Consider the following 72,089-nt stretch of genomic DNA (forward strand, 5'->3'; position numbering starts at 1 on the left):
TAATTTGCTCAGTTTCTTCAACGCAACAAATAGTGCAGTTTCTGTRTCTTATTTGGCTAATGGGTTTGAGTGGGAGAGAGTGAAGGCTGTAGTACAGACAGTAATAAAATGTTGTATGCTTTTAAAGAGGAAAACTATTCTAAACGTTGTTCTAGATTATCTTGATGCTTGAAAATCAAAGGTAGATGAAAATAGAATAATGTAATCTCTAGTTTTGTAGTTCRTAGTATCGAGTATGTTTCATGTCACTCTGGTCATAGTATCTGACAGCCTTCTTCCACAGTGCATATGTTCACAAAAGAAATAATTCAGCTGCTTCTCCAATTTTGTCATATGTTCTTGTTTTGCCATGTGCTTGGATCATCAATTCTCAGGATGGGTAGTTTATAAAGATAAAAATGTTGTGAATCTCTGTTTTGCTCCATGAAGACAGACTCTTGCTTAAATTGCAGGAAATTTAATTCTTTCACATGGGACTTGTTACAGTATTTTTAGTATGAGCAAGCTCGATAATGTCACTRACTTTATGTAGAAGTTTTCTTTAATCTGTCTTGGAACAGCTCTATAAATGAGATGTTTTGCAAATGCAGAACACATAGATGTTTTCCATTTTATGAGCATTTGCCAAGAAGTTACCAGCCAATGTCTGTCAGGGGAGAGACTTCCTCCCACTTGCCTCTCTGTCATCAAGCYGGGGATGGAAAACATGCACCTCTGTTCCTGCCTTCCCAAACCCAGCGTGGTGACCTGCCCCCAGAAGAAGCTGCTGCAATTGGATTCAGCAGCCCTCTTAGTACTGAGCCATTGGGACATGCCAAATCACCCTGGTGCCACCACTGTTGCTGGAATAAACTTAAGAGTGGTTGGTGTAGGAAAAGGTAGGATTGCTTCTCTGGTAAAATACTGGGGGATGTATTTCTGTTAAAAAGTTCAGTGTCTAGGACTGCCTAGTTCTGACAGCTGTACAGAATTCAGTCTTAGGTGTCTCCTCAACTTCATAGAATAGTTTGGGTTAGAAAGGGACCTTTAAGATCACCCAGTTCCAASTCCCTGCCATGGGCAAGGACACTTTCTACTAGACCAGGTTGTTCAGAAATCCATCCACCCTGGCCTTGAACAGCTTCTCTGGCAAGCTGTTCAGTGCCTCACTACCTCACAGTAAAGAATCTTTTTCTAATACCTAATCTAAAGCTACRCTCTTTCTGTTTGAAGACGTTCTCCCTTGTCCTGTCACTACCAGTTTCTGTCTGGAAGGCTGGACTACTTATTCTGGTCAGTCTTCCTCAAAGTATTTTCTCTGTTGTTGGCTGGCTCAGAGAAGTAAATGCATTTACCTGGACCCTCAATTAAATCYTTCCATGCTATTCAGTGATATCATTGTGGAGATTCTCATAAAAATGTGAATTTACTGTTGATAGCTCTGACATTAGAGAGGAGCTCCTTTAAATTCTGCTTTGCTGCCTGAAGCCACTTCTCCTGCTTTGTTCATGTATTTTGCACTCATAATGGTGTAATGACCTTGCATAGCAAATTAAATGAGTATTTGTTCTCTAACTTAAAATTCCACCATGTCCTTTACCTTGGCTCTTAATTCTAACCTAAATGATCTATTCTGGTGTGTGTTGTCCTTCATCAGCTTCCTCAAGAAACAGCCATTATACAAACTTCCCATTTCTGTCTTGGTTTTCTCTCAGAAGCTAAATGTGACATGCATGTGTAACTGGAAGCGGATTTAGGAATGGAAATGTTTCGACCATGCCATTTCTTTTCACGCCTGTCTTCCTCCACACCCTCAAGCACATAGATTTACTTGTCAAGGTACCCCACTACACGATAGTACCATTTATTTTTGTAAGATGACTGAGAAAGCTCGGTTGGGAGAGATCTGATGGCAGCCAATTTTGTTAGACCAAACAATGTACAGAGGGAAGATTTTCCAACATCTGGCAGAAATGTCTGAGGCTGATCTTCATTTACAGCAGGAATAGATTTGGAATAATAAGTTGAAGTCCATTCAGTTCCAGAAAAGGTTGCCTGAGCCAATGTTTTATAAGTCACCTTCTGTCATGTTGCATGCCTTTGGGTTGAGTATCTTGACAGAAAGTCTATATTTTGGTGTAGTTTAAGTAGTGCAGTCCATTTATTTCACAATGTGTGGGGAGCTGGGAATGCTGGTGATTACTGAAAGTAAAGTATGGTGAAGTATTGATGTGAGATTCCAAAATGAAGCATTGAGGAGGGATGCAAATCAGGGTTTCAGCCAGCCAGCCACGGTTTCATTGTCATTTTAACACAAGATGCTCTTTTGCCACTCTGTCCTCAGTCTGTGTTTCCAACAAGGAAGAGCAGAGAGAAAGATGCAGGAGTAAAATGCAGAGAAACACCACAAATCCATAGCAGTTTCTTATATTGCTGTAATGGAGCATATTGTCAAAAGTGTTARTTGGCATAAAGAAGATTGGTGGGTGTGGAGGGTTTTTTAAATTTTGCTTTGATGTAAACAACTTGCTCTACATTCACAAACTCTACAAGCTTGTAGATGTTTAAATAAAAAATGTTATGGATTATCTAGACCAGCCTAATCCTTTTTTCATTGCTAAAGAAAGCTTAACACAGTGTGTTAATTTGAGCTCAATACCTGCTCATGTACTTTCAGAGTTACCTTTTTTGAGTTGGCTTGAGATGTTTAAAGAAAGTTTCCTTTTTTACTTTCATGGCAGCTGAGCAAAAGCTGCATTGACATCAAAGACTGTCAGGAAAATGTGTACTGCTTTTTGGATCAATGCCTAGCAAAGTTAATGGAAATTAGTTACAGCAAAACCCAGTGAAGATTCAGTGATTGTCTAAACTGTGTCTGTCATAAACTGCTCCTTTTTACTTTATAAACGGCTGAAGGCTTTTATGGTCTATACTACATTTAACTTRCCTTGTTTAATGTGCAGCACTTTTGTAGGTGATGTACTACATATGACAGTTTACCTAATTTTTTTTACTAACTGTATTCACTAAAAAAAAGGTAGCAGAGCTTTTTTAGCTATCTGTGTTGGTTTAGTTGTGCTGCTTTGGGTTGTAAAATAGGCAAACTTTAGAAACTTACGGAGTCTGATAAGTACCTTGATGGAAAATGGCATTTAACACCAGCTGTCTGATGGGTTGTCTGTCTCCAAATCTTTCTACAGCTTTAGCACAAGATTTTTTTTCCTTTTCTTAATTAAATCATTTTTTCGTTAGAGCTGACAAATGAGTTTGATAGACAAAGGGAGAGTGAAAGATGATAGACAAGGCCCTATTTGAGCTGCAGGTTAATCAGAACTAATTAGCATGATGTAARAAGAGGGTAAGTCTGGTGACTCAACAAAGAAATTCAAGCCAGCATGATCATAACTTCTCCTTATTTAAATTTTGCTGTTAACATGGATTTTGTAGCAAGATTTCAAATGTTTTCTCTGTGTGCATACACTTAGACATTCTGAAAAGGCATACATTTGTCATGTGTGGGACCATACATTGAAACTATGCTTTTCAGGAAGGCACAAACTTGTGCTGTCCACTACGTGTGTGTGAACAGAAGGAGAATGTATTGGAACCCCATGGATAACTTTGGAGATGCGAATGACTAGAAAGGGAAAAAGCTCTTTCACTCATGGAACTCTGTGAATTTTTATATAATGGTTGTATTCTCTACATTTCTCCATCATGCCCTAGTTTCCATCCAAAATTTTCAGAGGAAAATCTCATTCTCTGGTTTCATATGTGAGTATTTTTCATAACGTTGTGTGGAAGATTGGCTGTTGCTCTATTGTGCCAACAGCCTGATACAGAGCACTTTTCCTTAAACCTTATCTGTCCTCATTTTTGTGCTGACTCAGACTGACTCATATACTAGATATAGTTCTGACCAGGGCTAATGTTCAATTTCCCAGAGATTTGCTTTGCAGTAATATGTTGAAATTGTATTTCTATGCCTGTAACTGTGATTTATTTGAAGATTTGTCACTTTATAATCCAGCAGTTGAAACATTTGTTTTGATGCTTACAGAACAAGCAATTTAATTGCTTAGAAATGTATTTCTAGGTCTGTTTTGAGCCTGTGTTTATGTTGTTTCAGGTATCTAAGCGTGAATTCTGGTCTTTTTGTAGCTATTGAAGATTAATTTTTTTTTTTGATACTGCAGTCACAAGCCTGTTTTYTGCAATGTCACCATTTATGACGTGAAGGCTGAGCAACCYCTGATACTTTCCTTAGTTTCCATGCCCTAGAAAATGCTCATCACTTCACATGAAGCATTCAGTCTTTTGTAAATTTAAGCATTATATACAGAGGCTTTCAGCCTTAGGCCATGATGTACAAGATATTTTTCCTTGTGCTGTAATGAGACAATATTTCTTGGTGAAGTGCTGTAATGTTCTTTAGAATTTCTTCTAGCAACTGAAAAATGGAGGAAGTTAAAACTTCCTCRTCCTTCTTTTACCATCTTCTTGCAGTATCCATGCTGCACTCACACCTCAGGTGATAATGCAAAATACAGATTCAGAAAAATGTAAACTACTATGAAGTGGAGACAGACCTACTTTAYTTTTATCATTAGGGCAACAATACCAAAAGCTGGATAATTACCCTTATTGAGCATGACCAGTAACACTTGCACTGAAAAAAAATTGGGATTGCATGTGTATGTGAGTCTTTTTTTAGAGGTGTCTATTTGTTAAGAGTCATTGCTTAACCATTTCTGGTCTGATTCTAGAATATTTCCGTGATGTCTTATTAATTAGTCAGAGGATTCATGACTTCTGAAGGTGTTTGGTGTCCTTTGCTGTRTGCTGAAGTGCTTTGCTCTGTATCAGAAACTGTTGGAAGTATTACCCACCCTAGAAGCATGTTGATACTCTTTACATCCACTGGCAAAAATTAATCAAGGAGGACATTTTGTAAAATAAGAATGAATCTGCTGAATGTATAGAACTCTGTCCAGTTCTGGGCTTCCCACAAAAGGGASATGGACCTGCTGGAGTGAGTCCAGCCAAGGGACTGATGGAGAAGGGGCTGAAGCCTCTCCTGTAAGAGGAGAAGCTGAGAGAGCTGGGACTGTTCAGCTGGAGGAGAGAAGGCTCGGGGGAATCTTATCTGTGTGTGCAAATACCCAGCCACAGAGGGGAAGAAATCAAAGGCAGGCTTTCCTCAGTGGTATTCAGTGACAGGRCAAAAGGCAGCRGGCRCGGACTGAAATCCAARTTAAACATTAAAAATACATTTAAACATTAAAAAATCTCTTTCATTGTGAGGGGTTGCCAAGTGAGGTTGGGCAGTCTTCATCATTGGAGATACGCAAAACCCAAACAGATACAGTCCTGGGCAGCCTTCTCTAGCTGACCCTGCTTTGATCTTTCTAAGTAACCTCCAGAAGTCCCTTCCAGCCATAATTAAGACTGCAGGAGGTCTTACTCAAACTCAAATGACATTGGTGAGGGGTTCTGTTAGATATTTTAAAGTCTTTGGGATTTGTTCCGTGAGGATTTGAACTTCTGCATGAAAGTTGTTTGTTGTAATGGCAAWGTCTTTTTGTAATGCTGATTGGAGATTTGCAGGGCTGGTTCACTTCATCTGCACCTTTTGTTTTGCCCCTCAGGAGCGTTTCTTCTCGCCAAGATTTCGTCGCCGGCTTCATGCTGTCCTAGCATCTGTTAGCACTTCAATGCTGATTTTATCAAATCTAATATTTCTTGGAGGAAATCAAGTTGGAAAAATCTACTGGAACAGAATCTTTATGGAAGGCAAGTTTATTTTTATGTGCTTTCTAGATAACAGAACTTTCCAAATGTTACCCAAGGGCTGAGCCAGGTTCTTCTCTCAGTGCACTAACTGGGAGTAAATTTTTTTCTGGGCAAAACTATCAAAAAGCTGACAAAATCTAAGTAACTGCACAAGGCTGTGTGACTACAAAGAAACATTGCCTTTCTCCTATCCGAGTCTAGAAGGAGAGCTGTTAGGCTTCCCTGACAAGTGAAAACACCAAAGATCAAGTAATAAATATGTGATGAGTTACCAGGCTGATTTTTTTCCCCACTCCGCATTTCACACACTTCAGTAAGAACAGGCCTACTAAAGCCAACCCCATAGATTCTGTGGCAGGTTGGTGGRTGAGATCTGCATAATACAGGATAATTGAGCAACTAATGGCTTTTTTTTTTTTTTAGTGAATGTGATTTTGGGCTGGGGACCTGCTGACTGTTGAGGACAAGTGTGGGGACAGGGGAACTTGGGTGACAGTATCAGCCTGTGGTGCTGCTGAACAAGCACAATGGGATGTTGTGCTCTGAGCTGACTCAAGAGACAAATCAAGCTTTAAATTTTTTTGCCAGAGGTCAGTGCAAGTAGGACCAGTTTTCTTTTTAGGTTCTTATGGCTGCCAGTCAAATAAAGRTCTTGTAGAGGAATATTTCTTCCTCATGAGGGAAGCACTAATAGGCTTCTGTGCCTGGAAGCGCTCTCCTGCAAAGACCGCCGCTGTCTATTGCAGTGTTTTCTCCTGTTGCTCCTTTCAATGGAAGGAGCTTAGAAGTCAGCTTTGGAGTTCCAAGGTCCTACTTGAGCACCCCAGAATAGTGAAACCCTTAAATTAAGAGTAAGTTATGTACATGAGTGGAACCATTTGTCTTCTGAACTAAAGTTAAAAACCATTCAAACAGCTTGAAGAAAGGAACATTTTTAGCATAAAATGCACTGAAGCTATTTTAATAGTGGGCAGGAAAGAGGGAGTACTAGTCTTTGCTCTGTCAGCATCAAAATACTTGTTTTTTTTGTTTTATTAAAAGGTTTTGTTTTCTCTTAAATTGCTTCCTTCCAGTTAGTTGGCTAATAGAAAATCAGCTGAGAGAAAAAGTTTGAAAGTAGATTTAGACATCTCTTACCTATCAAAAAAAAAAAGACAAGTGAAATTATCTGTTTCAGGCTTATAGCTCCATGCAAATTATTTTTGTRATACGATTTGTATATTATAAATGGAGAAACTATGCCTTCCTAGTTGGAAGGATTAGCAGTTCACAGAATGCTGGGCTTTGTAATTGATGAAGGACAATGTTTTATCAAATATAACAATATTTAATTAAAGCAGATCAATTATTGATTGTTTTTCTAGGTTTGGTTGGGGGTGGGTGTGTTTATTAGTTCCTTGATGTATTCCTTCTGCACTTTAATCCATAGAGTTACTTAAGGATTAGGTACCAGTCATCTAAGACGGGAATAGGAAATTAGTTTAGTCATTTGCATCTTTGTTTCCATGTTGTGTTAATCAAATTAACTTTATTTTTAGAACGTGAAAGCTTTTGCTTAGTTCAGCTCACACTCTGCTAGTAGAAATCTGAGTATTTGGCTTTCAGCTTTGTGTGCCTGTATTATTGGATCCCTCAGATGACTCCTAGCGTATCCTTTAATGGTGTCGTTGTTCTGACAACTCACACGTACAAACTGAGACATCCACTAAAATTTWATTGTGTCTACACACCTGATCCATTGTGGTGCAAATGAGGTGAACTCTGGTATCAATCCAGGCTGGTGGATGAAGAGACAGAGAACAGCTCCGCAGAGAAGGACTTGGAGGTGCTGGTGGATGAAAAGCTGGACACAACCCAGCAATGTGCACTGGCAGCCCAGAAAGCCAATATCCTGGGCTACATCAAAAGCAGTGTGGGCAGTAGGCCAAGGAAGGGGATTCTGCCCTCCTCTCCCCTCTGGTGAGACCCCTCCTGCAGTGCTGTGTCCAGCTCTGGGGTATCCAGCACAGGAAGGACATGGAYCTGTTGGAGGGAGTCCAGAGGAGGCTACAAAGATGGCACGAGGGATGGAGCACCYTTCCTACAAGGGAAGGCTGAGAGAATTGGGATTGTTCAGCCTGGRGAAGAGAAGGATTCAGGGTGACCTCATTGTGGCCTTCCCTTCCTTGAAGGGAGCCTACAAGAACAATGGAGAGGGACTTTTTTCAAGAGCATGTAGTGACACGACAAAGTGGAATGGTTTCAAGCTGAAAGAAAGTAGGTTTAGATTAGATGCTAGGAAGAAATTCTTCCCTGTAAGGTGGGGGAGGCACTGTTACAGGTTGTCCAGAGAAGCTGTGGATGCCCYATCCCTGGAAGTGTCCAAGGCCAGGCTGGATGGATCTCTCTTTGTTGGAAGGTGTCCCTGGCCATGGCAGGGGGTTGGAATGAGATGATCTTTAAGGKCCCTTCTGACTTAAGGCATTCTATGGTTCTATGATTGGAGGCCAGTCAAATCCAGGACTATTCAAAATTTAGTCTTCAGTTTTAACTAAATTTAAGTGCTGGTCTGTAGGAGAACAAAAATCTACATTTGGAGTGTGCAATGCTAAAGTTAAAGTTAAATGCATTTGTTTGTAGTCTGAACTGTTCTGGTGAATCCAATTCATCAATATTTACAGACCAAACTAAACACTACAAATTCAYACTCTTTGATCATTCTTTTGTCAGCCCAAGAACAGATGAGATGATCTAGCTACTTGGCTTGAACTCAAGCTTTTGTYTTCACCTTTATAAAAAATTCAATGGGGATATGCTTGACTTGTTTGAAGAATTAAAGGTGGTAGTAGTGGGTGAAAGTTCTGTGAGGCAGGAGGGCGTTTGTTTGGGTTTTTATTTTTGTACTTTCTGGTGTGATGCAAACAGTGTAAAATTCCCAAGAATTAAGATTTTTCTCCTGTGCATTATAATTCTGAAGAGTTTTAATTAGGACATATGTTGACATTCTGTCACTGTTTTTTGGAGAATAGTCTAGAAATCTGGCAAGGGAACCCCAGACCTCTTCTGTACATAATATCCAAATCTGTGTCCTTGCACTTGGACATTGTAACATTGTTTTGTCTACCAGTACAGTCGTGAGATCTTCTAGATATATGTCTAGATGTTTTGAGTCAATAATTGTTAGCTTTGGTCAAGAAGAAAGAAGATACTATATGAATTTCAGGTTAAAATATTAAAAAAAAATTCTCCTCTCTTTAAAAGCTTTTTGATCTCTTTGAAATTCCTATTAGTTTTGGAAACCTAAGCAGGGTTTTGCACCACTCTAAAACCAGAGAGTAGACATTTGCATTGAGAGGGCATCTCCACATTTTCAGGATCCCAGCCAGCAGGATTTGAGATTGGTTGACTGAGGTTGCAGAAGGCTCTGCAGCAGCAGTGTGACATAAAATCCTGCTGAGGTTAGGAATTGAGAGATGTGGAAACAAAGCTGACCAGTTGCACATCAGCTGCAAGGAATAGTCAGTTCCTTTCCTTTGTTTAAATGCCACACAATTATGTCTACAAAGATTTGTATATGCACGAGTAGGAAAAAAAATTAGGAGAATTGATGTTTCACAGTTTGTAAATGTGATTGGTATTTGCAGCTCACTAACAAAATTAGCCAGTAATATATATGCTAAACTCCAGCAATAAAATGCATCTCAGAGCAGAAATCAGATCTGCAGGTTTAGGTGCAGTATTAGGTGTTGTGTGTGGCATTTTCAGGTCTGACAAGTAAATGAACCTAAGAATATCAGTATTTTAAGGGCCTTAATGCCCAGTCTGCAGCACTTTGTACTCAGAAATTAGAAGTTCCATTGTATAATACCGAAAATCAGTGTTTGAAGAGCAGCTCCCCTGTAGCATGTGTGTGATAGTGATGCAAATTTAAACCAACAAGCTCTTAAATGGWAGTTTTACTGAAGCTTAAGATGTATGAAATGCACTTCTAGTTTTGCTCTTTGGTTACTGAAGAGGATCTACCCTATTCTTTTACAAAGACCCAGTATTGTCAAAAATCTCTACAATTATTTGAGAGGGGAGAGGAAAAGATATGAAAGGATATGAAAGGACTTAAGCCCCAGGGCCAGCACAGTCAGTTCAAGCAGAGCCATACTAGTGGGATACTTTTGTTTTTAAAACTTTGTCAATTGCATTCTAGGAATAGGATTTAGATGAAGTTTCCTGGGACTCTTTCTTGATACTTGAACTGTTTGGCAGTGCTTTCTACAGTTCCCATATCACAAACAAGGGGAGTTGATATCTGAGCATGTAATTTTTAGTATTTATTTGCTTATCTCTTCTGAAAAATGTATTACATTTATCTGGCTTTAAAATTAATTTTGTGCATCATTAAAATCACTGTTGTCAAAATTATGAGTGCAGAGGTCTGTGTGTCTTGTGTGCATGAGTATTTTTCTTAATTTTGTTCTCAAAATTCTCTGTTCTCTCTGTCAGACCAGCCTTAGTGCTTGCTTCTAAAACTTAATTTGGGCTTGTTRTTTGCAAAGAAAAAAGTTCTTACAGCCAGCATTTACTTTGACCTTTCTTTAGAGAGGCTTTTCTCATGACAGTGTCAAAAATGTCTAATAAGAAAATAGGAGAAATATCTTCTATGTTACAAACTGGCTTTAATCCTGTATTCTGCTTCATTAATTCATACTTCACTTCAAAATGAGACCCTCCAAAAAGAGGGATTCTCTTTGGAAGGGCTCACTCCTGCAGCCACCACTGTGCAGTGCTTTTGTTGACACTGAAATATTTTATCCAGCATGGACAAAGACATTAAGCTGGGAGGGGATACAAGCGTATTGTGTGATAAAAGTCTAAAATTCTTCCTGACTTTCTCTGGTTTACCAGGAACAGAGCCCAGATCAATGAGGAAAGCACACCAAGCATGTCAGGTGTATTTTAGTTTGAACAGCTGTCTGAAAATTAGACAGCCATCRTTTAGCTCAGCTGTAAGCCAGTTCTTAAACTATCCAATTTACCTTGCCAAATTGTGAGGAGTGCCTCTCTTGAGGACMATTCAGCCCACATACATCTGTCGTAGCATGGGATGAGATGCACTGTCACTCTTCAATGTGTTCAGAGGCTTTTTGCACAGCCTCGTTTAGATCAGAATGGACACCCAACCTTTGAGAAGGTGTCCTTCAGTAGACAWCCAGCAAAAGGGAATTTCACCCTCAGTTAGGAATGATTTACTGCAGGGGTTCAAAAGCGGGGCTGGGCARTAATCCTGCAATGAAGGATATCTGACTGCTCTAGCAGATTGTGAACTTTGTGCATCAACAGCATCCTACCACCTACAGCAAAAATAGACCTTGTGCCAAGATGCACTGACAGCAGTGCAAAATGCATAAATTAACCTCTTCTCCTGCGTCATGTTCTGAAGGTTAAAGTATGTCCACTTGGGGTTACTGCAGTTAAAAAAAAAACCAAAAAACAAAACAATAAGCTGACAATTAGGGAGGAGGAAATACAATGTAATTCGAAGTCAAGAGCCAGGATCCTAAATAAATGGCATTGTTCTGTTTTGAGAGGAAAGTATTGAGGGGAGAAATAGATACAGAAAAGCTTCTGCAAATAAAATTTTGCCAAGATATTCTGATCATAGTGAGGTCAGGAGAAGGGAAAAAGCTCTGTAAAATGTAGCAAGGAGTTGCACTCCAGTGATCCTTGTGGGTCCTTTCCAGCTCTGGGTATATCCGTGGATATTCCATGATTCTATGATATTACCTAGGTAAACTGCTGGATTGCCAACTTTAGAGGACAGTCTCCAGGTAGACAAAAAACTGTCAAGCAATGTAGAAAATACTAAAATATTGACTTCATCATGATGTAGGAGGAATATCTAAATGGCCTCCAGTCCCATTCCAAACCCTGTTTTCTCTAGGCACTTGATCAGTAATTAGAGATGTTTAAAGCAGAACTAAAATTTGTTTCTCAATGTCTGTTCATTAACTGGAGATGTTGAAGCCTTTATTTTGCCTCCGGTTTTCCCTTCTGGCTTGCTTTGATGCAAAACCAGGTTTGGTGCCKATCMGAATTCAGTTAACTGGYTAATTTATAGGGAAAGAAAATATAYTCGCATCACCACTAGGTGATTGCCTTATCTACTTTATAGAGGCAGAAAGCCTTTGGACTTCTCCCCAGCTGTGCAGCACAGCAGTCTCAGACTGTTTCACTGGGCATTTTAGGTGCTGATTTGTGAATGGGAATTCCCATGATTGTGACATACAAGATTCAGAGGCATAAGTGAACCAAAGAGTTCGGTGTAACACATTKGATGTAATGTGCCTAAATGTGAATTTCTTGGCTTGACGTGGGAGAAACAGTAGACCATTACCTTATGATAATAAATTAAGATTATGCTGACTGGTAATTACTCAGGATTGTAGGTTATTCTAACAATCTATATTTGTTTCATATTATGTAAATAATTTCGTGCATGAATAGAGAATTGCAATGGTATGAGCATATTTCAAGGCATTGTCCTCAACTGCTGTTGCCTTTAGAAGGTTTGCCCTTGGTTTTGAAGACAGCAAAATTAGATTGTTGCGCTATAAAAAAACATTTGTATATTAGTGGCTGAGATGCTTTTCTGTGTTCAGCAACTAAGTCACTTAAGAACTACGAGTTACTTATTGTGCAGCTCCACCGCTGTGTGAGATGTCAATAACACAAAAAGATGAGAGATTCCTGGATTGGTTGTTGTAGGTTCCAGTATGGCTTTTGTGAGATCATGGTTCCCATTAGATAAATTGTTGATTATACGCCTCATGCTCTGCAATGAGGAGTGCAGGAAGAAGGCCTCAGGATAATCAGTTTAATCAGTTCAAATGACAATATCTCATCCTTCAGAAACTGAGTAATGCCATTAGCTTAGTTAGCAGATTGAGCACATTTCAAGGGCTGAGGGAAGAGGTGGAGGAACGTAGTTAGAACTTGTTATTCAGCCAGGGTCAGTTGGACTCTTCAGCTCTGAGCTGTTGCCAGATAATGAACAACAACGTATTAGGAGCCCCCCTGCATTTAACAACCTGTGAGAGGGGTTGCAATGCTGTCTGCAATTCTCTAGCTGTGAAGGGGTTTAAAGGTGCAGGAGGAATGAAATCATGTATCCAAGGAACTCAAATGAGTCCACAATTTCCCAWTTTTACTGTCAGCTGAGGCATCTCTGTGGCAGTGTGATACTTCGATTTCTATCCTATGCATCTCTTGCAAGGTCTTCACTCAAATTTCTTTGCAGCTGAGAGAAAAAGAAGGGCTGCTTCAATGACTGACAGTTCAGAGCTTCAGATGGCCCTTGTTTTGGTTTGGAAGGTTCTGTTGTTGAGTAGCTAGCATATGGTCTTCCAGCATCCTTGTTCCTCCAGATTTTCACTTTCACTGAGAAATCCCACTTGCTGCTGTTATGCAGAAACTTACTTAGGGTCATTTTTTTTCTGAAAATACTTTTATGAACACAATATTGATGAATTACATAATTGAGAGAAATATTGCATAGTGGCAGAAGTAGTACTAAAGATGTCACATTTTTCTAAATGATTAATTCTTCTTCATGCACAAGGGAAACTTGTTTCCACAATCATTTATGTGACCTTGCTTGGTGAGTGCAAGTGGCAAAATACCAAAAAAAAAAAGAATTTTGGTCTGTAGTAATAGGGAGGCAGTGTTTGGGACTTTTYCCCTTCACCTCCCAAAGGATGACAACTGTGTAAAAGCAAATGTTCATATGTTTTGGGGGGGGGGGGATTTTTTTAGAGCTGAAACAGTAAACATATTCTACCAGTTTCTGTTAAGTCATGTTGGTTTGAGTCTCTGTTCTGTGTGAAAATTGTTGGAGCATTGCTATGTTTAACTTCAACTGTTGCTGTTTGATCTCAATAGTTTACCAYTGATCTTTAATTTGTCTTTAGAGTCTTAGGACCCAATCCTGCAGAAAAATCCTTCTATCTAGAAAGTTCCAGAACACGTGCAGATGTATCTGCTGGGATCAATATGATTCCAAGGTTAGAATCGGTCACAAAGAACAATTTTATATATATTTCATATATCCTATTAAATCTTTTATTTTACATAGGGCATGTACAAATGAAAACAAAAATGCAGGACAGTCCACACTGTGACTGCATACAGAGTTCAGTGTTGTCCTTGTGCTGTATCTGACTTACAGAACTAATTAAACTGCACTGCACAAAGACAATGGGGAGTTGTTCCTACATGGTGCTGCCTTTTTGTCAACTTGCAGCTCTTTTGTAAAAATGCAAGTTTGCTACTTAGTGAGCTTTGCTGATCACAGGCCAAATGCTCCCCAGATTTTCACTTACTTTGGTAGGGTTCATACAACCCTTTTTCAGTTGTTGTAATGTTGTTAGTGATGCACACTGTGGGATGATGAGCAGTTGGTGCAGTGGGTTGACCACGTCCATGTTACTGATGGAACCCTGCTGGTAACAACGTGCCCAGTGTGGAGGTTGGAATGGACATTGCCACCAAACACACCTGTCCTGCTGGAGTGGCTGCTCACTATGGCTGTTCTAGCATTGTCTTTCAGAGGAGGAAGCTGTTTATGGACTCTTTATGCCTTAAACATAGCATTAGCATAGAAAAATAAAGCTAGTTTTTATGTCAAAAACCTTAAAATTGCCATGAGCTCATGACTCTCATGAGTGTGAGCTTTGCCTTCTCCTTCMCCTCTATTTTTGCTGTACACAGTGAAAACCTCACAGTGACACAAAGTAACATAGCCTGGTATAGAACACTTGAATTGCTGTTTTATTGGTCACTGTGCTTATTGGGAAATTTATCCATAAATGGACTCATGGTTGTGATGGCATGTATATAACTGATGATTAATTATTAAGAATTATTAAAAATTATTTCAGCTAAGATACACAACCATCAACGAAAGTTTTCTGAAGAATGATTCAATCTCTTTCTTCTCCCATTTCCAGAAGTCTTGTAGCTGCTACCTTTTCTCATTGTTGGATCCCATTTCTTACATCTAGCAGCTCCTTTCATTTGTCTTCAGATTTGAACTAGTCCTGACTCACACTTTTTTTTTCAAAATGCTTTTTGAGAGAACAGTTCCCGTGTACAGAAAGCAACCTTCTAGCAGCAGGAGCTGGAACACCAGCTGTGTTGGTTGGCTTTGCAATCATTGAAACTTTCATGACAACTTTCTAAGTTGTTTATTTCCTGAGAAGTAATGTTAAAACAGTGTTGTGCCATTCCACAATTACTGCCACTASGAGCCTGCTAAGTCAAATTTTCTCAACTTAGAGGAAAAAAAAGATTCTTTTTCCTCCCTAATACCAGTCCTGTATATTAGTTTGAGAGTGAGAATTCAAGCAGTGTTCATTCTGGCTCTTGCACTTCTATCAGCTAAGTCAGAGGTGCTAACAATTCTCTTGTAAAGATGCATGGGCCACAGAGGAGGCTGATCCTTTTAWAAAACTTCATGTTCCCTGTGCACTGGAATGAAAAGCAGTTAAGATGTTATTTTTCTCACTGAGGAAGCCTGAGAAGATTTTTGCAATTCAACAGCACAGTTCTGCATTTTTACCCTAATGCTGTTTTGCCTATAATTTCATTCTAGGTTCRCAAGCAAAACTAGTTGTCTCAGACTATTTTAGCATATTTTTTTTAAATCTCTGAATGAATTTATTTCAACCATCTTCAAATAGACGCTGCTTAAAAGAAAAGAGAAATTAGAAGTACAGGAATCCTGAAAAAAATGAGCTGACTAGGCCTTGTCTCATTGTCTTAACCACTGGGATTTGGGGGAGGATTTTGATTTGTTTGTGATTAGTTTTTTTGGGGTTTTTTTTGATGGGTAGAGAGCAAAGCATTGTACCCATGTTTAATAAAATTTATAGTCTTACAYCTTCATAAATGCTGACAGTTCTGTGAAATGTATTCTACCTCCTGCCATTCCATTGACTACTAAATTGCACGCTGGGGCACATTTTCTTAGGGCGCTTTGCACCAGCCAGCAAAGACCTGAAACTCTGCACAGCTGSGATTTAAGTTCATGGCTGAACTTGGAATGTGGCAAACTTTATGTGAACATGATCAAACCCTRTGAGAACCAGCACCATATGGTGGAGCAAGCAGCTCTGCTGTCCCTGAGGGAGCACTGTGAGGCAGAAGTGTGTCTCCTTCCCAAGCAGCTGCGCTTTCCCCTCCATGTTAAACCAGTGACAATCTCACTGTTTACTGTGGTACCTGTAAAGGATGGACAAGCAGGAAATCATGTGGCTCCACTACATTTTTCATCTTTTGGGGCACTGTTTTCACCTGAGAAAACAGAGAGATATCTTCAGTCTCCTAAAACCTTGGTTCCTGCTCTCCAGTGCTGTCACTGGTGTGACTTGTGATGAACATTTGAATACATGAAATGCGTCATTCAGCTCTACCTAAGCTCTGTGAGATCTGATAGAACAAGAGTACTAAATGGCACAGTTCCCAGATTTTACTTAATAAACGTAGAAATATTGTAGTTTTCTGTTAGTGCATGTTCACATGTATTTGAGTAACAGAAGATGCCTGAGATATTTGGGGAAGGAAATGCAAGAAATGTTAATACCTTAAATTCAGTTGTGAAGTCAGAGATCATCATAGGCATTCCCAGTTACCGTTCCAAATTATATCTGATGCATGTAGTTCATTCTGTAGTGAAATAATTACAATTTTCAGAGCAGAGAAATTCCTCAAGAACATTTCTTCCAAGAAAGTAATGGATTTCAAATACTACGGTAGTTTTTAGTTGATACACTGTCCTCCATTTTATCTTTCTCATTTCTCATTTATTACCTCTAAATTCCCTGGTATGAGGCGAGTGTGTACTGAAGCATGGTAGTGCCCTGTCAGGTTGGGGCTGTCTTTCTAAGTGTGGAATTTTCACTGTTGGTAGGTTGGCTTAAAAGCCTGTTACGAATGTCTTATCTGTCTGTGCTTTAACAAGATCTGTTTTATTTCTGACAGTTGTTGAGATACCCGACAGAGATTTTCCACAAATCTCTGTCAAGCTGCCAAAGCTGTGTATTCCTGTCCATCCTGTGGGTGAGCAATAAATGGTGTGAGTCATTTGCCTGTGTTTAGGCATTTTAAGCAGAAAATACAGTCTCTCATTTATAACTGATTCAGTTATTTTGATTTTTCTCTTAAACTACTTCCTTGTTTTTGCAGCTTGCATCAGAAGTGGTAAATAACATGTTAAGTTTTTTGTATTGTTAATATCCATCCTCCTAGCCATGTAAGAACATTGGACTATTGATTTTTATTGCTTCTGCCCTCTTTCATGTGGTTTTTATTAGACCCACAGCTAAGCCTTCTATCAAATATAATAATCCTTCKGCAAATTCTAACTTAGGCTTTGAAACAATCCTTGGAGAAGAGTGACTTGTGACTTGTTATACTACAAAGTATCCATAAAAGTTCTCCCAATGGTGGAACTTTTATGTCTGAATAAAGATTTATCACACATCTAGATTGAACAAAATCTCAAATCTTTGTACTTTTGTGGAGTATTGTTGTTGAAGAGGGTTTTTTTCGCTCTTCAGAARTAGTAGTAAAGTGTTACTGAAGTAGTTGCATTGTTCAGAGGGAAAAACATTTCTTTAGTAGTCCTTAACATTGAAAGAAAACTGTAGGTACACCGTTCCATTACCTGCAGGTTAATATGTATCCTTCAGTGAGGAATAGTTTGCAAATAATTTAAAATGTTTTAAACTTGAATCTTCTGATTATAATGCTCTGCTAGTTGCTGTGTTTTTTATTTATGGTGAAGGCACCTTCTATTTAACAAGTAGTTTGTATATAAATAGCTGAAATCCAGCTTACCAGAGAATCTTTATGTTGTCCCAGTTGCTGTTATCTTTGTTTTAAAATGATCCTTGTTTTAGAATGTCTGTTGCACACAGCTTAGAATGTTTTATAKATATATATCTATATATCCCTTCACTACTGTATATAGAAACTGCTTCAGTTACATTTTAACTGCAGCCATTAGGAAATTTAATCATATATCTGTAACAGCATAACCTTCAAGACAGGGGCACCATTCATCGCAGTTGAAGTCCAACTTGTGTATATCTTATTTTTCACCCARCATTGAGACAGGTGACAATTTGCTCATTTCTGGCCAAATGGCATGTTTAAATGTTTCAAGAACAGTTCAACCTGTGCAAATGTGGAAAACGAAATGGAGAACTCTAGAGAATTGCTAATGGCATGTACAGGCTTTCACCTTAGCTTCAGTTCAGATTTTTCCAGATCAGGAGTAACTGAGAGTTTGTATCACCTGACAGTTTTTTCTGTGCCTCTGACGTAAAACTGGGAAGAAGGGTTTGGAGAAAGTTGCTGTTGTTAACATGAACACGGCGATATCATGGTGGGTCTGCAGACTTCTAGGAGTGGAATAAGCTTAGAGACTGGAATCCTGCTCTTGTCAGTAGTTTGGCCACTCGAGACCACAGTATCTTTCATAAAGGCTATGAAAAATGTCTAGGTTTAGTCACATCTATCTGGATGTGCCAGGAGGAGTATTAGCATGGGGGTTTGTATATTAGAGTAGCACAAGCAGTCTCACTCCAGCTGATTTTATTCCTAGCCTTATTAAATATATCCCAGCAGAATGAGATTCACTTTTCCATCATTTTCTTACCCAGATTGYTATTGTTTCATCAGAAGTAACAGGAGATCTGCATGACTAATACAGGAAAGTGCCCTGTACGTCAGCACATAGACCCAAAACAAGGATCACCAACACCCTCAGGGTAAAACCATCACTACAGCCCTGATGGAAAACCATCAGTATCCCCCAGAAAGCCTCTTAATATTATTTGACTCAAAATGGTGTGGGCGAAGATGCTGTATTCAGTACCTTTTTGGTGTCCACATGCCTAAAGCCCTCATAGTGTTCACGGAGGTGTGTAAATGCAGTTGTGACCGACTTAATGCAATCTTCACAGTGTGATTTGACCAGTGTTGAATCAGTGGCACAAGTAGCTGGAGAAGTTGGGAGTCCTGGGTCCTGTTCATTAAATCCTCCATCCATGAAAATTTCATGGTTATGATTTGAGCTGTGTAATTAATATTTTGCAGCMGATATCACATATGATACACTAATAGTGGCTAACCTTGCCAGTCAAGAGGAGTTTCATGCTAAACATGGAGGCTAAGTGTTTATTTTCTTTGGATAAACATGCAGAGAAACAGAGAAAGCAGTATTTGTTAGTTAGATGGGACTCATTCAGTTTTTACAATGAGCTGTGGCTAAAGACACTCAATAGCCTTCTAGAAACTGCAAATATTCTTTTGCCGTGGTGTCAGAGCAAGTTTTAGCACATGGGCAGCCTTGAAGGTCAGCATTCTTGTGGTACTGTCTGTCATGTCAGCTTCCAGAAGCAGATGCTGAAAGCAGAAATGAGAAAGGAGCAGTCCAGGTCTGGAGAGTTGAGGACAGCCAAAGCCTTCATCCCAGTGAGAGCCACTGCAAATGAGGGCAGTGAGTGCTGTGACTGCAGCAAATCCTCCATGGGCAGGGCAGGATGCAACTGCTGGGCACTGCTTGGTGGTTTGTAATGCTGCACCTCCCTGAAACAGCAGGATTTAATTCTCTKGTGGAACTGAGGAAGCAATCATTATTCCTTTGTCTTACTAATATGTGTTAGGTCTCTGCACTTTTCTGCTGTTGACAAAGTACTCTGATATTTTGGCTTAACTACAACTAAAGTGTGAGAACAACAAACGGTACAAACTAATTAATATTCTTTTGACTCTGGTTCTGAAGGAATGAAGCTGTATTCTCAGCTCCTTCTTAAGCTCCAGTGGAGATTAAAAGAAGACAATGTCAGTAAGGGAGGACAGAAAAAGGAGAAATGGAAACAAGGCAGATCCAGCCAATTCCTTCATAATGCAAATTAATTCAAAATAAACCTTGAAGAGAGACCTGCATTGTGCCTACTCCATCTTTGTGGATTTCCTCCATTGCTTTTGCACAGACTCTCACTCTTTGCATGGAGAAAAGCTGTTGTCCAGTTCCTTGTATTGGGCTGGTTTGTGGAGCAGAAAGTCCCACTGGAAAGCAGCACAAGGAACATGGATGGTGGATGGTGCAGTGCGAGATACTGGTGGGATCAGCAGCTTGCTGCGAGAGCACATTCTGCTGAATGGATTAGTTACACCTGCTTAAATATGCAATACAGACCAGCAAGTATAATGTGGAAAAGCAGATTTCAGATTCACATCTGCCTGTGGCTGCTTTATCTTGTGTGGCTGGCACTGACACAGCTGCTAAGGACAACCCCAGAAAGGTGACTGACCTTGGCACTGGAGGGCCACTCCTGCAAAATGTGGAGTTACAGGCTTTTTTCTTGGGGTTTTGTGTGAAAGTGACTTAGCAATCAAAGCTCTCATGCCCATTACAGCTGGAAACAGAGTGATTTCTTGTCCAAGTTGTTYCTCTTAAAACCAGCTTGGTGGACAGCAGAGAAACAGCTCTTTGGACTCTCCAGTAATGAAAACAATTTTTTCCTTGCTGATAGAGGTTAGAGCTGCTGTAAAGCCTTCTCAGTTTCTCCTGAAATTTGGAACAAATTACAACAGCTGTCAACAGGCTGAAGACTGCAAAATGCCATAGATTCTACTGTGGTTTAATGAAGTCCAGCTAAATCCCAGCAAAGATGTAAAGTCCACCTTCTCTGGCTATGCTACTTCCGACCGTTTGTTCTTTTACTTTGTTTCTAAACCAAAAAATTGTTCATTTATTATATGCAAGTTGACTTTTTCTCTGCTAGTCCACCATTTTGAAGTGAAACATCAAAATGTTTAACACCTTTTAGATGCATTTCTCTTTCATTTACCTTAAAAAGAATACAAAACCCTTAGGAGAAATCAAAAGGTATGTCCTTTCCTACAATTAGTGTTATCTGGGATAAAATCCAAACCATATTGTCATCTCAAATTTTTACAAACATACACTGTCCTTGACAATATTCCCTTCTGTATGATCTGTCCCTAATTCCCTGAACAAATAAACCAACCAGCCACCTAGTGGGTTGAGACTTTGTTGTCATTATTATTAGCAGAGCTGACTCAAGAAAAACATACCTGAGTCTGACTTACCAACACTTACATTCTACTGAAATACCACAAGACATTCATGAGGTTTTGTGTTTAGCAGGCACTCCACTTGCAAGGCATAAAAGAGGCACATTGCCCTTATTTTGTTCTTTTGGTCATATTTTAGTCCTTTGAAATCCTTTTTCCAAGTCATTCTCAGGGAAGAATTAAATGTTTGAATGCTTTTCTTTTTGTGCATTTTTTGGTGGATCACTGCTTTGACAGCTCTGGAAAGGCATCAGGATTCACTCTGGGCTGGAGGATGTGAGATGGGTGGCCCATCACTCCTGGCTGACTGGCACACTGACAGTAACACTGCTCTGCAGTGGCTGTCACAGATCTCTTTAGGATATCCTGACTTTTGTGGGTCAGCCCCACCCAGTCCCAGTATCACCCTGAATATCTCCTTGATACAGAAGAATCAGAATAGTTTGAGGACATTAAAGAGCCTGAGAGACTGTGTAGCATACAAATGATTAATGAAATTACCTATTTGSCACTACTGGCATTATTTTTTAGAGAATGTATTCAGGAGGAAGTAAATCAGTAATGGGATTTAAGAAGCACAAAAAGRCATTTCAATATAATGAATTACATTCACAGAGGTGATACCAAATATTTATGGATATTACAGGGAGGATTTYTGTGTGAACCTCAAATAGCATATTCAGATTTTTAACTCTGTCGAGCACTTGATTGTTAAAGATGGCATTAGTGCTTTCATCATTCACCCTGTTTCTGTAGGGAACTGAGTAATTTTCCCCACTGCTTAAGAAACAGCAGAAGTTCCTTAGTCCTTTGATGGAGGGGCAGAATTCGTTTGAATACAGCTGTCTTCCCTAAAGGAGAAAGGTAAAATGCTTGCCTGGTATCATTCTASCATAGGCTAATTTCAGGTAGGGAAGATAAACCAGATTTATTTTATGAGACTAATCYRGTAGTTGGYTTTGAAGAAGCTCTGATGAGAGTCYCRGAGCTTTTGTAAAGAGAGGCWGATTGAACATTTTGGTTTACCCTGAACAATTTGGRATCAGGTTTGCTTRTGCCATTGTTGGCATCAGTTTTACTGAGCTACAGTCAGAGTGTTCACATGGTCATTACTGCTTTTGCTTAATTCAAAGGAACTGAAAACATAACTTTTCATTAGAATATTAAGCTACAGTTTTGTTTCAGAAAAAGAACATTAAATAGGCATTGGATAATAGCACTGATGTAGCCATGATCCCAATGGATGTGTATGTTTATAAACACACAAATCCTTAAACTGAAATGGCTCTGCCAGTATTCTTTTACTTACCATAAAATGAGGGAAAACTCATGAAAAAACTAGCGGACACTAATTTATACACATCAGCTTTTTAAGGGTTGATCAAGTGTGTGAGATTACCCATGTGCTTGAGTCAGGTAGAARTTTCCCTTGAAAATGATCTGACAGATTTCTTAATGCTCAAGTTTTCTGACGGAGGAAAGGAGTGTTAAATAGCTAAAAGTGTTTTATGAGATGCCCTGGGGAAACCTTCTTACACATAACTTTTCTTGAATTTGATCTGCTGGCACTGCTTTTTAAATTGTGTAGGTTTTATGTTTGGTTCAGTTCTGGCAGCTGTAACTTCCAGTGTTAGCARTGCTCTCTCTCATGGGCAGTAGTGGCCAAAGGTGAATTCACTGGGAATCTTGCGGTTTCCTCATAACTTATCTGAAATGTTATGGACTTACTCCAGGATTTCAKCTTTTTTCCTTTACGACAGTGATTGGTTTTCTGGATTTATCTCTTAATTTGTCATGCTACCAATTTCTGTTTCTTAAAATAATCGTTCTGTTGCAATGCTGCTAATTTCAGTGATTATTACAGCTYGTCTGTGTAGAAAAGTGATGGCAAAATTCCAAACTAAGGAGTCTTCAATTTAAAGTGCCAGGGTTACTGAAGAATAGCATATTCCCTGTCAATGTTACTGAGCACAGAGCCTCTCCATTTTGGCCTCCAGATCAGAAATGTGCATTGCTTGCCTGGCAATTGAGCTGTGGTTTCTTTTAATCTAGCTCTAACAGCATGGCATTTTTCCCTTGAAAAAGGAGGAGAAWCCAGCTTGCTGGAGACATGGCATAGAGCTTCTTAGCCCAACRAGGAGTTTTTACCCCATGACACCAAGGGACACACGGAACTGTTATGTCTTAGCCTGGATGGTTCAGCAAGTGAAAAAATAGCTTGACAATGTTAAGTGGGAGTGAGGGGTAGGTGAGTTACAATTCCTGGGGACTCCTGAATGAGTTCTACTAAAACCCATGTATTTTAAAAAATATTTCATTAAAGCAGTAATCTTTGCCACTTAGAGAATACATTTTTCTTGCAAAATCACATTCTGTTTTGAGTTTTGGAGCTATATTGAAGAAGCCCTGTAGCTACACAAAACAATGCCTGTGATAATACAGTAGTTGTTTTGGACTTTGGTTTATTTTCCCCCTAGACATACAGTGTTAAAAATCTGTAAAAATCTGGGTGGGGTTTTTTTTCACCAGGAACTCAAAATTCATAGATGAAACTGAAGCTGAAGGACAAAATTTCATTCCACAGTTTAAAAGAGGCAGCACAGAAAAATCAGACATACAGTTTTATGTAACAATATGATCATTACCACATTAAATTGTTCCAGAACAATCTGTATTAACATCTGAATTTTGGAATGCCTGTCATTTAGTTCCTTCAGTTAATCGCAAAGTTTAAGAGGCAAAATTTGTTTTACTGTTGCTCTTCCTACCATCCTGCTATTTGGTATTGTTTTGACCTGCAACAACTAATTATAGTTCTTTAAGGACATTTAGGAATTCTTCTTCCATGTTTCTGTTGTTTGAATTTCCCCCAGAATGTCAAGTATAACCTTGAGAGGATAGTTTGACATTTCTGCAGCTGCACTCCATCCCACTATGTTTTTCTCATGACCAGATTTAGTAAATTTCCTATGTTCTTTATCCAGAAAGAGAATAGATTTATTGTACATAATTGGTTTGTTTTAAATCATGGTTGCTTATCACTCTTACCTTTGTCATCACAGAGGTTGTTTGTAGCTTTTGTTATCTAAATATTTGTGCCATTCCTTTACTAATTATACGTGCCAGCATTTACAGCTGCTCTCCATTAAAATGAGCCTAACCGCTCTGCAGCTACTTTTTCATGATTTAAGAAAAAYTGGTTTGTGGTTTGGAAGGGGGTTCAACTCATTTGGCATCCTGGTAAGTGTGTTGTCCATCTCTTTGGATGCTCTGGAGTGTCCATGGAGAAACATTCAGTGTGTCAGCAAGGATGTGCCTGCAGGACAACAGGCTGGATCGAGCAGAGAAAGGAGGGCTGTGTTCTTACTGCTTCCTGTCTTGCTGATCATAAGTGCACCTAAGAAATGTGGGATCTAATGGATATGGGATGGATGTTGTCTGCATAACTAAAACATAAAGTTGAGCTGATTCAGACTTTCTGACTTACAGGGTTTTTTTTCCCCTGTACAGCTGCCTGCTCATTATCAGTACAGTGTAAAGAATGCCCAGCAAATGCAGCCARTTCTGTGAATCTCAGCTTTATTGCAAAGGAAAATAAATCTGGGAGAGGTATTGTAAAGGATTAACAGTGGAGTGGATTGCAGTTATAAATAGCCACCAAGGTTCATGATTGTGAGCTGCATTTACACCTTTCCTCCCAGTGACAGAAATAAATTGAAAGGTGACAGGAAGGTGATGGATGAAGAATTGATGGATGCAACTGTCCTCCCTTGGTTTCTTTAAAAAAAAGGGAAAGCACTGTTTTGTATTACTGTCTTGCACAAAGCCAGTGCCTTTCCTGAGGACCATGGAAAAGGTAGCACAAAATTCAGCTTTGTATTTGCAGTTCTGGAGCTTGGGGGTCAGTCACCACTTCATCTGTTCATGTGTAGGAGTGATAACTCAGGGCAGAAAGCAGATTAACTGCTATTAATTACCGTAAATCCCTTACAGCATCTTCTGTAGTGGAATTAATAAGCAATTAGTTGCTGCTGGAAGCTACTGAGCTTTCAAATATATAAAAAAGTAGCCATGAGTCAGAACTGTATCRCATCAGCTTTGTATGAATGTTGAGGATGACCATGAAATTGTGACAGTGATAAAATCCCACCAACCWTCTAGACAACTGCTGTTTCAGACTGGTGTTTGTAAGATCTGAAATATTTTTAATTCTCCYTAATTCCTATTCAGAACGGGTACTGAAAGGATGAATTTGTATTCAGGGGCGTGTTTCTTGGCTGTCTGCTGGAACGGTTTTGCTGAATGACTTATTTGGGCTAATGTAATTAAGGTTCTATCTGAGCCAAGCCCATACCTGTTTCAGTGTGCTGCAGTGCTCCTGGGCACGCTGTCCTTGCTCTCAGAGCACATAGATGGCAGGGCAGGGCTGGGGCTGCATCCCCAAGCAGCTTTGTGCGGCACCAGCAGGGCCCTACAAGCAGCAGCTGACGCCGAGGGTCTGCAGATTACAAAATGCTTTTGACAAGAAAATTGAAAATGTKAACGTGGTGTGACACTCTGAAAGCAGATACTCTGTCTTGGGTGCACATTCAAAATTTCAGGCTTGAGGAGGGAAAGCTGAAAGGGATCTTTCTGCACTCTCAGCTGTCTAAGGGGAGGGTATGGAGAAGGCAGGAGAAGAGTCATTTTAGAGTTGCATGGTAGCAGGACAAGAGGCAGAGGTCACAAGTTGCAAAAAAGAATATACAATTAAATTTCATGGAATGAAGTTTCAGAACAGATTGGTCAGAGAAGTTGTGGACAGATGACAAAGCCCTGAGCAAGCTGAACTGGTGGTGGTGGCTCTGGAGTAGTTGAGAGACCCTTCTGACCTAAATCATAGTCTATAATCCTGGACTAYCTTCACAAGTCCTTGCATGGTGTGCTTCATGAAGGGGTTACTTCAGAGTGGATTTGTGGGTTAGCATTKTGCTGTTTTCATTTCAGCAGAGAGAAATCCAGTGCAGGCAGGTTGTGTTGCTCTGTGATGCAAATCAAAGTGCTGTAAGGAGAGGCAGGCAGAGGACTCAYTTCCAAAGCACACCTTTTCATTTTTAGAGGGATTTTTTAAATTTAAACTCTCCCTTACGCATTTTGTCAGGAACATCCAGGATGAACYAGATAAGTAACTCTTACACAGGCTYAGATCTATTGTTTAAAATGAATCACAGGTGAAAAACTGTTGCTGCAGAACTACTCTGTGTAAGAGTCTGGAAGAGTCAGCAGTCTGCAGCAGATTGGATAAGCTCCAGCTTGCTTCTCACACRCATATGTTTTCATGGTCTCTGGTGCTCTGCTAAATTTTTGGTTTCTGAGATTTGAGTCTAGCTTTTAGATTCACTTGAAGTGCTGGAACAATGAAATGTGGTTGTGTGGTGAGGCTTGCAGCTGAGTATGGCAGATAAAAGGCTTATCTCTCTTCTCCTGTGTACAACATTTTTTAAAGTTGCTTCTCATTTCAAATGGAAACAATASAGGGAGGATTAACTTTGTCTTAATAAATGCAACAAAACAGTACAAATTAGATGCAAAGGCATCCAGACTGAAAGTCTTGTACTTCAAAGGTGTGTGCAGTGTAAGCCTGTTGACACATGGTTCAATTTTCTTCTTTATTCTGACCTAAATATCTGCTCTTTGGACTTTTAATTTCATCTTTGTCTCCTTTTCTGTTTTCATTCTCATTTTGCTTTATCCTTTGCACATACCATTTCGTTGTACCCTGTCCCCAGCTATCTCCTTACCTGCCTATCCTGCAGGTCTTTCCTCCCTTCTCTTCCTTTGTCTTTGGTTACCTTTTTTTCTGATACCTTCTCTGCCATCCTTAGCATTAGTCATGCACAATCCCCATTTCATTTCGACCTTTAGTTTTTGTTGTACAATAGTTTATTCTATYCTTTATTCCATTATGTGATTTGCTCCTGCAGAGAAGTTCCCAGAAATTGTTGATTGCCAWTGGTAATGATCACATGGACCCCAAGCCTCCCATGTCCAGGATGGCACTGAAACAGGAGCCAGCTCTTGTAACTGGGTGCAGGTCCTGGGGGTCTGCACAGATTGAGGGATCTTTGGGGCAAACTGTGAAGTTTGTGTGGTTGGRTTTTCCTGAGCACCCCCTGACACACAGTAAAGTGTTGTGCTGATGCCTCGTAGGCTCTCTCTTGAGCCTGTCAAGGGTGACCTGTTCCAGGAGCCCTTTCCAAAGCAGGTTCCTCTTTCTTGTCACCTGCAATTAGCCTGATATGAAAAGCTGCTTCTTCAGTCTTCTGTCTGCCACTGATTGACTCTGGCCAWTGGCAGGAAGTTTCATTGCCCAGCTTCATTTTTGCGCGTTAACTTAGTTCTATAAATCGCTGCTTCTCCTGCCCCCCCAGTTTCTCATTATCTGATACTTTTTGCTTGGAGCAGTTATCACATAACAGATCAGCAGGAGACCTTCAGTGAGTTAAGGCTTTGACTCCTGAGCCTGATACTTAGAAATATGGAAGCAGAGAGGCACAGTGTGTTCAGCTCCTGCTTTTCTGGCTGTTGTTTCAGCCATGGTGTGGGCTGAGTCAGYGTCAGAGCCAATGTGGTGATTCTAAGGGGTGCTGGGATCCTATTGTCAACAGGGCTTGTCATCTTTGTGAGTTATATGGCTTCGTGTGCTAGCAAACCTTCTAGCKTTTGACTTGAATTTCACATATTAAAAGGAGAAATTGAAGAAATGTTTTATTTCCCAAGTTGCCTTTGTTTTTTACAGTAAAATCGATGACGGAGCGAACACAATCTACCTGCCTTTTTCCTCCGCTGWCTGCCAATGACGTATCAAGTTACAGGGGGTGAATTTAAGAGCAGCTCGTGGTGGCATCCAGCCAACTCAGTGAGAGGAGCTGCCTGCAGAGTTCTGTTGCTAATAGAATGGTTCATTTCATCGATGGACATTGATCAGCAGTGCTATGTGTTCCTGGAGTTTGTTGCACAGGAAGGGTCATAGGGAAGACAATAAGCTGYACATTRTGGTGGATTGACCTTGGYRTCCACCAGGYACCCACCAAAGCCACTCCRTTGCTTTCCCTCCTCAGCTGGACAGRGWGGAAAATGTAACAAAAGGCTCATGGTYGAGACAAGGACAGRAGAGATCAYCCAGCAATTACTRTCAGGGGCAAACCAGACCTGACTTGAGGGAAAATTAGTTCAATTTATTATCAAACAAATCAGAATAGGGAAAAAGAGATAAATCTTAAAAATGTCTTCTCCCCATCCATATGCTCTTCCTAGGCTTCACTCCTGGTTTTTCTACCTCCTCYTCAYCCAGCAGTGCAGGGGGATRGGGAATGGGGGTTGTGGTCAGTTGCTCCCATGTTGTCTCTGCTCTCCTTCCTCTTCATGGGGAGGYCTCCTCACATCCTTCCTCTKCTCCATTSTGGGGTCTCTCCCACAGGAGACAGCCCTCCATGAACTTCACTGTTGGTCCTTCCATGGGCTATGGTTCTTCATGAACTGCTCCAGCCTGGGTCTCTCACAGCCAGTGCAGCCCTTCAAGAACAGGCTGCTCCATGTGGGGCCCCTGTGGAGTAACAAATCCCAACACCAAACCTGCTCTAGCATGGGCTTCTCTCTCCACAGGCCCATGGATCCTACAAGGAGCCTTCTCCAGCATGGTCTTCCCATGTGGTCACAGCCTCCTTTCATACCCACCTGCTCTGGCACAGGATTCCCCACGGGCTGCAGGTGATCCCTGTTCCCCCATGGGCTGCAGGTGATCCCTGTTCCCTTGTGTTCCCCCATGGGCTGCAGGTGATCCCTGTTCCCCCATGGGCTGCAGGTGATCCCTGTTCCCCCATGGGCTGCAGGTGATCCCTGTTCCCTTGTGTTCCCCCATGGGCTGCAGGGGCACAGCTGCCTCACCATGGTCTGCACTACAGAGGGATCTCTGCTCTGGTGTCTGGAGCACCTCCTGCCCTTCTGCATTGACTTTGGTATCTGAAGAGCTGTTGCTTTCCTGTATTCTCACTCCTCTGTCTCAGCTGCAATTGTGCAGATTTTCCCCCTCTTCTTAACTGGGTGATCCCAGAGGTGCAGCCACTGCCTTGGAGCTGGCATTGACTCCATCSTACGCAGGGGAAGCTTCTCACAGRAGTCACCCCTGCAGCCYACTGCTCCTAAAACCTGGCCATGCAAGCCACATGTACACCCAGTAACCTTGGGTTTGCATCTTGGGCTTGTGCAGACTTTACTGTAAGGGCTGAATCAGTGTATGAAGGTGTGAGACTGGGCTGAGCTAAATGCAGTCTGTTATAATGGGCAGTGACAACTCCTGATGCTCATATCWAGTCAGGTGCTGAGGACAAGGACAGAAATGGTGACGTGGAGAAAGGTGCAGGGCAAGAAAGGGGCCCTCATGTTTTACAAAGGAAGGAGCTGAGGAAAAGCAGTGGCACCGATTATCTCAATAGTGTTATGTCTGTATTGTTGCAAGGAACTGGCAGGAATKCTGTGCTTCTGTGCTTAGAATCAGTAGAATGGAAGATCTCTGTGCTGCAGGACTGCAGTGCATGCCATCACCCTGGAAACATTCCTTTGGGAAGCCCTTTGTCCCTGCTYGATTGTGTTTTGCCCATGAAGTGCAAGGTCATAAGGGTTATTTTGTAATCCTGTACCTGGCACAGGAGATGAGCCTTGCAGAAATTGTTCCTTCTTTGTAGAAAAACAACCCRAAAATGTATTGACAATGTGTATGCAGCACATGGAGTGTCCCTAGACAAGGGATTGGGCATATTCATCCTCAAATGAGACTCAAACTGCAGAAGGTACAGAYAAGGAGAAATTGAACACTTGGAAGCACTGGTAACTGTTTTAGTGGCTAGTGCACTGGTGGAAGAGTTAGATCCATAAACTCAGAGTTTAAAGAGTTACTCATTTATTACAGAATTCAGCAAGTCATTGGGTAAAATAGAACAAGGCCRCACGATATCCAGGATATTGAACCCAATTTATACAGCTGATAAAAAGCAAGGAAAATAGCACCTAACTAATAAATCTATTCTGAGAGAAAGAGCAGGAGCTGCGGGAGTTTGGTTGCTGAGAGTCACTGAATTTGCCACACGGAAATTAGTGGGATTCTGCTCACGCTGCTATCGAGTGACAAAAATGTCTCTTTCATGTAGGTAAAATAAGGCCGTGCTTTGTAGTTTTTCTGTGTAATGATGGGCTCCCTGCATCTYTTTACTCTGCCGTGTTTGAACTGGTTATAATTAGCAGTGGCACACATTTGGCAGGCGGCGGTGGGCAGGTGGCCATGGCACTTAGCAGAGCTGCAGCTTGGGAAGCAGTGAGTGCTGGCCTGGCCCTGCTCTGCCAGCTCAGGTGTAGCAGCTGACCCTGCTCCCCCCAGCACCATTTTTGTGTGGGAATTGTACTGGTGAGCCAGACTTCAGATATTTTTAATAGCATTTGACAAAGGCTTTCCAATAATGTTCAGCACATCTCTGTGTTTGAGCAAAATCAGGCTTTGAGGAAAGAACAGCTTTACCATGATGTGCAGAGGAGTTTRTCAGCTTGTCTGGGACTATTTTTATGATGTCTTTCATTAACTGTGTTACTTCTTGTTGCCATGCAGTTTTATTAAAGGGCAGTAGGGAACATTGCAGTTTATTAAATCCAGCACTAGTCAAATTAGAATAAACTTTTGTTATTATAAATTCACTTGGAAACCTGATGTGATGTAAAACAGAATTACCCGATTCCCCTTCCTCTGTTGTTGTTGTTGTTAAGTGTTTTTCCTGCTAGTCTGGTTTTCCTGAAGAACAGCCTCTCATTTTTCTGTTGTTTTAACTTTCCAGAATAGCTACCTCATATTTTCAGAGTAGTGATTCAAAATAAAGATGAAAATTGCAGGAATTATTTCAATGTTTGAGCCAGTCCCTATCTACCTTACACTTCTTACCTGAGCAAACACTAAATGTTAAATTATAATAATAAATGTTAAAGGGAAAAATGTCACAAAAGAACTAATTTGGCCACAAATTAAGACATCTCATGTTACAGTGAACTGCAAACTGGTTTCATTTGGATCTCCTCCTCAGCACTGCTGAATGTAAATATTGAAATACCAAATTCTGATTGCACAAGATGTGTTAATGTCTGGAAAATAATTTTAGAGCTTTGTTTCATTTGCCTTTTCTATCATAATTTTGATTTCTGGACCATTGGCTACAGTCCAGATGTGTTTCAAGTAGCTTTCAACAAATATATGATGGCTGAATGCAAGCTCTAGTTTCAGTGAAAAGCTGAGGTTTTTATGCAACTTTTTAGAATCTACTCTGCCTAAGAAAGGAATTTTTATTTCTATACCTTCAGCTAGAAGTTGAGCATGACTGTTTCTTTTTGTCTCCATAGTTGAGCTGATTTTCAGCTCAAGAAGGAAAACAGAAAGTTGAAGGTGGGAGTAATTATATTGGGAGCACTTAAATGGACTTGCAGAGGCTATAGGGAAAATGTATTCCTTTCTATGTGCCAGCGTTAAGTTCTAAGTTTCCTAAGTATATTTAAATTTTTTTTTTTTATTCTTACTGCTATTTTGAGAGCAGTGGGGTTTCTTTGTTTTGGATATGGTTTTGGRGGGTTTTTTAATAGATGTTTTATAGGATAGGCTACATTTTAAAAACCCCAAACACCCAGATTCTCATACATGCATAACAAAACTCACCTTCTGAACCTGTGCTTTTTATATCTTGTGATGACTCTGCTTTTTTTGTCAAAGTAGCCTGTGTGCAGTGCAGCAAATGTGACCATATGTTRTATTGTTGGGTTCTGGTAAAGGTCTTCTTGAGATGAAGTGCTTTAAACAGCAATAACAAATGAAGGGAAGTGAATGCACTAAATAAATAAACGGGGTTGTAAAAATGTCATACCACATCCATATGTGTGTATCTATGTGAATTCAAAGGAAAGAATATGACATCCTAGCATCCAAAGCTTCTGCCAGATGTCTATTCTTGGAGTGAAGTCTCACATGAATCAAGAAGAGCTCTTGAGCTGTTTTTTAATTAAAAGTYGATTCTGATCTACTTAGCTTGATCTCATGCTCGGTAGAGAGCTCATCAAGTAAGGCCACATCTGTGAAAGTAGGAAAACCTTTGTTGTGTTGTCTTCAGTGTGTAGTTCCAGCATTTAAATCCCAATGCACTTAATGAGATAGAGGAAAATTTTACATTTTCTCCAGTTTTAGTTTTCTCCAAATCCTACTGGTATCCAAGGAGTTCTSTGTGCTGCAAAACATAAGTTCTCTAATCCCTAGAAATGAGAAGTCAGGAAGGTCTCACTGGAGCAGTGAGGGAGCTRTTGCAGGCCTGCACACTCAGCCTTTTTGGACAGAAAAGGAAATTTCAGGGCTGAYCTACAGCCTGGTGTTGTAAATGGGGCAAGTCAAAACGCCGATGTGCTGCCATACAAATGAGAATGATAGTGAGGTCTGCTCTTTGTGATGCACATTATCAGTGTTTTGTGATCATTGCCATTCTTCCCTAGAGCAACTCCAAACCAAGTATCATATTAGAGCTGCCAGGAGTGAATGGGAATGATGATAAATTGGAAGTCTTCCAGGAACAGCAATTGGTATGGACCACAGCATATGGGACTTACTGCAGTGTGATATTTGTATCTGACATTCATAGAATCCTAGAATGGTTTGGAGCTAGATGATCTTTAATGTCTGTTCCAACCCCTCTGTCATGGGCAGGGACACTTTCCGCTAGATCAGGTTGCTCAAAGTCCCATCAACTCTACATCAAGAATGCAAATCTTTAGCTGGTGCAGAAATTTTGGTGAAATGCAAAATTTTTATCTTTAATTTYACAGAAGAGAAAACAATGAGTTATTGGAACATTTCTGCTCCCTGGTCTGACTGCTGCCAGAGCTAGAAAGAGGACATGCATTGCCTGTTTGGGTTTTTCTCTTTGAAGTACTCATATTCTGCAGGGCAACTTTCAAAGCTAAGAGGGCAGTAGGTATCTGMGATCAATTTAAAGTTGGGCAGGTGTAGTCTAGGTCAAGATGCACAAATATCTGACTGTTCACAGGTCAGGTGGGTAGATACCTAGTTTGTGCTACTGTGCTTAAAATTACAAGGTTGGGTGATGGGAATGAGAGAAATTTTCATGGTTTTCAGTGATGTCACCTAAAACAATGATCTCCAATGTAGACAGACAAATATTAAATTGGTTTAAAAAAATTGCAAGATAGGTGTCTCCGCTATGAAATACAACAATATCCACTGGAGTCAGTTCCCATTAAAAGGCAAAGTTACTTTTTTTGATACTGGGGACTGAGCTCCCAGAGACAGGGAGTTACTTTGGGAAGGGCTGTGCAGTGTGGGAGGGTTTCTTTCAGTCACCTAAAATGACCTCCTTAGACAATCCTGCRTCCTGTGGAGAAAGTGCCAGAACAAATATGCCCAAGTTAGATGCAAGGGTGTGTTTCCAACAATGCTGATTCAGAAATCCTGCCTGGTTTGTTCAATGTGCCATTTGTCACAGCAAATATGCAACATGGCAGGAAACAGCTTGCTGCGCATTTCTTCCCTGCTTAAATGGCTTGTTGAGCTGATAATTAATAAACAACAGGACATTAGGTTTATTGTAACTTTGCTGGATGGATGGTTCATCGCTGGAAGTTGTCAGAAAGTACAGTAAATGTATTATCTACCAGGACTTTTCCCATCTATAGGAATTGCAGCCACAGAGGTATGGAGTAAAGCACTCTCCCAGAGCTGTAACATGCACATGAATTATTACTGTGTGGAAATCCTACATGGGATTCTTAAGGTATTCTCATTTTCTTCAGGTACAATAGTGTAGCCTGGTCTCACAATCAAAGTAAGAGAAATTTGGGCCAAATAGCCGAGTCGTGTGTGGTTTCTGTGTATGCATCTCGACTGATATGCACTTAAGCAGAAACAATGCTTCAGGACTATACAGAGGTTAAAGTATTGCCTACTAAACCCGTAAAAATGAAAAGCTTCTAAAATATCCTCGAAGCTTTCTTTACTAATTCTGTCAGGTCTGATTCAGTTTAGCCGTGGCGCTGCAGGCAGGCTCAGCATCTCCCGCACACACGCCAAGCGCACAGTGCAGGCAGCAGCACACGGCAGGTTTGTGTTCAGCAGGACAGGAGGCTGAAATGCAGTGCTTATCCTGCGGGATTGCTCCTGCCACACACAGCTGGAGCTGGGGAACGTGCTGAGCACGGTGCTGCTGTGTCTGTGTCCTCCAGGAAGGCGATGGGGAGCAGGTGCTGCCGACTTASGAGCGGATGAGAGTGCGGATGCTCATCATAAGCAGCTGGCTATGAGTAACACTGTGAGCTGCACAGGAAGCTGTTCCATGCCCGTGGCTGTCTTTCTTAGCAGTTTCTGTTCTTGTTTTCTCTTAAAGTCAGCTCTTGTGTTAAGGTGATCAAAGCTGTCTCCCAGACAGGGATKAGGAGAGCTCGGGGCGATGCGCACGCTGATGGCGGCGCCGGGCCTGTTCCTCCACAGTGCACATTCTCAGCCATTCCCTGATGTRCCGAGGAGCCCACCTGCCCTCAGAGCTCTCTCGGTGTGCACACAGGTGATTGTCACACGGTAACTCCAGCCAGGAAAGCTGCCTTGTGTTCTGGAGCTGCCTTGTTCCTCTGTTTTTGTCACTGTGCTGCCGCTTGTGGGAGCAAGCTCTAAGCATTGTCCCCACTGAAAATACAGTCCTAATGGTGTGTAAATACAAAAGACCTGTTAAAGCTACGAAACTCTACGCCTATTGTAAAGTTTATTTTTGCTGCTAGAGGCGGGTAAAAGGACTTAGAGGATTTTCAGTCGTTTGTGAGCAATACTCTCTCCCAAGCTTCTGCTGGGGCGTGGAGTAGAAAGGGCACAGCTGCACATGGAAGGCCTTTCTCAGTTCAAGCTTGCTTAATGTGCAGCGTTGTGAGCATCACTAAGCAGTAATGAAATTTTTGCATTTGAACTGTTTAGTTCTTTGAAGAGGCACTTTTTAGTTCATCTTTAAAAGCTTGAGGACATTTCTTCATGGTAGTCTGCTAATGCAAGGACAGTGCTAACAGTTTGYTTCTAAAAGCTTGTCACGTTTATTCATCTGCTTGATTGGAAGGGAGTTCTGCAAAAGCTTCCCCTGCAGTGTGGGAGGAGTGAGTAAGGGGYAGCAGTGAAGGAGCTGCATGATCAATCAGACAGGACACTTGCAATGCTTCCTTCTCTCTGCTTTGGTGAGCTTGGCTTCTTGGAGGCACCTTCCCAGCAATGGCAGGTGCTTTGGCCTGGATGCAAACAGCAAGGCTCTTAGCAGCTGGGAAGCAACAGCCYGGAATTTCCTTTCTCCTGAGAGGTCGTGGGCACTCCTGCACTTCAAATGGACAATTAGTGATCAGTTTCCTGTGTTGGACTGGTCCTTATCCAGCAAAGTCTTCCTTGGAAACCAGARCAGGACAGGAAGTGGTTTTCTTGTCTCAGGAAGGTATTGGGGCTCAAAAAAATTTTTTTGTCAAAAAGCAGTTAGTTTTCCTGACCTGTCAGATAGGGTCCAGGGAGGTGTGTTTGCCTTGGATTTGAATTTCATTTAGATTTGAATTTTTTTTAATTGAAAAATGAAATCTTAGCTTGCATTTTGAAACAAAAATTTGGAGACAGGGATTACTTTTCTATCCTGATGTAGGAAATTGTAAGAGGTTCTATTTCATTGGAATTTTTTTCCTAATGAGAGACCACACACAGAAGGTTTGTATAAATTTGGCTCTCCCTGTCTAGAGCTGCAGGCTCAATGTGAAAGTATATTTTGGGTGAGGAAAGTTCTCAGCTCATTACTAATAAGTGAATACCTTGTGTAGAATACCAGGACATTTCAGTGATCTCCTAGTGTAACATACTTACACATGTTAARTTTGAATGTTTCATCCTGTAAATTCAGATTCCTCAAATGGAGAAAAGCTCAGTCAGGATTGTGAAGAATTAGAAGTCCTGGATGGAGGCAATGGACTGCAAAGCCAGCAGGTCACCTGCAGTTCTCCAGTTGCAGTCCTTCTGCAGTCTTTGCCTCTTCAACCATTGCCAACCAATTCAGCGTTTTACTCCTGGTTGTATTCAGCCTGTAGCAAAATGAACCAATTTCTAGTAGCTCTGTAGAAGATGTAAAGTCAGACGTTGTTTCAGTTGTAGGTATAGAGCGTAATATAAATACATCCGTTGATGAATGGTTTCTTACTGTCTCATGTTTGGAAATGGTGCATGTGGCTGGTGAGGGTTTCCRCTCTGTCCCTCCAGCTCTGGCTCAAGTAGCTGGATGGATTCTTACCTGCTTAAGGCATTAAACAATTATCTGAKGAGGAAGGATTTCGGCAGGGCTGAAGCTTGCTGCGCTGTCTCTGATTCTTACATCTTGTTATCCTCACTTTGCTAATTTTCTGGCAGACAGATGTGTTCTTCTGCTGCTGTCTGCATACAAATATTTAATTGAAACAGGAAGAGGCAATGCTTCTCAGAGGCAGCTGTTGTCCCCATCTCCAGTGCAGTGTCAGTTTAATAATAGCTTCAAAATGCCGAGAACCAAGCAGTGACCTGGTCAGTAAGTTCATGCTGGCATCTGGCGTGTGTGCGAGGAAAGAGCACGAGCAGTGCGTGTCCCTCAGTGCRTTTGGCAGCACGGCTGGCTGCAGCCTCGGGTCGCACAGCAGCAGCCAGAGCTGTGCCTGCTGCAGAGCAGGATGTTCCTGGAGTTGGGCTTTCAGAGAAACAAAGAACTTGGGGATGCTGCGGAGCTGGCCAGGCTTTGAAAAGCAGAGGAGCTGTGATCACTCAGTAGTGAATACAGGGGACAAAATCAGTCTGATGGCTCTGCTGCAGCCCTCAGCTGCCCTCCAGGCCCCTTTGATGAATCATCACACTCATCAGCATCCTGGTGCTAACTGGCATCAAAGTGTGGTTTTTCCTTTACCAGAAAGCAGCACACTGAAAACTGTTGCTAAAAACTTTTTTTTCTTTTTGGATGCAGCAGAAGGTGTGTAAGGGTAACAGCGCTGTGCTGACTGCTGTCTTTCTGATTAGAATGTCTTGGCAAAGGGTATTGAACAGCTTCCTTGGCTTRTTCAGCCCACAAGCATGCAGGCAGGATATTCAGAAGTAGGATTTTTTTAAAAAAAAGAAATCCCACATGGTGTAGTTTGGTCTCATCTCAATAATGAGATCCATTTCTCTGAGTTGTAATCAAAACTTGGTGTATTTATATATAAAAAAGTTCAGTATAATTATCACAGAAGAGACTGAAAATACACAGATGCAGAGAGGAAAAAGCATTGAAGGGAAAAATTCCTTCAGCTTTGTCTTCCTGTTTTGATCTTGGAGTTTTTGTTGCTAAGAAATGTCTCAGTAAAAGCAGGAATTCCCTAAAAAATATATATATACACTAATTCATTWACTTGCCATCAGGCAAACAAGAACCATAGCTGGAGAATCAGTTGCCAGTTCACTGTTTAATCTGTTGGTTCTACCAGAAAAGAATACTCCTGACTGTGACATGGAAGAATGATAGTCCTTTCCAGAACAATATGTCCCATGCTGCAGATTTAATAAAAAAATAAAACTGAAATGAAAAAGAGAATGGAGAGAGAGAGAGAAACCCACAATCATTGAGGACTAAGAGGCAAGTGTATGGAAATCAGTTTCATMATTTCTGTTTGTCATTTTCATATATAGTTTTGAACAAAAAGTAATTAAAGTGATCRAAGTTATTTCTCTTGGACTGGCATCTATTAAAATACTCTTGAATATGAAATGAATGTGATTAATATAACAAAAATATCTCTTTTATCCTGTCTCTTCTCTTCATCCTGCTGTTGAGTGCTTGGAAATATTTTTTTCTTAATGTAGTAATGAACACACAAAGCACTTTTTACAGTTCTTCCTTTAAAATGCAGAGAGCAAGAGAGAACAAGACTATTTCACTTTTCAGTGGACATGTTTTAAAATCAGTAAACACAGTCAAATGCTCATAACAGAGTGTGTTTAGGTGTTCAGGTTTAGAAGAAAATCCCCCCTTGCAGGTGTGTGCATACACCTGATTGAATCTGGTATTATGACAGATTAGTTGCAGCATCTGATTTGGACTCCACTAATGAGAAAGCAGCTCTGTCTTGTTCTTTGTGGTGAGATCTCATTCCAGTAATACTGATTAATATCAGGTAGACTTTTCCTTTAAGAACTGGAGAGCATCCCTGGCTTATTCCCTACAAAAATAGCTGGTAGTTGGTAATGAGCTTTTGCACAAGCTCACAAGAAAAAAAGAAAGAAAAATTTTTGATCCAGCTGCTGCTTTTTCTTTCTTCTCATTCGTCTGATTGAAATTCACAACACAGTTTTGCCTAGAGAGTGCACCTCTCTCACTTCTGTTTCCACCATTTTTTCAGTAGTTCATTTCTAATGAAACTCACAGTTTAAGAAGATGAATTTAATTAATAAAACCCTTAACATTGYAAGTACACGATAACTAGTGATCAGCACAGCACCTTGCTCCTCAAACAGGACAGAAAATCTATTATTCTGTTTACACAGTAGTTTTTTAAGAAATCAACTTCAATATACGTAACCCCTTGACTTGATGCCTGAAAAAGAGAAAAAATTCTAATAATGATTGTCGGTATTTGCTGCCATACTTAACAATTTCCATTCAATAAAAGCTCTACTCTCATACATGTCTCTAAAGTGTCTGTGAAAATTAGGCACCAGGACAACCCTACCTCCAGCAAATATTTTAATAAAAGTGCCTTAGGAGAATGAGAACAGCTCGAATATTTTATCCTTTTATAATCCTTTCAAATCCATGTAATTTCTCTTCAGTGAGGCAATTTAACTACCAGTGTTCTRTGAAGTTTGACATTCCAGTCACACAATTGACTGGTTGTGATATTGACTGGAAGTAATATTTATTGGTTGCCTCCATTTATTATAAACAGAACTGTCCAGAYTTGCTTCAGAGATTTTGTCTGACATGGTATATCATGATTTTGGAAATTAAATGCTAAAATTCAGATTTTTAGTTAAACTTGTCATAAAAGGCAGTTTTCATGCAGAGGCTGCGTTAACTTATATGAGTTTGGTCAAAGAAACATGCAGTAAGCATTGATTGCAGAGATCCACTCATTATTGAAGCAAATAGTCTTAACTAGGTTTAATTAATATATTTTGAAGTTGTRTTCTTCAAAGTTATGGATGTCTGAGTGCTATGTTTCAATTTGTAGGCTGTTTCATCAAAATACAATCATGTGCTGTAAAAAACCTAAACAGGACGTTTCTCTGCATAAGGGAATTAAGAAATAACATGTATCACCTCCTAGAAGATGGATAGGATAAACAGGTGGTATTTTGCCATATTTACAGGTCATCACTGAAAAAGAACTTCTCTTTGAAATAACCTTATGAAAAAAGGTTCAGCTGCTTTTGTAAGAAAAATTGAGCAATTTCCCTTTTTCAGTTTAAAGCCATTCCCCCTTATCCTGTCACTCTTTGCCCCACTCTTTCTGTAAATAGTCTCKCCCCTTCATTCTTGCAGGCTYCCTTCAGGTACTGGAAGGCCACAATTAGGCCACYCCAAAGCCTCTTGTTTTCCAGGYTGAACAATCCCAGTTCTCCCAGCCTTTCCTTGGATGAGATGTGCTCTACTATGTTGTTGTACCTGCTCTGTAGGTGATAAGAAGAGGAAGAACACTGCTCTCAGATTGACGTTGTGTTTCTAACTTCTAGCTACTTCAAAGGAAATATTCCTTCCTATTTCCTAAGAAAATAGAAACTAAAAATTAGTTAGGACAAAACCTCCTCATTTTCATTATCAGAATAAAAAATACTTGAATTTGTTGGTAGAGACGTACTTAGAACATGGCACGACTTCACTTAGATACTTCCATCACATTATTTTCTACATTATTTTAGAACTTGAATTGACATCCACAGCTACAGTTMTTACTTATTCCATTTCTACGTTTGTATAAAAACGTAGAAATGGAATCTTTTAACTTAATAAACTTTACAGCATGATTCACTAATGCAGTATTTCTTATATAAATTGCTTGAATAGATTAGCAAAAAAAAATCAGGTATTCAGAAAAGTCACCAGTGTTTCTTATTAAATTTTAAATGAGTTTGTTTAAAAGGTAAAAATGCATTAAAACATGATTAACATGCTAAAAATCAATTTGAAATTAATTCATTCATCTCCATCCAGTCATGGATGCAAGTGTTAAAAGGAATAAAGGAATGTTTGTTGGACTCTCTCCTTCTTGTCAGCTGTACCCCATCTCCTGACTGCAGCCCTTCCTTGTGCTGTTTTACGTCAGCAGATGCTGGAGTCCACTGGATTTGTTCCTGCATCTTCTGTGCTAAGTGTGAGCTGCTTCTCCTCTGAGGCTCYTTCCAGTGCTCTGTGCAAGCATTCCTCCTTTCTCTCCATTACACCTCGTGCCTGCCCCTCCTCTTTAAGATYCTTCTCATCTACCMTGGAAGCAAATTCCAGTAAGATTCKGTGGCTGYTTTCTGCCAATGGATGTACATATTATACATGTCCAATGTCCATTTCGACACTCTTTCTACATTCACACGATGCTAAGTTTTGCACACAACAATTGCTCAATTAGGTACAGAGTCTGAAAGATTTTTACAGGGATATCAGTGAGAAAAGGAATAAGCCCTCTGGGAAGCTGGTGTGAGTCTCCTGACATGGCGTAGTTACACCGGAATTACTGACAGGTCGTCCTGACAGAGGAGCATTTTATATTCCCCGAGTCTTTTATTGCAGATTACGTGGGGTCTGTAAAGTGCTTTGATGTTGGAGCTGTATTTAAGTGCTGGGCATTTATTGTCTCGAATCTTTGGGGTTAAGAGTTGTGCTGGACATGGGGAGGCTGTTTTTTGTTAAGCTTTCTGTTTTATCTTCTTCACACATGGTCTCCTGCTGCACAGACTTGGCTTAAAATTATAAAATGCAGAATTAAGCATTAAAGAGGATTTTGGAAAGGTCAGTGGGTGACTGATGAACAATCTGGACTTACCATGTAAAATCACATAGAGAAAAAAATCCTCCTAATGTGAAACTGGAAGGAGTCCTCTTCCTTGCTCTGCTCCAGCATGCCATGTGTCAGACCRAGGGCTCTGCTTCCCAAGGTGGGGGCTGAACTGATGCCTGCCTGAATTCACAAAACTAGCAGAAAGCATATATTTTTTTTCAGAAACAGAGAACACAGTTTCCATTTTGACTGTTAAGAGTATTATTGTCTTTTAAATTCATGGAAACAATCCTGGGTAGAAGTTGCTTTGTACAATTTTGTGATAATTCTGAAAAKACTTTTTTCCTTTGCTGTGAGCTGTCTTTTAGTTCTGTCTGTGTTTCCAGGACTGTTTTTGTCAACATCTTTCTGTTTTCAGCAAAATCTCAAAAGCCTGGAGCTGCTCATTTTAGAGAATCTGATGGTGATTGCTCCTGCCACCTCTAGAGGTCTTTTAAAGTGGAAAGAAGATTGGAAAGATCATAGGGCAAAAATTAGATGTTAATAGCAATTCCAGGAGTATGGTGGAGAAGTAAATCTGAGCGTCTATGTTGTTTTTAGCTGGATTTTGTGTTTTGCATTCAGAATGAAGGGAAAGTTGGGTTCCACAACTTGTGGTTGGTTTTTCAAGGCTGGCTGGTCTTCTCCACTGCTATTTCCTAATCAGTGACTGATTCATGCCATAAAGAAAATTCCAATGAGGCTGCAGATTTTGGTTCTTGAAGAATTATTTTTGGGGTTTTTTTTTCCAAAAACACCTGAAACTCACTAAGGCAAAACCCCAAGTACAGGTGAGTCGATGCCTAAATGGCCAGGAAAGTCAACGAGGAAGGCTTTGAATGCATCTCACTGACTCAGTGATTCCTGCTTAGGCATCCTGGGACAGCCTTCCCTTTTGCCACATGAAAACAAGTTACCAGACCTTTTAGAAACCCTGTGTCTTTCAAACCTACTCCAGTGGGATGAGCTCAAGGAGAACTGTGATCAGTTTTCCCACCTACTAGTTAATAACAGGTACTGAATAAGAACTGACAGGCAAAATAACTTTGAAAGAATATGCTTAACATAAATATTTCTATACATTTGAACCCTGAGCATTTACTCATGTTGTAATAAGACTGCATAATCTTAGCTTTTTCCAACAGTAATATCAGAAAACTAAAGAATAACATTGACATTTCTGTATTGTAATAATCCTTAAAAAACTTTGATGCATTACAAATATGGTTAAGAGCACCTCACATTTCTTGCTACAAGACCATTAATTGTTTGCTTTTTGGGTTTTATTTTTAGTTTTTATTTCTCCCTTCCCTCAGGCGAGTTCCTAGAAGAAATCACTCAGACAAAACACTTCAGGCATTCCCAAGTGTGGGGCTGAAGTACATACAGCCTGGTTGGCAGGTTTGTTTGAAAGGCTAGAGGCAAGAATTGACATTTGTTTGGAGATGAGGAAAAGCAGAAGGGAAGTATGGGGAGCACTTCAGATTTGTGCCCCAGACTGAGGAACAATTGCCTCTGTCAGCATTTGGCTTYTCATCACAGGGGAATTGACCAATCTTTTCTCAATCAAGAATTCCTGAAGTTAATGAGGATAGTTGTGTTCTTTTGATATGTAAATGTTATTTAAGTTATTTATGGAGTCTGATCTGAAACTGTGTCAGGATGCAGGACAGAGCCTTAATGCTGGTGCACGCTGGGGCTTCTCTGCATCTCTTTCTGTCTTGCTCATTAGTGCTGTGGTCCAGGCAGAGACACAGCCTGGAGTGGGCACCCCTGCGCTTCCCTGAGAGCTGAACTGCACTATAAAGGTGACTCTCACTTTGTCCTCTTCTCTCTGGTTTGGGGGAAAAAGAAATCTTTGCCTGTTGCCTGGGAGGCGCACATTACTTGTCAGCTCATCCTGTGCCTGGTGGTCAGCTTTGCTCATGATAGTGAGAATTAATGGTAGAGGAGCATATAGCAGAGCATGGAAGGTTCTGGAAAAGAGCAGTGGGGGTGGTGAAAGGGTGAGATGGTTTCCATTCACAGGAAGGTTCTGCAGGTAGGTAAAGGTAACCTACAGGCAGCTGAAAGGTAACCAAATGCTGCAGTGAGAAAATTGATGAAGAATTTATAGTAAAATTCGCTCAAGTGATGTTTGCAGATCCAGAGCAGACACAAGTGTCACCTTTTGTTTTCTAAATGCTTTTTATGAAAGTTAGGAGATCTAACACCTTCCAGAAATCTGCTAGTTGTTTGTTAAACAAATTAATTTTACAGAAGTATTATGATCTCTCTATGCAAAATTGTGTCCTATTTCCACTAAAGTAGACGAAAAGTTCTGTTTATTTTCCTGTCCTCTACTTCATTTTACCAGGGAGATACATAACTTTAATACTCAAGTGTGGCTATTTACTAAAATATTGAACATACTCCTTTTTTAGATGGGATGGTGTGGGGGAKAGTTTGCAGGGTGGGACAGGGGAGGATTGTAAGAGAAGGTCCTGTCATGTGTTCATAAATGTGAAGTCCCAAAATAACTGTTGCAAGCAAATAGTGAATTTCCAAGGTGAGGTAGGCATCAATATTTCAGCTGCTTTCAAGCCAAGTCCTTCCAATTATTGASTGCTCAGCTCCCAGCTGAGTTGCTGGGAATGTTTGCCATTGTACAACAAACAGCACCATACCCTGGCAACCCAGCCCTATTTCCTTTTAAATTGGTAGCAAAATYCCCACTGTTTTGTCAGTACCAGATTTAAATGTCTGAATCTTCTTTTGTCAGGTAAATTCATTTTCTACAAAGACCAAAGGATTTAAATCTCAGCATTATTATGTCATATGAAAATTCTAGCAGGAGCTTATCCTAGATATGTTAAACCTTCCACTTGCTGCAGTTGGCCTTATTTCTTTCACATACACTTTCATAGCCTTAGAAAGCACCATCAATGTGTTGTTTTTAAGAAATCTCCAAGCAGTGAGGCCATCTCACAAAAAGCTAATTTGGGTGAGCTGCATGCTGAATTTTACACAGCCTGCACTTGCTGCTCTGTTCTGGGCCRAAGATCTGCCACCTGACTCCAAAAACGAGTCCAAGTTTTGTCACATCAAGTTTCTGCAGGAAGTTGCTGTTTTCAGCTATTGAGCTGCTTCARCTTGTGTTGTGGCAGTTGTGTCTTTTATCCCATAAACAGCTCAATGCCAACCTTTTATTCTGGGTCATGCTGCAAGAAAAAGCAAACAAACAAAAAATCTAAAGGAGCCCAAAGCTATTTTATGCTTGAGAGCAGCATGAGAGTGCTTCCTGGGAGAAATTACTAATGGCTCCCTTTGGCGTAAGGGACAGAGGCTGTGATTAGAGGGAGAGTCGTAGTAATTAAACTCTGGCCCATGTGTTTAGGAGAGGTTACCCTTGAGGGATGCAAAATAACCTGAAGATGCCAGATTTCTCTAGAACCAATGGTTTCTTAAAAGGATGTCTCGAGTTGGTCTGGGACGCCTTTGGAGGGCCACTTTTCAAAGAGGCTGAAACCATGAAGGGATTTGTGCCTYGCTGATGCTTGGTTCTGTGCTCTTAATCCATGTGCTGGGGCCATACCTGTGCAAAGGGCAGCTTTGTAAGTACAGGAATGCCCACAGGCTGTACCACCAGGACACCTCACATCAATCCATGCTTTGTACAATTTCAGCAAAACTCCTCTTTGGGTTGAAACAGCATATAATCGCATGAATATGCTTATAACTTTTACCAGCAAAATTGTGTAGATTGAACCTTTTTATGCTGTTACCTGTGTGCAGCTTAGTCATGAGGGGCATAGAGCTTTGCTAGGGCATTTGATGCCAGCTTTCTGCTTTATGCTGAACATAAGTGCTGTCCSAATCACAGCAGCCAAGGTTAAAGGCCTTTCCTAGTTAGCAGAAAGATGATTCTGGCATTCCTTTCCAATGAGGCTGATGGTGACACTATCAGTGAGCTCTGTGCATATCACAGTATGAGCTAACCTGTTTAATGATGCATTAAACATTAAATCTGCATTAACCTGATAATGCAACTTTTACATCATGATGCTGTTTATGAAAAAAAATTGAATAGCACCTGTCTTTATTTCAGTAAAACCTCTATTGCACTTGGCAATGTGTTAGACAAAATTGCTCAAAAGTGTCCCAAAACACCTGTCCTTATAAGCCTGGCTTATTTCCAATTGTCAGTCCTGAAGAGAGAAYGAGCAAGGTTTCTTCCCCTAATTTAATTTGAATCTGCTTTGGTCACTTCAAGGTTGCAGTAGATTGCCAGATTTCTGGGCAGAAAAATATGGCAATAGATGTGTGTATCCTTCTGTCCTGTATTGTATGTTTGACCCAAACATTTGAAGGATTTTGTGATTCCAGATGCTTTACAAATAGCAAAGGGAAACAGAGGGATAGGGAGAAGTAGAAAGTCAGGAGCAGAACTGGGAGTAGATCTTGGCCCTTGTGCCTGATGTCAGTCAGTAGTAATTCACATTTATTCTCCCTGTGCTGTGCTCTTCCCCAGCCCTGCTGTGACACCGGGTTCTTTGGGGTTTGTGAATGGAGTTCAATAAGCACAAAGGAAGAGGAAGAAGTTGCCATGAAGCAGAAACACAGTCGTGTTAGAAGATCCTTTCTGTGCGCTGTTTTCTGCGCTTCTTGAGCTCATGGTTAAGTCTTCTGCAGCAACAGTGCATGACAAATCCATTGTATTGTGTTTAAAAGGGCTTGCCATGAACTAGGCATGTCTCAATTCGTGTGAACTGTGCCAGGTTTGGAAAGGTCAAGTCCTTGTTAAAAAAGTCCTGATCACTCACTAATACGAAGGTGTCTCCTTTTCACTGGGATAAGCATTGCTGATCTGTCTCTCACTGAAGCTGGCTCCTGCACTGCAGTCAAGCACACAAGGTTTGTCTCGTACTTCTTTTTTAAGTAACAGTATTGCTGATGAAAGGTTGTGAGATGAGGACAGGAAAAGCTAAGAGATAGAATCAGCATTTATTTGCTTTTACAGTCTAGAAGAATTGTCAAAATATATCTTGTGAGATGAGATATCTCTTTTGGATTCATCCCCCTTTTTTCCCTCCAGGATTGTCTTAGTGTATGTACCTGTTGTGCATACGTTAGAGGTCCTGTATGATGCTCTCATCTTTGTTTGCATGGTATTTTTCCTCCTCTGAAAATCTGCCCTCGCCTTTACTGCCCACTGCTCAACTAATGTGCAATAGTGAGATGTTCTTCACGTGGTCTGGGCTCTTATGGAAGGCTAAAGACARTCTGGAAGCATCTGTAAGGATGTAGTTTCTGCCACTACTGGGCCATACTGGAAAGTTTTATTTGCTTCAAGCAGTTACAGGATAGAAACCAAATGTAGTCTGTGGAGTAGGGAGAGGACCTCTCTCTTCATTCTGTCGCAGGAGAGTGTGCAAGCTGTGAGGTTACAGAAAATCCTGGGGTGTTGTGTAGTGACTTTAACTGGGTCATGGAGCAGCTTCTGAAGGAGGTAAAGAGCTGAGTAACAGGGGCAGCTCCAGAGGGAGCCTCCAGCTGAAGCTTCCTGGGGTGAAGTGTTTCTCTTTGGGAATTTTGTCCAATATAATTACTACCCCATCAAATGCAATATGCATTGTTGCTACAACATGGTCTGCAGGTGCTACTATGAGCATTGCTACTAACATAGTAAACAAACAAAGAAGGCCCATCTCAGAATGCTGAGTTTTCAGCAGGGTCTGCCTGCAGTAACCTTCCTGTGCTTGTGTTACAGGAGTGAGTGCTGACCCATCAGCTCTCTTGAAACTGAGACCACGGCACTGCTGTGCCTGGCCAAGGACACACACTTTATGAATGTTTTAATCATTGAAGTTAATTACATCAAGACCTTGTATTACATGTAGTACTTTGACAAATTTGTGCTGGGTTTGAGATGACACAAATTACTTCCATGACAGTTCGTAGAYTATTCCAGATTAATGTATAGTCTGATTAGATCTCCATTAATTAAAGACRGTGGTTATTTTGTTGAAAATGTTAGCATTTACTTAAGACTTTTTACAGAATTTTTCTACSATCATGTGAGCTCTGCAGGAGTAATTTAATTAATAATTCAATTCAGCTTTATGTACTGCTGCCTTCATCAAAAGAAGTTGGCTACTGACAGCACTTGTATTTAATATTCTGTTAAGCCTGATTGAGATACAAGATTAAGTCCACTTATATTTCCAGGAGGAAGGCAATAAATTTTTTCTGCATTAATGAGATTACAGCTATAATTAAGCTGCTGGTCTAACCTGTGCCAAACCTACAGCTCCTCACTGTARCCTAACTTAAGTCTGCAGCCTGAAACAAACTGGCATGACTAGTTCTGAAAGAAAGCTCAAAAGATGGACCTGTTTATATCTGGTAAAGACCACCCTAGTTAGTCCTAATTTTATATTACAAATTGATCATTTTGGGGGTCTCTTGTGCCATGTGACCTTTGATATCCATTTTGCACCAAAGGCACGAGGCAAGCTGAGCTAGCAGTTGTCCCTGCTGAGGCACACTCAACTGCTTGTGTTCATATACAAGCTTTCTTTGCATTTATGACTAAAAATAACCAATTCAGATTTGAAAAAAAAAGAAAGTATCGCTATTGACTCTGGCTTACAATCTACTTTTCTTAATAGAAGTATATTTTTAACCAGAATACTTGAATGTTTTGTTCTCTGATAACATACTTGCTTAAGATCATTTGTCATCTAAGGTAGCATATAGTGCCCATACTTTGCCCATATATYTGAGTGTACTGTTAGATCAGTACTGATGAGCTGAGGAAGCCTCTTCTGTCTTCTTTTTTAGTAAAGAGTTAATATTTTTTSAAATCTGTGAGTTTGGTTCTTGCTTCCCTTCTTTTCTGTTGCTGTTTCCCTAGCTGGGTTCTCAACCCACCTGTGACATTTCTTTCTTTGTATCAGAAGTTGACTCAAACACTTAAACACTTCAGTTTTTCATAGTCTTTGTCTAGAGTGATGCCAATGCATTTGAGTCACCCTTCTGCTTTTGTCCTTCTTTGTACTTCCATTTATTGTGTTTTAAGGCCTCCAGTAGCAGATCAAAATGGTGACACAAATGGTGCCACAGCTTCTCAAGTATTCTACCCAACAMTTATAACATTTGTTATAGTTTGGGTTAGGATTTAAAACAAATTAGGCTACATCACTCTCTGAAGAATAAAAGAAGAGTTTATTATTATATTTTATTATTTAAGGCATAGAATATGCAGGGACTTCAGCAAAAGGGAAGGTAGAGTTGTTAGTAAATTGGTAATGACCTTGGTCCATCTGCCAGGGTAATTTTTCTGCCTGGGTAATTGAAATGTRTTCAAACGTAATTGAAAGGTCATCAAGGATGCAAGTCAAAGACTTAAGCACAGTTTCTGATCAAAACATTAAGTATTGTCTATGACTTTTATGAACTGCTGAAGGACTCTGCCAAATGGTAAATTTCACTTATTTAATCAGGCTTCTTTGTTACGACAAACTTTGACTGCAGCTGAGCTCTTCACTTGAGGCCAGTACTCACTGAAACACTGAAGGACAGACGAAGGTCTTTTATCCACAGTTATCTTGCAATTCTGCAGTAAAGTGAACACTGAGGCAAATCCCAACCCAAAGTAATTTTTCGAAGGGGAAAGAGAATTATCTGAGCRGTTTTGACCCATATAATGAACACAGTGTGAACAGATGTGAAGGATTATAAAACTTGTATTGGAAAATTTGACCCAAGACCCAGAACTTTCAAAATCTCTCCTGGATGTGCCAGTATCCATGCGAAATTGTGGCTGGACAACCAGATCGTGCATTCAAGATTTTCAAGTAGGGAAAAGAACCAGTAAAACAAATGAATACTTTTCTCTTTAAAGTTGCATTTTCTGTGCAAAAATCAGCTGCATTCWGTGACCATGCATAAAATTTGACAAGCTCTTCAATTTCATCCAAAATATTTACTTSAGCATGAGGCATTGATTTTTAGTAATAATTCATGTATAACCAGTAGAAGAGCCAAATGAAAATAAAGGAGAAGGGAAGAAAATGAACCCTCTGTCCTCTCTGTTTGGTATGCTGATTATTGCCAAAGAAATTGGCATTACTCTCCTTGTCAAGATCAGGAGTGACACTGCCTTGAGAAGAARAACAGCCTATTTCAGCAGGGTGAGCACAATACCCTTCCCCCTGCCCCCCACCCCTACAAAAAAAAGGGCAATCCTTTGGTTCTTCTCCATCTGATTAGGGTAAATTGTGGACACCCTGCACTCTATCCTTCTTCAATGCTGGTTTTGCCCACACCCAGCCAGCCTCTGTAGCCACTGTACTGGGCACAGTGGGTGCCTTGGTATTTTAATTTCAAAACTGAGGATGTGGGAAAGTGTTGTTTTGACGTGTAGTGATTGTAAGCAAAGATATTTGATCACAGCCTGGGTCTGCTTGAAATGGCGCATAATTAGCCCAAATTTATCAGTAAAATGACTAATCTGTGTAGCCCCACCATTGCACAAGGACTGTGGTCTGAAATCAGATCCAGTTTTGTTCTATCAGATCCTCTGGATTAATTAATGATTCTGGCTGTGCGGCTGATCCCATAAAGACAGCGCGCACCACACGCCAGGGAGAGATTTGCAGAGATGATTGTTTAGCAGAGACTGTACATCTGGAAATTTATTCTCATTTCTTCCTTTGTGCTATGCCATTTACAAATGGAAATGACTGCTTCGTAGCCAGTTCTCATTATAATATTGCTCTCCCATGAGATGTGAAATTAGCACAGGGAGAAATCCCACGGCAGTTAGGAGTCAAGCCCAGTCTCTGCTGTTGAGGCTGCCCCACCAGGAGGGGAGAGCAGGGAGGCAATGAGGCTGGCAGAATCCTGCCCTCTCCAACATGCCTCAGTGAGGAAACTAATTGAACACTACAGAGTTCATGTAGATAAATGGATCCCTCCAGAGAGGTGTGGGTAAATTCTGGTTTTGAGCAAGATGTGTATATTGGTGTTATTAACAGTCATATTAAAGGTTTGCAGCACTGCTTTTATTACCCTGAATAGCAGAGCCCAGTTGGGACAGAGGATSTAGCAGCCCTGCCTCAGATCATGCTCCTTCCTAATTTTAGTGGGCCACAGGAGCATATGGAAAGATTATTTGTCATTGCACTAAAATACATTTTGTTAAATAAAGCAATTTAAATACTATGGCAAGGCATAGTAATTCTATAACTTTGTTAGAGTTTAATGTAATGTAAAGGTTGTGAGAGGTTCTTTTTCCTTCTAGRAAAAGGAATATGCTGGTAACGATACAACAGTTAAAAAGAAGGGTGTTTATGAAATCTGTATATGCTTTGCTACRCCAGTGCATCCATCTTACCTGAAAGGAACATTGTGAGTGATCCCATCSAGCAGCTGTTCAGGAAGCTTGCTTCAAACAGGAAAGCAAGGAAACAGCTAGGCAGTTACAAGATTTAAATCTTTCCATGTACGTTCCTCTAAGCCAGCTACAGGGCAAAGAAGGGTTGTGTCACTCAGTGTCACTTGTTTACGAAATGATTTTGATCTCCGTGACCACACTGGTAGGTAACTCATTCAGATTTGTGCTGATMAGACTTCCTCCCCTTGGGTGGCTGCTTACTGAGATCAGATCCCAGGAAAGCAGAGCAGGGCTTAGGAAATGAGATCCTGGTCCTTGGAAGTGCTGTCAGTTTTTTTGCATGTTAACATAGATGCCTGTGTTTTTCCAGTCTGTGTTTTCTGACACAAGTGATGAATGGTTTACCAGCTTTTGCTTCAGATGACCTCTGTGCTTTCACAGTTCACCCAGGCAATATTTTCAGGTACTCTCTGGGCTCTGTGTTGCCCAGTTCACACAGAAAGCAAGGAATAAGGTATTCCCTCCCCAAACTCAGTAGATGTACTCTTGAAACCCAGAATATGTTTTCTGAGAATATACAATCAAATTGTCTAATTTTGTCCTTGAAGTCAATGAAATACTGACATCATTAAAATAATTTTAATTTTTTTTTTCTGTGTTTCAAGTAGTCTTGATGATGGGCTGACACAGACTTGTTYTACCCCCAAAATTAAAATGAATTTGCTCTTATCCCCAAACTATCTGTAATTGAACTATTTTACTGATAGAAGATAACTCTTCTATTTAGCTGCTATCATTCTGTGGGCTGCAGCAGGGTCAGGTCAGCTTGTGCAGGGGAGAAGTGAAAGAATTGTTCTATCAAAAACTGGTCAACTCAGGTCAATCCTGTGTGGCCCTTTTGCTCCAGATAACTTCCTTGCAGCAATTCCATTTCATGGGCTATGCCAGCAATGGGATGGAGATTGTTTCTTGTCAAGGTTTTCTGTTGGCTCATGGCCACCTTCAGGTGCCACTGTCTTACCAGGGCTGCCTCCCTAAATCTGCATCAGCCCTTTTCTTTGCCCTTTGGTGACACTGTGAAAACAAGCCACAAGCAGAAGGGGAGTAACTTCATCCAGCCTGAGCCCAGCAGTGTTCAGGATGCCTTAGTCCTGGATCGATTGCTACGGCTTGGTAAATGACTGCAAGATTGCCTGGTTACCTTATCCGTGCACTTCCATCCCTCAAGGTATTTGTATTTCTGTTAAGTGAGAGCTCAGCTCAATGACCTCAMTTGTAGTGTTAGCCTTACACTGATATAGCAATTATCAAAATGCAGTGTTCATGTAAATGAACATTGTGCTCTCAGCCCTTCTCTTAGTGCATTAAGCTCWAGCAGTTAATACAATTTTTATCCACAGTGTGTTTCAGGTATGAGAGCTCTGCGATAAGAAGTTGCAGTTTGTTTGTTGCCAGCATAGCTGGTTGTGAATACTTGTTAAATTTGTCACAACTGTCTGCCTTTTTTTCTAACTCTTAATGCTGTGAAAAGACAAGAGAGCATCATAAAATAGCTGCAATGGTCTTGGAATATGAGTTTTGATAATGACAAGGAAAAAATGGCAGATTAAAAAATGGGTTGCAGGTAGGTATGAAGGGGATTGTGAATAATTAATCCTTAAATAATTCTTCATATTTAAAAATTAATTATTTCACCGTCATTTAAGCATCTTATATTCATGACCATTTCAGGGTACTTTAGCCAGAAACCAGGTTGGGGAAATAAATTATAGTGCTTCWCTTTTTTACCCAAATGTTTGCTTACTGGTGATTGATGGCACGTGTCTGAATCCCTGGTTTAAATCCTCTTCTTTTGCAAATATATAGCCTTGATTTCTCAAGAGCTCCCTAGCACCAAAAGGCAAGAGAAGGAGCTTCATTGTATGTGAAAAGCCTGACACACAAACCTAAATCCAAGAAACCCTATTAGGCTGGTGCAGAAATCTCCCTGAAATTTGAAGCTCTAGTAAAGAGGAAGTTAATTCACCTTTTTGCTCTGCATGTCTTTCTCTATATACAACATGGGCATCTCTTTGCTCAGTGAGAGGCAGATGCTCACCTCAGGATCTTGCCAGGCAACAGCAGCATTCCCAGCTCTGCCTTTGGGACGTTCATTTCTCCTGGGGAGTTGACTCTTCATGCTCCTGTTTCATCTTAAAACTGTAACAAAAGGAGGCTCCTGGCTCTGGTGTTTTCATTGGTATCTATAACTCAGTTGTAGGGTGTGTAATTAAATGATTACAACTGAAAAATGCCCTAAAATCTTTGCAAGTCTTATCTTTATGTACTTGTTCACACCATATCTAAGGAGGTTCTGTTGGGAATACCTGAGCAGACATTTAATGATAAACATAGTGCTGTCCTAAGGCATATGTATTATAAAATGTTTTTCTTCTTTGCAGAACACTTCATAAAGGTAGCTCTTTTGCCTTGCTTCTGAGTGAAGATGTCTCTTTGTTTACAATAATGCTTTTAGAAGCTTTTGTCTCTGTTCCAAAAATAAATTAAGAGCATTAAGATTTCATATTTTGTGGGCTTTGMTTTCATATTAGCTGTGTGTAGCTCTCAATTTAAGACATGGGAGGAGAGGGAAGGTTGCTTCTGATTTACAGATTCACCYCTTCATAATCTGAAAACTAAAGCTTTTACCTTTAGAGCTTTCACCTTTCTCATTAGCAATTTTGGCAGGAAGACTCCAACAGGCAGTTTTCAGCAGTCATCCTTACTGTTAATTCAAATTCAGCAACAGCACGAATACAGTTCTTTTGATTTTAGTTGAATTTACTCCAGAGTCAACTTGATATGCATGAGACCACAATTACTGCCTAAAATATCAGGCTTTTTTCCACTGACTAACTCTGCTGGGAAAACCAGTAGAGGGTGAAGATTTATTTAAAACATGAAGCAGAAGGCATAACTCCTGTGATTTTTTTGGGTTTTGGGTTTTTTTTTTTTTTGTGCTTTATACAAGGGTTAGAAGTAAAAATGCTTAAGGTAGCTTAGTATGACGAAAACATGCCAAGAAGTGTAGAGTGAGGTTATCCTGCTCATATCATGTGATACATACAAGGGAAGTAATTCTTCTAGTCTACCTTGTGCAGCATCTGGRGAGTGGTAGTGGTCATGGTTAGCTGGTGTTTAATGGGGTTCTAACTCCAAAGAGAAAACAGAGAATCCATGCAGGCAGGCATATCCTGCATGGATACCTGTGTCCACAGAGCATTTATCGGCAAATTGCACAGCATGATGGTTGTGGGGTTTTTATTTTGCTTTTTTTTTTCATTCATATACATACTTAGTGTGATGAAAATAGTTTTGGCATTTTCACTGAGTTGTGTTAAGGGGTGCTTTATAAAACCTGTAGGGTAGGCCAGTCTTTTGATCTATGAATTTGTCTATTTGCAGCTCATCTAATTAACAGGGAAAAGTGTGGTCAGCAACCTCAGCCCTGACATAGGTTAAATTATCTTGTTGCTTGAGAAAGTTTTTGTCAGCACACAATTTCCTTCAGTGCCATGAAACATAAAAGTAGAATTATTTTAACTATGGTAAAGCCTGGTTCCATGCACAATAAGAACAGAGGAAAGGCACAACTTCTGCAACCTCTATCTACTAAACCAAACCTGTTTCCATTATGAAAACCCTAAGTGATTTTGGCTTTTGATTTCAGCGATGCTGATTTGAAAGAGTTGTAGTCATCCTGTGTTGCAGCTGATGGTCTTGGACTGGTATCATCTCCCTATTTTCAGTTTTTCTCAGCAGTGATAAGTGCTCAGATGGTATTAAAACTCACATAAGTAGACTACAATGTTACACATTTGTTAAGGCCTTTTGCWGGAAACTGCTTCATGTCTACAGAAGAGGAGTATACGTGGCTGAGGTTCAGGTCTAGACCTGGAAGTTTAAAATTTTGTTCTTCTCAGTTGTGTTTCCAGATTCTGCATGGGACAGATCTGAGTTTTATTTACAGCACGTCCCTGGGTTTCCTTTGAGATACTATCAATTAATAAACAGTAACACTGTTTATTAATATTTGGACCTTTTCCACACTAAGATAGAAATCTGTAGGAATAAGACAGGTCAGCATTACCTGATCTCCCAAGCTGGTTCCCCTTGACTGAGCTCCTCTGCTCCTGAGCTGCACAGTGGATGGAGGGGGAAGATGAGGAGCTGTTAGTTGGGGGACAGCTGTWAGTTGGTGGCATCTTGAATTTACAGACCCCATGACCTCTGTGCTTTACATGGGGTGGGAGGATGGAGATGTCCAGCTGTGATATTGAGGGCTTTGTGTGTGCTGGCAGAATTTATCGCCTCTCCTGTGCTACATGTGCCATGTGGAAGCTGAAAGTAGCAGCAAAAAAAACTGCTCTGGCTCAGGTTAGGGCTTTGCTACAACACAGCTGAAAAGACAGTTTTCTTTTCCAAATATGCGAAGACTAATTGAGTATCAGACTGCACTGTGTAACACATGCCATGTGACATTCCCTGCTGTAATGGTCAGACAGTTCCACCTGGATGTGACAAACAGCCGTGAAATTAAAATTCAAAAATGCAGMGTTTATCTAGACCAACATTTGAAGATACTTCAAATGCTGGGCTAGATAATGTTTCTTTCAACAGATCTTTAGTTTGAAATGTGTTATTTTTTCTAGAAAAGCAGTAATTTTACTGATCCCTTAAGTGTGTTAGTAATTGTAGGTAAGAGATGTCTTGGCCTCAAATGCTGGCTGCTTTGGCTTTTTATTATGCTTGACAGACTGGTGCCTGTTCTTCCTCCTTCCAACCATTGTGTCTCTTTAATTCCACTTTACAGAGGAGTTGCTTCAGTGTCTTGTCACATTTGAACTTTTGTTTAAGAATAAATTTTCCTGAGTGCTAAGCCTTGCAGCAACTTAGGTACTTCCAAATCAAAGTCAGAGTRGATGTATGCTCCCGAAGCCAAGCTTTTCAGAGAGATTACTTCTTCCGACTTCAATTGATTTAATAACTACTCTGCACTTGAAGACTTCTGAGGACTGTGCAGCCAAGGCACATCTAAAAATAACATTTAGGTGCACTCTGCCTCATCAAGGAGCTTGTGTTTGATGTTTTGTGGAGCAGCATACCTCGCCATAAGCAGAKAATTTGGTTGTGATTCTCACCCAGTGTTCCTTTGTTAAAAGTGACATCCAGCTGTCTTAAAATAAATTCGTGCAGGTAAAGGTCACAAATATTGCTCTATTTTCAAACAGCATATGAATTTGCTATTTATTCAAATAGCATATGTTAATGAATACAAATTCATCTTTCTGGAAAAAAATATATTCAAATCTGAGTAGTCCCATGAAACTTGGCCTTCAAACTCCAAATCAAGTTACTGAAACCAATCAAGAAACTGTAAGATTTAAGGCAGTATGTGACATGGTTTGGAACAGACAAACTTAACTCAGTCATTTCCTAAGAGCCAAGTGCTTGATTTGAAATCAGTGATGTTTTGAAGAGTACATTCTATGCATGACTTTACAGAGAGACACTGATCTAGAATACAGGCCTCCAAGCAGAGTTTGGAGAGTGGTACAGCACAGGGGAGTGGTTTAGGGGGATAAAGCTGGGCAGCCACCACAAAGAACAATCCCCTGAATGGTGTCTGAGACCAGAAACAGAATGGGAGTCAGCAAAAGGCCTGAGGGACCAATGTACCTTTGGATGCTGGCCCAGGGCAAAAGGAGAAAATTTCCTTGGAACTGAGGATCCAAGGCTATCAGTACTGTTTGGTTGCTTTGGTTTACAAGGAGAAACTGAAGAAACCAGGAAAAAACCAGAAAGCAGCTTGTGCTGCTGTTTGATTATGGAGGTCACCTACAAGAACAGCACATGCTGGGTAGAATTTGAAATTGCACCCCTTGCTGGATTAGCATTGCTCCATGTGTCCTTCCCTACATCACCCTCTGGCCACCAAGTTCTTCAGACATTTTAACAACTTTATTGTATATCAAGTCCTGAAATGGAAGAGATGAATGAGAACAGTTTAAAGATCCCCTGCTTGCTTCAGGCTGTCCTTGGGCTGTTTCTCAGGTGTGGATGCACCTGTGCAAATCTGCCTTGAGTGGGCTGGAGCTAATCTGGGATTGCCAAGGAGCAGAACATGATGCCTTTGCTTCACTCATGTGCATTTCCCCATACCCTCTGCACATGGTTCCAGTATGGCAGGAAAAGGCAAGACAGAGGTGCCCCCTTACCCTCAAGCTGCCTCCTACCTGTACACCAAAAAATGCTTTGGGACTTATGCAGCAGCTCCTAGAAGAACTGTAGCAAGATTCATTTTTTTTTTTAAATCCTCTTTTCCTCCACCCATATTGGGGTGACTTTACCTTCCCTTTCCTTCTCACTTTCATCAGATCAGGAGGTGATGTGCTCCCTGCCACCCCTGACACCTGTTACTGTACAGGATAGAATCCCTGCATTCCAGGAGGATTATCACAAGCCTGATTATAGTGGCTAAAAAGCCTGTGAACCCATGCTCTGGGGACGGGAGAATCTTATCATAAATCTAAGACATGTAGAAAAGATTTCCAGTGCTTACCTGTGCATTCTGACAAGATGTCTAATATTCTGGCTGGGGAGTGCAAACAAGTCAGACTATTGTTGGCACATTTTCTGTGTGCTAGAGCTTTACAGCATTAAAAATGCAAAACATGTAACTAGCGAATTTCCAAAGTGCCCTAAAACAGAAGAACGATTCTAGACTCAGTCCTTTTTTTTTTTAATTTGCTGGCTCTGTATAAAGCAGCCACCACAATATTGCTGCCAGAAGAGGTATGTTTTTATTACATCTATTGACACACTTTCACATGCAATTTTAGCAGAAACAAAGCACAGCTGGGCTTTAGCTTGCTACTGAAGGTGAAACCCAATCTGCAATAGCCTAATTTCACTGAAATAAAAACAAGACTTTTATGGTTAAAAATCCCATTGGAGATACCTCAGCAAATTTGTTTTCTGAAACAAATAATTAAACAAAAGTATAATTTTGCTTCAGGGTGTTGTGAAGACAAGGGATTAATATTTGTAAATGTCTCCATGAAAATCGGTCTGGTTACAGGACCATATTTCACCACTAAGCGAGGCCAGAATTATTAAGAGTTTCATGAAACAAACACAGCTATTCATGGCAGGGGGAAGCAACTKTTCCTGAACCTTTCCAGGATGAAGTGTGACACTGCCCAGCTCTCAGAGCACAGAGGAAGGGTCCCAGGATMTGCCACCTCCCAAAGCACAGGACTGAGTGTGGGGTTGTGAGTTCTGCTGAGAGTATGGTATTGAGCTAAGGATGYGAGCACAATTAAACAGTGCCCTGATTGGAATTGGAGCCTGAACAAAGCCAGCCTGCAAAGCACCTTATAAATAGACCTTCAGAAAGGGCTCTCCTGGAGTATCATGTTGTGGAGAGCTTACAGCTTCACTCCATCCTTTCTTCCAGGCCAAAAGGAATCTCATGTCTGCCAGCAGGTTCCCTTAGACTGGCATTTTCAAAGAGGGGCARCTTTTCTTTCAGAAGCAGGTGTTGGTAGTTCAAGGACAGCATGGAGAAAACCAGTCATGCACATAACCAAAATTCTTATGTCAACAATGACATCAAAAAAGCCATCAAAAAACCCTTCAAACTCTCTCTGTCCCATTTCCCCAGGCAACACACACTGAAAAACTTCAGCCTAGCACTGAAGATTTCAACCTGTAAGATCTAAAGTTTATAAATTCTAAAGAGAGGAGGAGAAGGGATAAAGGGAACAGAGGTCTCAGGAACGGTATCAAGGAAAGCAAAATAATTTCATTGATTRCAGGTTTTTCAAGTGATTTACATCTCCACTGGAAAGCAATAGACCTTTTAGTTTGTGACCTCCTGCTTACTGCCATTTGCAGCGATAAGTTTGAGTGAAAAGATAGTGACTTGCTAAAAAGAATTTGAAATCATAATGAAACATCATTTCCCCAGCAAAGGTTTTATATATTGGAGGAGGCTTTTTAGTTAAAAACTGATCTGGGCATCAGGCAAATCAGGCAGAGAGGGCTGGCTGTTCTGCCCTGACACATATTAGCTGTTAGTGGGCTGTAGAGTGTGTACATTGGGCTTCACACCCAGCTGCAGAACATCCAGAACAGCCTTAATCAGAGATTAACCCAGAATCCTTTTGCAGAGCAGGTARCTGGACTTGTTCAGATATTTAACARCCTTCATTGTGGCTATGCATCCCTTCCTGACTAGGATGCRTCACAGCCAGCTTGAAGTGTCAGGGTGCATTGGGGGAATCTGCTTGATAGACAGACCCACTGCAAAGGAGAGGATCTAAACAGRCCTTTGTAATTTGACAGGAATAAACCTGGCCCAAATCCCTGAAAATRAGAAAGACTGGCACTGCCACGGGGTCAGGCAACCCTGAAGCTTAGATAATTTCCCTTTTCAAATTTTGTGGGTTGACTCTGCTTACTTATGAGACTGAATTGCTAATAAAATTAATTAGAAGTATCATAAGTTGGTTGTCCCAAGAGTATTTCTACTTGAAGCAGTCATTAATTATTCTGACTAGAATTGTCTGTCTTTTCTATTTATAGGCTGGCCATGGGTGACACTGACTGTTCTGGGGTTCCTGTACTGCTATTCTCATGTTGGAATCGAATGGGAGCAAAAGAATGCTGCACATTAGGAACGATGCAAACAATTCTTTTTAAGGCAGGTTGATGGTTTTTTCTACACTGGATGTTCTATCTGCACAAGAGTGAGCCAGACCAAGGCTTCGGTCCATGCGTTATTTAATAAAAGCTCATTTAATTGATTCTGCATTGCAAATGCAGAAATTAAACTGCAGAAACACTAATGGGCTACAGCCAAATGTGAGGAGAAATTATGAAGCATTTTGAATTCTATTATTATTGTAAAACACTATCTCTGTGACTATGCACATTAGAAGCATGCATCTCAGAACAGATATTTTACATATATTGAAGATTGTTTTCATGTTTTGCTGCCTATTTTGAGATATTGAAGAAAAAAACTCTATCTTGGAGAATTCAAAAAGCCCAGTTTCTCACAGATGTGTCCAGGGGCATGTAGGACTGTGCCCTGCACTTACACTACTCTGTGAAGGGCACGGTGCTCATCAGCTCCTCTTGATTGCTTTCTGATATAAGCTAGAACATTTTGTATTCTCACTGGCTGGAGAAGTTCTGCCTTAAGCTACTTTACTACCTACTGTAGMAAAGCCTGCTTTTTCTTTTTAATATCTTCGTTAAAAATTTCGCCTTTAAAATAACACCTTTCTGGTAACATTAGGAATGGTTTTGTTTCTTTAAAAAGAGAGAGTAGGGAGGCAGGTCTTAAGGAACAGCTTTCCTTTTTAATCAAATATGCTCTTAAAGCTCCTTGGGCTTTAAATGCTCTCTGCCTTGTCTTAGAGCTAAAGCATAAAGTACTGCCTTTATTTTGGGGCTAATACCACCTTCAGACTGTTCAGTCTGCCTCTTGTATCATTCTGTTACAGAAGGAGATATCCCCAGTCTGGGTGAATGGTACACTTGTTCAGTCTGCTTCATTCTCTGCTGTCCAAGCAATCAGCTCTACAAGACATTGCAGACACCCAAGGAGGAACTTTTTAAGGTCTTTAGGAAAAAACAGAATGGTCTAATACAGTGGCACCAAATTACCTGAAGCTCCGTGTCCTTTGCCCACAGCCTTTGTCCTTTATTACAGGAGCCTCTTTGCCCAAAGATTGTCCAGGGCTGGGAAGGTCATGCCTGCAGGTGTCCAGGTTGCAGGAGTGCTTCAGCACAGCTATTTTCTGAGGGAAGGGGAGACCCCTACGCTGTCTGGTACTATGGGTGTCTCCTACAGTGTTCTGTTTTAAATTGAAGAAYAGCCAGAAGACCTTTAGTCTTTCTAAAGTTAGATATTTCCCCCTAGGCATGGTCAAAAGGCCAGAAGTTCTGAAGAGGACTTCTTCCAAAAGCAGCTTCCTCCACCCAGAGCAGTGTCAAAACTTGTTCCATGCCCCTGGCAGACATTTCAGCCTGTTGGGAATTAGCATCCTACAGTTTATCACTCCTTCAGCTTCAGCCAAGTTTGATATAACTTATCCCCTCAACAAGGAATGCAGTTCCTGAGACAGGCTTCTGCTTATTGCCTGCATTTCTGATRTCTCTGCTGCTCAGAACTACGGCAGCCTTCTTGTTACCCTCCATTTATTCCTGAAGAAACATGGAGGCAGAGGCTTCAGCTCTCTATGTGTGCAGAGAAAAGCCCATCTCTTGCTGTTTCAAAGCAGAAGCTCCAGCCTTTCACGTTAAGATTCCCCCAGCTCCCCTGTCATGAGAATGCCATGATTTCCCCTGGGAGCCATTTCTAGGAGACACYATGGCCTGTTGAAAATAACTTACGTTGAATGCTGCCTGGCCAAAGACATGGCCCATCTGACTGACTGGATGATGATTGCAGGGATTCTCTCAGCCACAGAGTAGATGGCTCTATGCCCTTGAATTTACTGAGATTGGCCTCAGTTCTGGGGCAGCACTGAGCTAAGGGTAAGAACTTTCTCAAACTTTGCTCAGACTTTGTAATTAAGTGGAATTAGCATTAGAGCAAAAAGTCATGAATCTGTTCTTTAGTCCTATTGATTACCATWATTACATGAACCAAGGAGCTACTGAGTGATTGGATTCCAATTTGGATGCATGCAGAACTTCYGGCTCCAATATGGAAATGACCCTGAAGGACATATAGACCATGCTTATTTCAAAAATAAAGTAGTTTTCATTTTTTTTTCAGTGATTTATGTATCTTTCATAATTTTGTATCCTTTTCTGTTTCTATAAATAAAGCTGAAATGGACTATTGGYTTGAGAACTGTGTCTTGGAAAACTACGGCCTTGAGTTAGAAAAATAAGTGCTCCACTGATGTGGAGAAGAGCTACTATGCACTGGAAGCCTGCAGGATGGATGCAATGCAGACTGGTCACTTTTATCCCTGTTGTGCTCTGCATGGAACATGCATTCCCTAATGGGGAGAGTTTTAAAAGCAAATAATCCTTTTGTAGCTGGGTGAAGGAGAGACTTCAGCATGTGAAGCTTCTGAGAAGAAGAGCATGCACAAAAAGTGATGCTGCCCACTCACAAAGTCCTGCTTATCCAGTCCAGCTTATCTTATCAGCATGGGGTGAGCTCAGTCGGACAACACGCAGCTCTATGCCTGAAGCACTTCAAACCTGCTATTCCTTCAAATTCCTGCTATTCCTTCAAATTCCTGCTATTCCTTCAAACCTGTTATGCCTTCAGCTTGGAGGCACATTCTGCAGCATGCCTGACAAGGGACTCTTCATGGGGCACCTGATGTCATTGTGTGGTAGCCCAAAGTGCCATCCTCCAGGCAAGGCCTCTGTGACAGTCCTGGAGGGAGGGGTGTGACAGAGACCTGGATGAGACTGAAGTAGCCATGCCACTTGCCAAAGGGAAAAAATAGGGAAGGAGAGTGTCAGAAAGAGACTCCCATCACTGAGAAAAAGCTGGCTGAGGGATGTAGGAAACAGTGACAAAGACAGAYATGGCCAAAGTAAGACACTGGCCATTTTCAACCAAAGGAGAATGGCTTTAGCCACGGTGAAGGGAACAGAAGACACTGACTACTATTGCTGTGAGACCCTAAAAGCCACAAGAGTGCAATGATCAGAAAAGGAACCCAAGGTGGTGGCTCTGGAAACGGTGGCTCTGAAAACGTGTCATGGCTACCARCAACAGTTCACAAGTGATTTTGAAAAGCTCTCTAAGTGATGAGCAAGCACAGCACATAGCAGTGTATGGCTTTAATGGCAACCACAACGCTGCAGTGGTCAAATCTCTTGCACATGYAGTCACACACAGAGATCCTTGCTSTAGCCCCTCCTTGGCTAACTGAGCCATCATCATTACTGGGTGAGATTAGGCTGAGTGGTTCTTTCTTTAATTCTGCATTGATTAGAGGGTGAGCAAGGCTTTGCTCAYGTATCTCTTTCACATCTGAGAGCTAAAAGCAACTTAGTTGGACTAGCCAGCTTACCACAGGTCAGAAGAAAACCAGCTTAACTGAAAGCCTGCAGCAATTTTGTTATTAGTCACAGCAACAATGCAGGGCCTGTTCTTTCTCTTGCACACCCACTTAATTTCCTTCGTCACCACTAACCCTTGAGCTGGTCACAGTTTGCACTTGCTGAGGGGGGGCTTTCCTTCCTCTGGCTTGGTGGCAGGATTGCCCTAAAGGAGCAGTGAAGAACAAGGAGATTGCTATGCCTCATCTGTCACAACTTCTCCTTATGGTGCTTTATAGTTTCCCCCTCTTCCACGACTAGTGCAGCCAATTACTGCTTTGTAGAATAACTCCCAGCACACGGTCACTTGTTAGTCAAGGCATATATTTTAAYCCAGCAGGGACAGCTGAAATACTGCTCGATGAAAAGCTTGTGTGAACATTGTGCCTGTTACACCTTTGACAAATGAGGGGAAATCTGCATTACAATAGAACATTTCTTGTTTTATGGGACCTCTGAGAGCCACCCTCTCTGGTGGGGTCCCCGTGGATGCCCAGGGGTGTTGTGTGCACATGCACTGAATTCAAAAGTCCAACCAGGAGCTGCTTGTGGAGCAGTTCCTCTGTTAGTCGCATGTAAAAGGAAGGAAAAATGAACAACTTTGGGGTTTTTAAATTTTCTGCTCCATGCAAGTGCAATCCCATCCAACACAGGTCCTGCCACAGTATCTGAGTCCCAGCTGCCTGTGGCACCTGTCACCTACTCCTCACCTACAGATGGACAATGTGGCTCAGACATCCCCAGCCTGGGGGGCAAGCACTGGCAGCTCCAAGCTTGAGAGGCTTTTACGGATGCCACCAATGCCCAGGACAGGAAAATTCTAAAAGGCATGACACACTTTAGACACTGCACAAGAGATGGAGCTGAASGGTGTCAAGGCTCGACTTCAAGGCAGCCTCAGCACCACTCCCTTCAGTTCCCACAAGCTTTACCAATGCAAGTGAACTGCTCCAAGAGGAAAAAGGTGTGTGCACCCTGTACCCAGGGGAGATAATGCCAGGATTATAACTACATTCAAAGATCTCATTCCTTACACTGAGAATCACATATATTTGGGTGAGAACAGAACACCAGAATCTAACAGGCAAATTTTGACCACAAACTAGGCTGCACCACCTTTCTTCATATCCAGAGGCAGCTCAATGCGTAAATAACCTTAGGTAGCTGCAGACCAGCACCTTTCAGAAACAGAACAAATTCAATGGGCTGCCTGTGGCCTGTGCCTTCCCCAGCAATGGTCAGGCTGCAGGTAACAGAAATGCATTATATCCACAGGGATTTAAGAAAAGCTTTATATATGGATGGGTAGCTGAAGTGAATCATTGCAGACAGGTGCATCAGGCAGCCACTGAAAAATTAAAGTTTACCRAAGAAGTAACACAGAAATATAACTTCAGTTATGACCTGTGACATTTAAATTGTATTGGCACTCCCTCTAGAGCTGATCTTTCTTGACAAAATTAATTAATTTTTATGGACCGTAGCATTTTCATCCCTGCACTAGCGCATTTGAGTTTCCAAAATTAGGTGGCAAAAATAGAAGAACTGGAAATGRTATTAGAAGACCAGAAACAGCTACACTGTTGGTAAGTTAATTAAAAGGCAAGTCAAGGGGAAAAATTAAGGTCCAGTTGATTTTTTTATTTTTTAGCCTAGTGCTGAAAGGGTTAATGTTGTTTTAGGGGCTCAGGTATGTGAGAGGATTACCTTATAGTAAGCCACAATTCAGAGATAAAAATAAGCATTTATGAGACAGTTCTYGAAGTGATGGTACTGCTGATTTATATGTGTTTCTTCACTCTTGTGGTAGTAGTTTTGTGCTGAGGGGGTAATTCAWAATGAAATTACAGGCTAATAACTTGCATTTGGTGATATATTTGCTCCAGACCATTTCAGCATCCTCTCCACTGCCTTTCCACAGCTCTTGGAATCCTGTCTCAAGGCTACCTTTGGATCCAGCTCTCTTGACCCACACTTCACACACCACTGGTGCTATCTGCCCAGCCCTTCACACAGATTGTTCTTCTCAGAGTTCCTCAATTTGATCAAATCCTGCCAAACATCACTTGGTAAAAATATGAGAYCTACAAGGGGTCTTCAGTCTCTGACGATGTCCTGCTTGCCTTGAACAGTTCCACCAATAACCACTGGACACCATGAACAACTGCACGCTGTGTATGAGGCCTGGCAYAGGCAGAAAGCTTTAAAAACCAAAACAGCCATTCAAAGTAAAATGGCACACTGCTTTTGGAGTGCTTGGGGGCTCTGAACTTGGGGCCTCTTAGCTATTGATGGTTAAGGAAAMTTCTGTTTTAAGAAGAATGACATTTTCATATTTCCAAGTATTTCCAAGCTAAATATTTAAAAYTTTAAGGCTGCTGGAAGTAATACAAGGGCACTCTCCGACATTGGCAGAGACAACTGAGGCAGGGTAAAGTATCTCAGAGATCTTTCCTGCAGGCAAATGATAACTCAGAGGGCTACAGCTCTTTAGAACCTCCAGCTGAAGGAGCCTGCTGGGCAGCTGGTCCCATAGGCCCTTGTGCCAGTGTTGTGCATCCCTTTCCTGCTCTCTTCCTAATGTCTGCCCCCCTTGGTGAGTGCAACCCACAAATCCACCCTCTCACACTTCATTTTCCAAGGCTTTCCTTGGATGCTTACCTGAGACACAGATAGGTTTCCTCCATAATTGATTTTCCTGGGCAAAGGAAATGCAGTGGATTCAAGCCACAAGGATAGGCATCCAGGGCTGTACTTGGGCTACATTATATGCTGCTTCCATTTGCTCCCATGACATTAGACTCGTCTCCCTGGTGTACACTGGGGTCAGAGCAAGCAGCCTGCAGCCTTTCAGCACACCTGGCCACAGCTGCTCCATTCGCTGCACACCAATGAGAGGTGCCCACCCCCATTTTACAGAGCTATTTACAATTTGTGTTGGTAGAATTGTAATTTCATGCAGTATTTCATGCACCATTCCTGTATGCTTTCCTAAAGGATGCTTTTTCCGATTTAGCTTTCAGCTGAATGGCTTTAGTTTATATTTCTCTCTCTCCACTTCCACTAGGCAGGTTCAACATGGTTGCCTGTGCAGTGTTATCACTCTAAAGGAAAGCAAAAATAAATACTTTATTTTGACTTGGGGCCACATACGGATTACCTTAGCTTTCTTTCCAGTCCTCACACTGAGAGCATTCAATACATTTTCCTGTTATCGTYAGTACTTCTAAAATACCTTCTGCTTAACCGTAAAACTCACCAAAAAAGATTGCTGGAGAGCTTTGAGAGCAATCTATTTCTCCTCTCTAAGCCCTGCTTGCAGGGAGCCATTTCTTGTTGAGCTGTCTGGGTGCCAYTGCTAAGCACACGTAGCTCCTGGGTTTGACAGTGTTGCTGCTGCTGCTTAGCATTTCCCCTCAGTGGCAGCCCCTGCTGAAGAAGAGGCCATAATCTTCCTCTTATAGAAAATCCACATGTGTAATAGATACTCCAGCACCGTTTCTTTGTCCTCCCAGTTGTTTAAGTTAGCTGGGAGATTGGGGATGTGGAAGGAAATTCCAGTGCAAAAGCACAACCCCATCAGATTTGCACATACAAACAGCAGTGACATTTGCAGGGGCTGTGTGTCCCCCCAGGTAGGAATTAACAGCAAAACCCATACTTTCTCCTCATTCCTCATCCACCTGCAGAGAAACAGCTTCAAGGAAATCTCTACAAATGAGCAAAGCTTAAAAAGAACCAAAATCACTTCAAGGTTTCTCAGACACTCCTGCCTCCATCAGTACTTGAAGTGGGACTGCAGGGAGAAAGCTTTGGAATTGCTAATGTCGGATGGAGCTGCCAAAGCTAAGTTTGTTATAAACCAACATCTGTGCTACGGGGCAGCTTAAATTTGAATTTGGCTGTACTACGTAAAGACTTGAACTTARTTAGGAAAGGGGGAGCAGAAATGGAAAATGGAAAAAAAGTGTAAAGACAAGGCTTGAGCATATGTATTTTACAGATTCAACTGTGCACAAGCATCTTGGTGTCTACTTCTGACAGACGGCAGGAGTTCACTTTCTCTAATGCCCTCTTAGGATTTCTCACAAGSTTTTACTCATCCTGTCTTTCAAAAACAGGACAGGCTMTTTSCCCCAGCTTCCACATACCTACACCRAAGCTGTGGTGAATTAGAACAAAAGGAGCACAGACTCAGTCATCTAGGTCAAAAATACTTGTATTGGCTGAGATTCTTTATCTGGGCGCAATTAAACCCCTGACACCACTGGCAGCAGTAAATACCATGGCAACGCCACATCCTTCCCAGCATTTTGTGGTTGRATACACGGCCTTCCCAACCAGCCTGGAGCACAAGGAAGCACAGAGAGCAGTTCCTCAGCCTCARTGTTGGGGCACAGCACTGCCTCTCCTTGGGTGAGGGGCTCAGTGCCCTCCCCGAGTTTTGGTGGCCTCTCCTGAGCACTGTCCTGCACCAGGCACACACGCTGCTGGGACATGCAGAACAGGAACAGTTGGGACATTCCCTTAGTGCTGGGGGAGCAAATAAAACCCATTGCTATTGCACACAGGTTGGGGGTGGGGGGAGGGATTTGCTGCGGTTCAGTCCCACTGGCTCTCACAGCACAGAAGAGTTGGTTTATGCTGGTTGTCTTTACTCCAGCACAAAAAAGCACCAGAAACAAGAGTGTTTCTGACMTTAACACAGATACTAAAATGCATCRCAGGGCASCTAAAGAGCCTCCGTTACCAAATGCAGAATTTAAAACYCTGTAAGCAGTACTCACCTGATGCRCTGCTGACTGCCTCGAGGGTCCCTGCTGCAGTCCCGGGGCTCCAGACCCAGCTGGGTGACACCCCATGTGCCTGGCAGGGGTCCCCAGCAGCTGCACACTAAYTCATAACCAAACAGAGGAACACTACCTGCAGCTATTTCTAGGAAAAGCCAGAAGCCACAGCCCACATCCTGTGCTCTCGGAACCTTCTGTCCCTGCTCTGAAGATGCTCCCAGGTGCAGGGGCTGAGGAGAAGGGGCTGGTGCAGGTGGGCCCGAGGCTGCTCACAGCTGCTGGGGCTGCTGCTGCCCAGCTGAGCCCAGGCCTGACGGGCAGCATTCATAGCATGAACCCTTGCAATCTGGCACACAAATCTGGGCAAAAAGTGCTGTAGTTTATCCCTTTTGATTTGAAAGGCTCTGGGGCTGCTGAGGAGAGAGAARCCCTGATGGGGAACATTGTGTGGCCAGTGGTACCCCTCCTGCACTCACTGAAGCTTGGAGCATGGCCAGGGAGGCTGCAAAGAATGCAGGAGCAAGGAGAATAATGAAGAATCCAGAAAATGAGCACAACAGCCACTAGAAACCTCAAAAAAAAAAACAAACAAACAAAAAAAACCAAAGAAAACCCCCCAAAAAAACACCAAGCAAAAGTACATGCCTTCGCTATGGTAATTTTCCCTTTTCTAGTGAGTATAAGGAACACTGTATAACATCATGCAAAAGAAAGCTGGATTTTCATGCTGGCCAGAAAAACAATATGCGTGACGAGAGATCCTGTCACACCACATACGGCAGTGGATGCAGAAATGGTGTTAAAAATAGCTCCTCATTGTGCTCCTTGGCTGCTCTCCGTACAGTTCTGCCCCAGCTTGGCAGTCTGAAGGCTTATGCTTTATTGCTGTTCTTTTGGAGACGAGATTGGCAATCCCATGGAGTGTCTTAATACAGGTGACAGCCACATGCATGGGACCCTTGAGTGAGAGGATGGAGAAACTCACRGGGCCCAGGCTGACATCCTGAAGATTAAAACTTTGTATAAACTTCCAGTGTGGCTTCTGACCTGTAGGAATGACCGCTGACTGTGATCCTGTCACATACATCTGTCCATCCTGACCTGAAAGGATCTCCCATGACCTTCTGTTATCAATTCCTTCGTTGAGGTAGCCAACAAAATGATATCCATTGCTGCCTGTTGCAGCAGTGGCACTGCCAGGTGACACACTGCTAGGGGCTTCATCTGTGGGGTTTGTGCAAGTCCACGGTGGTCACTTTCTTCTGCAGCAGATGACAGGACAGCAGAAACTCCTTTAATCTCTGGTTTCCATAACATTTGTAGTAGTTCTCAGATACTGAACAGGGAACACAGTCTAAAACACAGACCAACTACAGACAMGTGTACCCTCAGGGCATAGGATGATTATTTCAGGCAGGACACAACCAGTCCTCTGGTGATCTCTTTTTGCTCTGCAAACACCAGGGATAGACTGAGGTACAGAGCACAGGACACTGCCTGTTAGGCAGGCACCCCCAGGATATTCCCTTTACAGAGCACCTGAGTTCAGTTGACAATGAGCCTGGAAATGTGAATCCCTTTACACCGATACACATCAGAAAGAAATCCGAAAAAACAACCTGAATCATTTCCAACCAAAGCAATAATATCTCACTGCTTCACTGATAACACTTGGGATACCAATCAACAGCAACAAAACTGCTAGCCAGAAGTTCTAGAKGGTAATTTAAAACCCCCTTGTTCTTATGAGCACATATTCAACCAGAGAAAAGTACACCAAAGCAACTGTAATGTATAAAATAGTTTATTACTATAATAAATAAAATTAAACTTTTTTTTACAAATATTATTTGTGCTTATTTAAAAATGTTGACTAGGGATATCATTAATGGAGGTGGCTGCATTTGTAACTGAAACATTCCCAGACAGTGTGTATAGACCCATACATACACACACTGTCTATCTACTGGCAGCTGCTTTGCTGACCACAAAAATAGTTATCTACTCATTCTCTGTTTCTAGTCATGCTTCATTGAACAAAGTGACAAATGCAAAGAAAAAGAACTGAGAGTATTTGGTGGATTTCTGAAAGGATAAAAACAAGTGAAGTACATTGAAAAGCGCCAAAGCAACTGCATTAACTGCATATCAATCAAGTGTCCATGCAGTGGTGGCTAAATATTGAAACGCAGACAGGTCTCCAACAGATGTACAAATATTGATTKCATGTAGGTACAATAATATAACACATTCATTAGAAAACTTGGTATTTCTTTATATAGCAGTTCGTCCTGATACAAGATWATTGAACTTCTTTCATCTACAGCTAAAATGATTCTTTTTCTATGTTAGTGGTCACAGATTTAGTGGGAAGAAGAAAAAAACCCATAAGCCTTTCAGAACAGTTAGTGAAAACCCCGAACTGTTTTGTTAATATTAGGCATTTGGATCCAGTTACAGAGATGTTCTGGGATTACACATCAAATATGTTTACACAACACTCAACAATCAGCTTGAAACAAATTACAGTTGCAGGTAAATTCACATTAGCTTTGTCGAACTGTAAAAAAAAGTCTCTGAAACAAACACTTTCGCAATATGACGGGTTGGCTCCCTGATACACARAAGTGTTTAGACAATATCTATGTCTCTTTTTTTTTTTATGAGGGGACAGGGAAATTGGAGTAATTAATTATCCTAATAAAAAGGCAATAAGTGGAAAAAGAAATGTGATTACCAGCAAGTGATTTCCATTAGATTTAAAAAGCTAATCAAAGTGCTTCATCTTTAGGCAACACTGTAAATACTACAGAACATTAAGAAGGAAGAWGAATGGAATCACAGTTTGAATTATGTCACTTATGAAAGGGTCTTAAGGCTAAATGCTGGATATATCTTATTGCAAAAAAAGCTTTATTTTTATTTAATTGAATCAATGCTTCCCACAACAATGTGGTCAAAATTATGTCAGATTGGAGGATACAGTATCCTACTGTGCCTCAYCTCAAATTTCTAGAGCTTCCCCTTCATGGGACTCTCTCTAAAAGTTTGTCTTGATGTATTATAAATGCAGCTAAAACACAGACGTTTTTATTGCCAATACACCCACAGGAGACTATGTGGAAATGAAAAGTTCAATAGAAGACACTTTTCACCACCTAACACCAGGACAAGAAAGCAGAGGTGCAGCAACCATGTGTTCTGCTGCCCATAAGAAGAAGGATAGGCTCAGCACCTTTGAGACAGCCCCTGGTACCAGAAAAAAATAAATCCATCTATTCCACCATCTCTCTTGCRGGAAAAGCCATGAGAAACACTACCAGGGCAGCTTGGCTTCAGAGATACTGTGAGCAACAAACACCAGCTTTTGAGCCTCATCCCCACCAACTAGGATACAGCATTTTTCCAATTTCACATGGATTTCTCCTTCCTGACTATCATGACCCTCACCAGATCTTCTCTCAGTCCCACTATTTACCAGACTCACAGTATGAAGTCAAGGCCGGCTAGAAAAATCAAAAATCATGGCCTTGAAAGTTCAACAGTTAACAAACAAGACACTAACTAGGACACTCAGTGGATGTCTACCGGGAAGATTTAAGCTCCCTTCTTGGACTGGAATCATTAAATGAGGAGTGTGCTTTTACTTAACAGAAATGCAATCCATAGACTTATCTATACATAGATATTATATATATATATATGTGTGTGTATGTACACGCATCTGCAAAGCGTAATCATACACATTGTTGTTTATATAATAAAGACAAATTATTTAGTAAATTTTTTCACAGATTGGTGAAGAGTGATTGAAAATATATCACCAGATAGTCACAGTAAGTATCTTGTTCAGTTCATTAAAGGGAAGTAGTGTAGAAACAGAACATCGCCTTCGAAGCTGTTAAACAGGCTGTTCGCTGGGATTCAGGGCAGAACTGTGGAAGAGATTTAAAGGAAGAATGGTGTTTTCAAAAGTATACTTGTAATACCAGACAGAAGTAAATGTATCTGAACATGGTAGGGGTGAGGGCTGGGGTTTGCTTTTTTAATCCTTTTTCATGTGCTGCATATTTGTGTTCTTTCTAACCATTTAAGCATGAACTTTCAGAAGTTCCCATTTTACCAAATCATAATACAGGCTCCTTCTCTCAACTACCTTCTTTTGACTGAAATTTAATTACACCATATAGTCAAAATGGAACACATCATCTCTTTAGAATGATGCAGGTTATTTAGCAGGTTGCTAAATGGCAGAAGCACTATGCCAGAACATAGCTMAAACTGAGGCTTTGTTTTTCATTTGGGCTTTTTCCTCATAGTATGTACAAGCATTTGCTTGTGAAGGGGCAGAGTTATGTTCAGAGATCCTTTATTTCTAAGCTGGAAAATAATTTAAGTGAAAAGGTTTAACCAACCCGTCGAGAGGAACAAGAAAAAAGGAAAAGCTGACAAATAAAATGAAAGAACAAATAACAATTACGGTGGGTCCAGGTCCAGTTGCCATCCAACCACAGGCATCTGTCTGAGTGTAAGGCTCAGTGGAGAAATACAGATTTGTAACACAGGGGCTTTCAGTCACTCATTAAAGGAAAAGTGCTGCAYTGGCAGAGCCTGGGCACCACAGCACAGGTCCAGATTTGCCCAGGGCTCAAAGGAGTGGGCATGGATTTGTTCATTTTTTAACCACTCAGTAGTCCAGGGAATCTAAACACCAAAGCTCATCCTAGATAGTATTTTTTTTCCAAATTCTCTTACAACAAATACAGGTTGCTGAGGGATGATGCACT

This window comes from Malurus melanocephalus, unplaced genomic scaffold (assembly GCF_030028575.1).
Source record: "Malurus melanocephalus ecotype Western Australia unplaced genomic scaffold, MMel_1.1 scaffold_48, whole genome shotgun sequence".
NCBI classification, from domain to species: Eukaryota; Metazoa; Chordata; class Aves; order Passeriformes; family Maluridae; genus Malurus; species Malurus melanocephalus.